Source organism: Patiria miniata, unplaced genomic scaffold (assembly GCF_015706575.1).
Source record: "Patiria miniata isolate m_02_andy unplaced genomic scaffold, ASM1570657v1 HiC_scaffold_7, whole genome shotgun sequence".
Lineage (NCBI taxonomy): Eukaryota > Metazoa > Echinodermata > Asteroidea > Valvatida > Asterinidae > Patiria > Patiria miniata.
In genome coordinates, this window is record NW_024037074.1 from 43,570,754 (window position 1) to 43,631,701 (window position 60,948).

At 40.0% G+C, this 60,948-nt stretch overlaps 2 protein-coding genes across 3 annotated transcripts; one reads left to right on the plus strand and one right to left on the minus strand.

Moving 5' to 3' along the window:
- Nucleotides 1-8,335: 8,335 nt before the first annotated feature.
- LOC119746223 (gastrin/cholecystokinin type B receptor-like) lies at nt 8,336-10,518 on the minus strand. Its single transcript, XM_038223042.1, has one exon. It carries the CDS (start codon nt 10,463-10,465, stop codon nt 9,218-9,220), a length of 1,248 nt encoding a protein of 415 aa, XP_038078970.1. The 5' UTR covers nt 10,466-10,518; the 3' UTR covers nt 8,336-9,217.
- Nucleotides 10,519-16,012: 5,494 nt separating this feature from the next.
- On the plus strand, nt 16,013-46,794 carry LOC119744511 (equilibrative nucleoside transporter 1-like). Of its 2 annotated transcripts, none has more exons than XM_038220459.1 (14): nt 16,013-16,101; nt 19,427-19,842; nt 21,432-21,513; nt 23,193-23,326; nt 23,631-23,722; nt 27,711-27,761; nt 29,373-29,458; nt 30,003-30,051; nt 32,356-32,453; nt 36,294-36,404; nt 37,539-37,653; nt 41,810-41,895; nt 43,356-43,549; nt 44,493-46,794. In XM_038220459.1, exons 2-14 carry the CDS (start codon nt 19,466-19,468, stop codon nt 44,611-44,613), a joined length of 1,596 nt encoding a protein of 531 aa, XP_038076387.1. In that variant the 5' UTR covers nt 16,013-16,101; nt 19,427-19,465; the 3' UTR covers nt 44,614-46,794. The 2 variants fall into 2 exon arrangements, with proteins under 2 accessions (XP_038076387.1, XP_038076388.1); XM_038220460.1 differs by having other exon boundaries at nt 16,021-16,101; nt 19,430-19,842.
- Nucleotides 46,795-60,948: the final 14,154 nt, after the last annotated feature.

A 60,948-nucleotide genomic window follows, 5' to 3' on the forward strand; every position in this document is an offset into this window, starting at 1 on the left:
ACGTGTACTGTACCCCCTCAACGGCGACAAAAGAAGAGATTCAAGGACATTAGAACGCTCACATGTGGATGCGTTTTTCTCGTACTTATTTTGTACCTAGTCAGTCAATTTACTTGCCAAATTAAAAAAAAACGTCGCGTGGTGTTTTCTAATATGACTCTTTGCTGATAGATATCGGTCAGGTCGTGTTTCCCTTATTTTTATAAATGGCTTTGTTAGTTTCGGTCTTAAAATCAGACGCCATGAACCTAACCCAACGCCTCTTTGGCACGAAATAGTCACGATGCATCTATCAGAAATGTTGGACAACGACTTGCAGTCATAGGCAGTACGGAACAGGATGGGAATGCGGAAAATATGCAGTAACTTAGCATAATGGCGACGTCCTAACTGCTTTTGCTTGTTCAGCGTGACCTTTCGTGAATTGAGTAGGCCTATCTTACATCTTTCCATTGACGGAATACAAGGTTAGGCCTACTGTAAATTTAATTTTTTTTTTTCGTTCCATGGAGTCTGCCCTTTGCAAAATAAAATTGGGAAATATGTTTGAATTATATTACACGTGCGTGTCAAGTTTTTCCATTTTCAGTGTGTGAAGGTAAATGATTTTATGCTTCAGTGTGATAAAAAGGAACCCGTCCGTTTAAAAAAAAGAAACACCGTTCCAAAGGAATTTTAATTAGGAAACTTCTAAGTACGCCTTAACCTTTTATTTATTTGTTATGCTTTTAGTTATTTTTTTAGCTTTGTTGAGAATCATCGCTATAATTCTCACCTCATCACTCGTCCTAAAGTAGTCAGAATGTTTGACTGAACCCTAAAACCTGCATGAACCTAATGAAAACAAGTCTTTTTGAGAGGGAGGGTGTCAACTATTCAAATTAAATGACGATTTGAAAATCGCAGGTCAACGTGACGTTTGAATCTTGTTAAATGTCATTCATATTCCTTTAAAAGCTTGTACGTATAAAACAGGAAAAATAAGAACAATAACAAGCTGCTGCAAACTGCTCACTGACTGGATTGACCTGAAATATACGAATCAAAAAGTTAGAGAGGCCTGATATGATTATTTCGTCTTCGAAGTAATTTGCCTCCAAAGAATTCTTTGCCAAAGACTAAATATATCAGGCCTCTCTTACGTATAAAACAGAATGTATACCGTCATGTGCCTAAGACCTCATCATATGTTTGTTTGTTTGTTTGTTTGTTGGTTGGTTTGTTAGGATTTCCGTTTTGAGAGTCTTGGTCAAGGGCGTCAATAACTTTTCAAAAGTGGGGGGGGGGGGAACATTCGTTGATCGGAACTAATGCGAGCGCGAAGCATGAAGCTTAACGGCGTGGGGTTCGGGCAATCTGAGGCAATTTCTGACCACTTTAACGCATTTTTTGAGCAATAATTTTAACATCATTTTTAAGTTCGGAGTAATTGAATCAGCTATTCTGAGCTATAGAATCACATGAAGGCTACAATTTTTTCGGAGGGGGACGAAAAAAGTGTGGGGAGGGGAATAAACAATATGATATCCCCCCCCCCCACTTCACAAAGTGTGGGGGAACTTGTCCTCTCCCCCCCCCCCCGTCCCCCACCGACTGACGCCCATGGTCTTGGTATAGCCTTACGGACTCCGTTACATACCGTACTCTCTCAATAGTAACAATGCAAGAGACTTGAAGACATTAATGCCGTCTTGCACACGCACAGCGCGTAGACTATGCGAAGACGCGTCGAATTTGCGCGCTACCGTAATTTCGTTCCCATGGAATCGAGGATGGCCTAGCCATTAGCATGTACATTGTCTACGCACTGTACTGTATACATGGAATACATTAAGGACAAACCTGTTCTAGGCATTAATTGCAGCATGCAGGCTATGAGTGAAACTAAAATAGTGGTTTATATTTTCCAATATTAATAAATCCATATTAATATTTCTGACTGCAAAGGGAATAAGAATTTATTAAAAAGCACAACTTTGCTTCGTGGATTTTCTCCGGTTATTGCATGCTAGTTTTGGGTGTTCGTCTAGAACTAGGCCTTCGCACGTGTAGGCTCTATGGTAAAATGTTATATCCATCGCAGAAAAGTCTTGCTCTATTAAAATCTACAGTCAATGAGTGAATCACAATGGGGCCTTATGCACGAGTTGACCATTTTGTCGAGTTCCCTGAATGTATTTCACAAATTGTTAACTGTTCAATGAAATGGCGCCAGAATATTCATGCAGGCATAATGCAGCCTTATTTTACTGTCATTTGGTTTGTAAATCTGGCTTGAAACATATTAGGGAATGTTTAATTACGAATTTTATATTATTCATTGAAGCAGACTTGAATTAATTAGTAATTTACTTGCTTTCATTTCTCTTCGCAAGTTCCAAAATTTAATATTTTACGTCACTTTCAATTCAATATGGCCGACTCGTGCATGAGGCCCATGTGCGGAAAGCATGATGCTATAGCGCTATCAGCGAGGCACGAACCGTGCTAGAGTTTCACTCAAGTAGATTAGTTGCGAAGGTAATGTCCCAATAACCGTTCCTCGATATTGTCTGTTCTTCCGTGGATGTGTCCATAATCAAATGACATTTCATTTCATTATATGGGGTATAAAAAAACAGTAGACAGTCACGTATGCCTTACATGCCTAATTAGGTGGTTCGGTTGATCGTCAGATCGAATATATGTCAAATGAGAAAGAAAAACAATTCAGACCTTCTTTTTTTCAGACAACAATTTTCTTTTTAGTTTAATAATACTTGCCTTTCACGGCATGCTCAAAACCTTGCGGTGATCCACCCAAATATTGTTTGCACAGATACAATATTTTGCATTGTGAATATCGAGACGGTATAATGGTATAAAACATCGAAATGATGCAAAATCGAATGTACTCTTGGTCGCAGACCAGCAGGCCTGAATAACAACCCCAAATTGCAGGCGATCTCGTGTCCCCTACGTACTTGCCATCAACCATACTGGTGTTCCTTCGACCTCAAGATTTCTCATCAACCCGTATAAGTCTCATTTGTCCATTGAACAAAAAATAGGCAGAATAACAAGCAAAAAGGGACAAATGTGCGATGGTCCTGTAGCCAAATATCTTTTTCATAACATACTCTGACCATGGAGCTATTTTTTTATAGCTCCATGCCTGACTGTGTGCCAACTGCCATGCTTTTACCATTACCTATCTGTCGTACTTAACTTCCGGATGTTTTGCTTGCGTGAGAGACTTTTAAGCCGTGCGCTACGGCTGCTCGGCTGCTGATGGGGGAAATGTTTACATAAGCGAGAACGAATCGGTCTTGTTAATGGGCAAGATTGACAGCATCATGACAACGAACCAGCGAACCAGAAAATCCGGAAATCATTCTCGTCAGTGCTGGGAATGCACTAGCATTCAAGAAATGCATTAGATCTCAAAAGCATGAAAAGAAATATATTCAGTTTGCATCCAATTCTGCAGAACATCGCAGATAGAGGGGAAAATAATTGGCCTGTACGTTTGTGTTCGCTTTTTATGTCCTTACACTCTCCAAACGCTGGTTAAAATTTTGTTGGTTAAAAAAGTTGGTTAAAATTTTAACCAACGTTGTTATGTGTAAAATTGTCCAATTTTGCCCAACGTTTGCCCAACGTTGGTTAATTTTTTTTTAACCAACCATTGGGCTGTTCACCTGTAAGCAACAGTTAGTTAAAAGTAGTCATTTTTTTATTATTATTTTTAATCATTTCTGGTAATGAAACCAAGGATTCCTCAAAAGCGCCCTAGGCACTGTAGCTCGCAAGCCTGAAGAAACCTGTGGAGAGAAGAAGTTACAGTTTTAGAGGCGGGAGGAAAAGCACAGAAGAATATTCTGGGGAAAACCCACGGAATCAGGTAGGGACTGAAAACCCAATACACATATTGGCCCAGGCGGGATTCGAACCTGGGTCGCAGCGGTGGAAGGCGAGGAAAGTACCGCTACGCCAACCTGACTCCCAAACCTGACTCCCAATTTTACCCAATATACTGGTTAAAATGTACCCGATTTAAACCATCGTTGGGTAAATTGACTACTTTTAACCAACTGTTGCTTAACAGGTGAACAGCCCAACGGTTGGTTAAAAAAAAAATAACCAACGTTGGGCAAAATGTGCCAAACGTTGGGTGAAATTGGACCATTTTACACAACGTTGGTTAAAATGTTAACCAACTTTTTTAACCAACAAAATTTTAACCAGCGTTTAGAGAGTGTATAGGGCGTCCGTTTTTATTTATATGGCTTTCATTTTTTTTGTCTCTGAAGTATGGTCAGCAGAAAAAAAATTAAATCTGAAGGAACACATTGAAGTTGCAACCGAATAGATAGTTAAATGAAATGATGGCGAGTGCGTGTTGTCTAATTGTTTTGTTTCTCGCAACGGCGGATTTTACACAACTGAACAATATAAATAATTTCATAGCATGATTGAGTTGACTTTGTCCGGACCATGCAGCTCATTAGAAACGTTTTTGCTGCAGTGGCAGCCATGAAATATAAGTGATGGTAAACTATAGACACCTATATGCTTGGTCACACCCTTGCATCTTCTGCGATTGAATTGGTTGCTATACGCCGTGCTTCTAGTACAATCCGATATTACTTTCCTGATTTTCACACATCCTGATTGCATGAATTTGATATTCATTTTTTCTGCATTAATTTCTGTCCAATATATAGGGTCGGTCAGACATGAGAACCAAAGAATATAAAAGGATGCATGCCCTTATTTATCTTCAGTCATGGTGCTGACTTTCTCAACGCCTGAAATGTTTCCGCAGGACATGCTGACCGCGCGACAGAGCGACACAAATATATTTTCAGCTTCGTATCTTTCTTCGATTCAATGGTTCCCTTGCACGTTAAAGGGAAGATACAACATTTGCAAACATCGAAAAACAAAATGATCAAATTATCACGAAATTTCTTTCTCGACTGTTAGGGAATGACAGTCTAAAGTATCCTGTAAAATCGTGGCTCCTGGTGTGCTGAAATTTTCAAGAACACTTGTATTTTTCCAACGCTGGTCGGCCGACCAGCGTTGGAGAAAACTGTTTTTCTTTTAAATGCTCCTAATTTTTCACATTTAGTTATTCAGAATTTTCTTTGCAATTGATTCCCCTTTGGGTACACGGGGTACACGCCTGCTAGACCGATTCTTTGACCTTACAATTCTATAAATAGCTCCGTTTCATCTTAAGTGGAGCCAGGGAACAAGTACATGGTTGGTTTTCTTGGATTTCCCAGCATCTCCGAACCCAAAACGTGAAGCAAGTCAGTTTAACAATATTTGCCAGAACATACTAATCCTCCAAATCCATTTATTTCTGAAAATTGAAGCAAAAGCAAATGTTGTACATTTCCTTTAAGTTGTTCTCTAGTATCTAATTGTCATTTCCACAGCAGAGATGTGAAGAAAAAGACGTTATCGATGTTCATGATCTTTGTTTTCATCCAATCCCTTCTTTTTTGGTTTGTCATCTATCGAAAAACACTGTGTGGTGGCCATCGTCTTCAGTTGTCAGTTTGTTCACCTTGGGATCCACATTGGAAAGGTTGTTAACTTTGGACGTCATTTTCCATTCAAAATCGAATCACTTTCATGCAGATTTCCCTGGCGTCGCATTATGGCAACAACCAGGCATCAAACTCGCGTTGTTCAGTGTTTACAGATCTATTGTAATTCGATGAAATTCAATCTTAGGGACTTGTAATAAAATAAGTTTCAAGGTCTTTGGAGTTATCATGCTGAAGAGGAATACAATAAAAACATTGGAAAGAAAGCGTAAATCGCATGATCACTGAAATGAAGGCTAGCATTAATAATAGGCCTACAACACTGCACTTTGATTTACGATTGACATTTAATTCTACTCATGCTTCTAAAAAATGTCTTTTTATCACTCTTTTTATATTTACTTAATCGACTACAAATTTAAGTAGAATGCATTAAAGGTAGAGTGTTATCATTTGTCATTTGTGCATCGTTTTCCGTTTGAAGCAACAAAAGTGCTTAAAAACTAAAGAAGGGTGCTTAACAACTTAACCCGATGAAGTTTTAGCTCAGTGAATGCTGTATATTCCGAGACAAAATTTAGGATCTCGATTTCAATTTAAAGTTGCAGTGTCATGTTTCGAATTGCGCCCGAAATCAGCGTCCGGGATACGTTGTCATTCAGCCGATTGCAGCTACGCGATGTCACCACTGATCTCTATATAAAGACTGGATAGCTAATAAAGAGCCGCACAATGTACGAATTTGACGCCATATTGGTGAGACCGGCTGGTGATCTACAAAGGACAAGTTGCCGTCTTTATAGACAGCATGATTTCTTTGTAACGTCGCGGTTCACCTGACTTATATTTTGGCCACCACCACTGACCAACTGACCAAGGTTTACTACAATTTTTTCTAACGTTGTGGTTACTTTTATAATGCCGCAAATCACTTTTTCGGCGTTTTTAAAATAACAATCACTACGGAAATGTGTCCCTTTTAGAACATCATTATGTGTACGTGACCAAAATGCACGTCAACTGTTGTTACAACGCGCGCGTATTTACGCGTAGAACGTTCGTATTATGCGCGGCCATCTTCGTGAGACCGGGGGCGAATTGGTCAATGTGCAAAGTCTACTGTGTGAATGTTGTATGCATATTCGCTATCCAGTCTTTATATAGAGATCAGTGGATGTCACACACTAAACTGACGAATAAAGGCCACCACGCGTGCGCACCGCGTGTGCGTCTTGTCAACACTACTAGCGCGCACCCATTAACGGCTTCACCGAATTAAAAACGAACAACTAACGGAAATTTACAAAAAGCGTATTTAGACACATCTTTGGAAACGTCCGTCTGTAAAAATGACAGTATGCAGCGGCGGAACGTTTTTCAAACTGAGGGCATCACTAAAAAGGGGCACCTGCACATCCGTGCTGAAATGTCGACACGTTTTGTTCACCGAACACTTGGCCTCCATAAAATCAAATGGCGGAGGGGGGGGGGGGCCTGGTACCATTTTCAAAAATAGTGGGCACTCTTAAAAAGCCGTCAATATGCAAACTACGCATTATGTGCCCATTTTCAGGGCACATTGTAAGGGTTTTGGGGCTTGGTTTTAATATTCCTCGTTCATATCAGAACTATACCATTCTGGGAAATGGTTACTGACAACAAATAATTATCCGAAATTTTACAGCCATAATTCATCTTGAGGGGGCACAGTTATGCCCGAGGCGCCACATTGATGTCCACACGGGGGGCGTTTGGGTAAAACCGGTTCCGCCGCCCCTGCAGCATGTTAGAAAGAACAATTTCACAGGGAGTTTAGTGTCATAACTATCTTTAAACCAACTTTAACCAAGTATGCTTTTCAACAATAATTTCGTCAGTTACTTTTTGGATAGCAGCAAATGATATATTCTACCTTTAACATAAAGGAAAGCAATTGAAATCAAATGGTTTGACGCTCATAAATCAATCCTATCGAACAGAATCAAAACTGCATTTACTTTGTAGATTTGGCAGCGTGAATTTCTCCCGTCCTATTTTCCATCCTCTATGAGCAACACATAGGCTCGTATCGATTCGTATAACATAATTATACATGTACATCAAGTTTTACAATTAAACAGTTTACACAGTTAAATACCAACGATGTGATTGTTTACATGCTAAATTACATTATAAACGTGGGACAATGTGGACACATTAGTAGAACAAAATGCCTGTTTTTGCTCGACTTAAACACTGCACAACTGAAGTATAAATTTAACACCAAGTAAAACTATATATTGAACGACTCTTTTGTTAAATAGTAGGGAAAGTAGTGTTGTAATTGGTATACACGAGAAAAGACCACCAGTATTGTATCAAGCTTTGGATGTCGGGGGGGGGGGGCAACCACACATCCGCGCCGAAATGAAGACATGTTTGTTTGTTTTTCCGGACACTTGGCCTCCGTAAAATCAAGAGGGGGGGGGGGGCTGGTGCCCACCTTCTAAATGGGGGCGCTCTTCAAAAATGACCATTATTATGCATACTGCAACTTATAGGCCTATATCCATTTTCACGGCGCATTGTAATGCTTTTTTAGGGGGTTTTTCGTTTTGGGGATTTATGTCAATACTCTTTAACCATTTATTAAAATCATATTGCTGAACAAAAAAATGTGTGCCAAAAATCCGCCGGGGGGGGGGGGGGGGCGACTGCACCCTCTGCCCCGCCCCCCCCCCCCCTTGGATACGCCACTGAAGACCACTTGAGGGCAGTGTGTTTACATCACAATTTAACATTTCGAGTTGTCTGAGGCAGTGCAACCTTATACTGCTTTGCACGCTTTTGGTCAAACCCTAGGTGGCTTGGAGGGCTTTGATGTATTATTTCAAGTCTGAATGGCTGCATAAACTTTCAGGGGTTCCCGAACTGAAACTATCATTTAACATCAGAGATATCGCAAAGGTATACCCCGGCAGTTATTTTATGAAATATAAAACCAATATTTAAAAGCAAAGGTTTATGAATTCAGTAAAGCAATAGAATGTTTTGTACGCTTTAGGGCAATGCTAATTTCGATGTTACAAATGGCTCCCAAAATCGCATCCAACAATAAAAACTAGAAAATCTTTCAAATTTTCCTAAAGTTTCTCTGACAAGGTTTTGAACGGAAAAACGAATTACAAAATAGCAGCAAATAAGAGGCCTTCAGTGCATCCATGTGGCGAGGAGTGAAAAAGATATCTTGGTTTACATACCATGGCTTAGCATTGCTTGAGATCAGAACATGTTCCTTATATGGTTAAGAGATAATGGGTGCCATCGGGTCTTTAGAACGCACACAAAAATGTATCTCCGCTGGGTCTTTACTATACAGTGGTTCCTCTCTGAGAATAAAATTGGGAGTGTGAACTTGAAATTACACAAAAGATCAATCTTCAGGGTTTTTTTTCAAATGAAACAACCTCGATCATTCACAATAAAGAAAGTGTAATATCCTATTGACCATCGTGAGGCGATTTGTACAGTGCAATTTCAATTATCATACTGAAATGTTGGAATTTAATTTTATTTTAATGTGAAATTCTTAACACATTGCATTATTTCTTCACCTTTGCCACGGCGACCGTGAATATATGTACAGGGAGGAGATTCTGCCTCGGTGTTTTGGGGGTAAAAGAATGCTGAATCGTTCAACAAGGCTTAAGTTTTCTGAGCACATCAAAACAGTCTTTTCTAAAGCGCCTACTAGCGAGTCCATAGATGAAAGGGTTGACGACATTGTTGATGTACACAGACAGCGTACAGTTGTACAAGACCGACAGCACGTTGGGGTGAACGTCACCGCCGTTGGTCTTGTGAAGAGCGACAGCGATATAAAGCCAGTAGGGTACCCAGGTGACAAGGAACACCACACTGGTGACGAATAACATACGCGTTGTCTTCCTCTGGAATGCCATCGTCGTACCGGACGGGATGTCTCTGGCCTGGGGATTGGGGGTCCTCGGTTCGCGGTCATCCTCGTGGTTCTGCGATGCCGGTGCACGGTTCCCCGTTGATGAAGGGACATCGGCGAGATGTCTCCGGGCATCTGTGGGGGTTGTCGAGGGTCCGGCTTGTGTGGCTGAGACGACAAAGACGGACCTGGGTCTGGACCGCTCAGCTGTCAAAGGTTCTTTGCCGGAGGATGGCAGAGCTGGCGAGAAAGTAACCCCCTTGACGACGGGAGCATCGTGTCGTCTGCTCTCGGCCTCAACAGCCGTGGACCAACTGGGCCCTGGTCCATGACGGCTCAGTACATTGACCTTTACGTGTTTCCGTATGGCTTGGTAGACTTTCCCGTAGCAAATCACGACAACGAACACTACAGCAAGATAGAGAAGCAATGGTGACGTCAAAGAGACTTTGCGGGCGGTCACGGAGGGAGATAGGGTGTTTATAGTGATTGGTATACACACTGCAACGGCGGCGAGGTACGAACCGAAGTTCATGAGCTTGGCCCAGCGGTGATTCAGCAGCCTTTTGCCCGGTCGACAGACGCAGTCGTACCGCTCCACCGCGATGGCACCTGTCACAGTGATAGACGCAAAAACATTAACGGCGTTGAAGATGCTGATGACGGTAAACACGCTTGGGAGCTCTCGCCCAAGGAGGACACAGATGAAGAAACCCAAACTGTAGACGCGACAGACACACACCATGAGATCAACCCAAGCCAGACCCATGATCAACACGTGGGTACTGGTCTTCTGAGGCTTGGACCAGTAGACTTTCAGGATCAAGCTGTTGCCTAATATGCCGAGAATCATGACGATGACATAGAAGATGAGTTTCAGAATAGCGTTGATGGTCATACCGACATCAGGCCCGCTCGTTAGCGGCCCGTCATCTATCGGGTCTGTGCTCGTTGTTGTCGAGACAAAACTTGACGCGTTGTCCATGATTGTTGGATGTCTAAGGCATGTGGTAACGTATAACAAAAAAGTACGTATTATAAAAGATGCCGATGATATAAAAGTGAAAAGCTGAGGTATGCCGTTGGGTGGCGTGTGTCACTGATCTCAACCTCGGATAACACAGAGCACACAATGCACCTTGCGATACGAGTAGCATACTCTTTACTACAAGTGCTTCAATTATCGCATTCGATTGGGCGAGGCCGTGGCGTTAATGTCATTTTCTTGCGTTTTAATTAGTAACCAAGCAACAGCGCCTCGGTTTATCGCATAGCCTGCTATCGCTACTTCTCCAATGCTGTTGTACATGACTTTGTGAAGTGCGTCACGTGCATGTAATACTTGATAGTTATTATAGAAAAAACGTGGACAAGGGAGCAGCCTCCTTATTGTTAGTCTGGTTTCCAGACCAAAAGATTCTGACTATTCCCGATGAATCTTAGGTCCGGTAGCCTCCGGTAATACATTGTATTACAATTTACGTCACGTGACTAAAACGGGAGGAATTCCTCCTTTTTCCGAAAATTTCCGAAGTTTGCCAAATTTGTTTCGTCGACAAGCGGATAGCGCCCGAGTATTTCCGAATATAATATAGGTTTAATTAACTGCTAATTGCTTATTAATTTTTTTTTAAATGAGTTGATAATTAATATTCGTTGCTTTCATTTAGAAAACTTGAAATTCAACGACGATTTTGTGCATCAAATATACTCGGATCGTATTGGCGAACTTTTTGCTGCGTCATGTACAATTTTGAATTTGACGATCGTTACTGAGATTTTTCAAAACTCGGTCTTCATTCGGCTCCGCCTGCTAACAGTACTATTTGGGTGCCTAATTTTGAAGATTCCAGATCAAAATTAATCAATGTTATCTTACAGAAACATCAAACTGTATTATCATAACTGTATGATATTACGAAGCAAGTGGTTTACTTAAAAATTTTAAACAGATTGAACATTAAAAGCTAAAAGTGATAAAGTGAAATCGGAAACGAAGCCTAGCTTTGAAAAAGGGCCATCAATGTCGTCATGTTTATTTTTAGCCACGGAGGCTGCCTGACCTAAGATTCATAAGGAATACATGTAGTCAGAATCTTTTGGTCTGGGGAACCAGACTACCTTATTGTGGGGGCGCCAATATTTTGTATTGTATTGTTTCATTTCCATTTGTCATTTCCATAAGCCTAAGCTTATACAGAGCCTGGTCCCGTTTGTGAATAACTTATGAAATAAACAACAATTAAAGCTATAATTTAAATCAGTGGTCAATAAATTAATTAATTAATTACTTGGCATAATAGTAGAAAACTGAAGGAAATTGAAATATACTAATTTACAATATAACATTTGATTATGATGGAATGTGACTTATACAAATGTGAATTATGGGTGCACGTCTTATATAATACCGGAAATAAGTAGATTTTTTAGATATCTTTTGAATGTATGCACAGTCCGAAAGAAGGGTATAGGGGTAATCTGATTCCAGAGAAGGGGGCCTTATTGTCTAACTGTGTTCATGAATGATGCGGTCCTAGCCTTGCCAATGTGAATTTTTTTGGCTGATCTTGTGTTATGTAAATGGACATCTAGATTCCTCACAAACATGGACCTGATATTTGTAGGTAGTAGTTTACCTTTGAATTTAAACATAAGGATTCCTAGATGGTATTTGTACAGTTCAAACATATTCAGTGTTTTATATTGTCTAAAAAGGGGCGCAGAGTGTTCTCTGAAACCAGAGTTTGTGATGACTTTCATCAGCTTCTTCTGTACTATTAACAATTTATGCAAATAAGTACTATGGGTATTTCCCCATGCTAGAATTCCATATTGAAGATGGGGTAATGCAAGTGTTTTATAAATAGAGAAGAGGACATTTCTAGGTAGTATATGTCGATATGCCCAATAAAACATCCAGCCCCTCCCCCCCCCCCCCCCCCCCCCCCCCCCCCCCCCCCAGTCTTGTCCCGAGGCAAAGAAGTGTCGCCATATGTAGTCTGTGGTCAAGACGTTGTTCTTATTGTTGTATACTTATACGCGATCATCCACCTATAGAGGGCGTTATCAAAACGAGCCGCTGTCATAACAACGTCTTGGGAATCTTGTAGTCGTCGAGTCATGTGCGCACACCTGTTCTGCCTATTTGTGCGCATTCAACAACTTTCAACAACTCCGAACCAAACTCCGAAATTTCAGCCAGAAGCAAACAAGATGTAAACCAGTTTGTGCAACTTCATTGCGACGTAGCTCTTCTGTTGTACGTAGTACGCGTGCGACCAAAATGGACTTATAAAGGGAATGTACAACATTTGCTTTTGGAGCAGTTTTTGAAAATGAGCCAGTTTTCTCCAACGCTGAATAAACAAGTTGAATAAATAATTACGTTTATACTTCAAGTCATTTTGGGTCCACTTGAGCTTTCAGATCCGCTGTGTCGGCCGCCTTTTTTGTCCGTTTCTTATGGGATATTTCCACCAGTAACTCTGCTCCACGAGCAGGGTCTGAGGTGGCTGACGTCAAGTGACCTGGGTGAGCCCCAAGAATGACGTCAGCCTGGCTAATCGAACTGCACGGATCTTAGTACCCGAGTCGACTTTGGTGAACTAATCGAACACGCACCCAGCGATTCATTGTGACAACTTGAGTACGCCCTCGTGCGGCAGGTGAACACGTATCCTGGTCCCTCTATTGTCCTTCGGAGTTTGGCTTCGAATGTAGGGACCGATAATGCATGCAAATTATGTGCAGGACTAGCCTTGGTCTGATCATGGAGCAAGGAAAACGGATTGCTCCATGGTCTGATTCAAGCCCCCTGAATATGAAAACAAATCACAACGGGTTAGCACGGAACCAGCCGCAAACAACTTGGGCTATCACAAATTTACAGTTTGTGTGGCGATCGAGCTTCGATTTTCTGGCAATTATCAAGAAAGAGAGGGGCACGTACTTTTCCTTATTTGAAACCTATGCAGTTGAAAGTTGTCTTCGTGAAGACAACGGAAATAATAACATTTCCCCGGAGCTATTTTAGCCTAATTCAGCGATGTCGACAACCCTATGTTTTTATATTTAATTTTTTTTATTTATAACTGGTTGCTTATATTTTGTTTTTATTTGTGAGACATCCGTGGAGATTGTCAAATAAATATAGAAAAACAAACAAAGCCAATTAATCTCTTTGTGTATGGTTAGGACCTCCATGTAAAAAATCTTCATCAATGAGTGATTAGCATACAAAGCATACGCAATGCATTGAAATCTTTGTCGGATGAACGACATTTTTTTTCTTGGGGTTAGCTCTTTCTATTAATTTATTTCAGAAGTCTAAGCCCTACAGTTTTTAGAGTCTCCATATGCTAAATTAATCACCAGTAGATAAGATGGTGCTCAGCTTTTTATTACTAATATTGTTTGCATTGTACCAAGAGCTTTGTGCGTTGTAATGTCAAATTCACATTATGGAGGAAAGGAATCCCCCTCTGTGCAAATGGTGTCGTCTTTTGACCCTTCAGTTCACGCACGCATGCACCTGTAGACGAGCGTGATTGGGCAATCAGCCAAAGTACTCACAGGCAAAACAGTATCGAGATATTCGATTATGGTATCGATACCAGAAGTGAGTTCGAGGTTGAATTCGTCGGAAGTTTTACAGCAATGTAATTGATCAATATTTGATGGTTGCCTAAGATTTTGTGATCGCTTAAAACCCACAAAACAAAGGTATTAAATACAAAGGAGGTAAAATGTACATTCGGACCATGATTCGGACTCAAACTTTCAAGGGAAATTAATAAAGCACAAACTTAGATTTCAGGGATGATGTCGGGCAGTATGATTGAATTTTTTTTTAAAGTTTCTGAAGTTTGTAAATTTGAGGAGTGCCCATTTCATGCAGTTTTCCACAATAATTTCAAATTACACTTCACTTTTCAAGATTGCTTTTGCTCTACTTTTCTTGATTCTTTTTCACAACAACTTGGTGATCATTAGTTCTTTGATCTTGTTGTTACGATCCAAAAATCTCTGATTGTTTGTTGAATTTAGATCACCAAACAAACTCGAATGTTTTCTCGATTGTAACAAAGGAATCAATAAGTTTTTGCACAGATAATGTACCAGTCTGAACAAGATGAACAAGACGGTTTAATAATGAAACTCTGAAACCAATCTAAATTAGGTACGGTATACATTAAATTTCGCAACTAGGAAACTTCAGAAAACGACCAATTGGCGGCTCAGTGTAGACCTATATTTTGTTTCTGTAAAGAGGCGGAAACTGATTTTTTTTTTTTAATATTTTTGTTTGTTTCAAGTTTGTTTCAGAATTTATCACAAAATCAAATTCAGCTGTTAGAGGAGGCAGCGGCGGCGGAATGGTTTTCAAAGTGTGGGGGGGGGGGGTACCAAAAAGGGGCACTTGCTCAGTAAAAGGCATCTTCCGTCGGTGCATTCCGTCTATCTATGCAGCATTTTTTTTGGGGGGGGGGGCACATCCGTGCTGAAATGTCGACACATTTTTGCATCGGACACTTGGCCTCCGTAAAATCAAAATAGTGTGTGTCTGGATGCGTTTGATTATGGTGTAAATCGAGGACACACACGTGCAACACTCCCATCGGTGAATCGAGGACAGAAACCGAATCGAGGACTCCTCGGTTGGAAAACGTGTACAAAACCAATTAGAGCTGTTGCGAAAAGTTATACAAACAGTGGGAAAAGGGGAGAGGAAGAAAAGAAAAAATCCTCGATTTACACCATAAACACAATAGTTGGCCTCAGGCGTATAGTAAAAAAAGACTTGGGTGTGTTTGTGTGTGTGTGTGGGGGGGGGGGGGGGGGGGGGGGGACCATATTCCAAAATAGGGGGAGCTCTTCAAAACCGGCCATTATGCAAACTACGCATTATGTGCCCATTTCCAGGGCGCATTGTAAAGGTTAAGTTGGGGGCTTGCTTTTCATATTCCTCGTTCATATCAGAACTCTCTATACCATTTTGGTAAACGGTTACTGAAAACAAATTTTCCGAAATGTTAGGGCCAGTTTTGTTTTCATCGCGAGAGGGCACATTAATGTATGCAAAAGGTGCACTTGGGTAAATGGGGGGGGGGGGCAAGTGCCCCCTGCCCCCCCCCTCCCCTGGTTCCGCCGCCCCTGAAAGAAGGGATCGTGACAACGCGCGCATTTCTGCATGTAGAGGGGGGTGGGGGATAGTACGTACGTAGATGGGAGACATACGCGTTCGAATGTGGGGGGGTGGTCATGATTTATCAAAAGATGGGGAATTATAAGGGGTTGACATTAAAACCCCAGTTGTGTTCCCCGTGCTATTTTCGAATTTCGTTTCGAAAATATTAAAGTTATTAACTTTTGAATGATACATCGATTAAAAAAAGATTCTGCACATGTTCCCGTCCCACAATAAGTATCAATAAACCGAAACAGCATAATTATCGATACTGAGAAATAATTATCGATACTGACAAATAATCGATACTAAGTCGACTCGTACTCCACGACGAGCGCGCTGCGATTTGTACAACGGAAGGCTTGCAAGTTGCAGTTTCGCAAGATTCCCCATCCATTCATGATACCATTTGTTTGCTCTTCAAGAGAACGGTAGGTGTCAAATAGTTTTACTTTTCACTGAAGTTTAAGTTTGTATTTGTTATAACAATAAAGCTATGTTTGATTGTAGTCCGAGTAACTTGGACCCAACTTATCGCCTTTTTATTTTAGTTTTTACGAAGTGGCTATCGTTACGGCACTCGTTGTTTAGCGCCCTCTACGATATTTTTTTGATACGCACGCAGGTATATAATTATTTGTTTCCACACGTTTTATCGAGCAGTGCGCCAGCTCAGCCGATAGAGGGTAGGATTTTGCACCGCGAGGTTGCGGGTTCGAATCTCAGTTTTGCACTCAAATTTTTTTTCCTTTTCTAACCTGAGGCTTTTGAGGATTTTTTTTAAAAGGGAAATAAAGTCCGAATTTCATAAAGTTCAAATTCACTTTTTTCCTTCTAATTTAATATTTTCTTGTCATGTTTTTTTATAAAAGTTGCCAGGTTGCAGTCTACCGTAACGATAGAAAATGGGAAATGCGTTACGGCTGCCGTAACAATAGCCACTGCGTAGTTTTTAACATGTTTAACATTCGGACATGGTCTGGCGATTAGGCCTAGTCAGCTAGTCATGCTAGTACATGTGTACTAGTATGTGCTCTGAAACATGCAAAACTAAATCAGGCCCACTTTACTCACACTTTAGCCAACAAATTTCTCCAAAAATTCCACTGGGGCAAAGAAAAGGTACTCAGTATTTCACCAAGCAAGTTTGCAGACTCAATTCAATTTTTAAAGGAGATTTTTCTTCAATAGTTTGCACATGAGACTGAGTGAGAGCTCGAGAGGGAAGTCAAGTGATTTCAAAATCATGAAAATAGGGCCAACCAGACTGGTAGACATGTCCAACCATCATTGACCATGGTCCAACTATTTGAAAAGACTGACCTCTTCACTCGGCATGCTCAGTGTCAATAGTCTGGTGGCTTGACTATGGAGAAATATGTAGTAAATTGAGACTAGTTCCCGGTTCATGCCACATGTTTCTTAAATTCTGTTGGCATGGTTGATTGTAGACCCGTGAACGTGGCGTTGTATACAACGCCACGTTCTTGTTTCATTTCGAACCTGGCGAAATCGATCCGACAGACATAATTCCGTATGGGTGTTGAGTACTCACCTAGAAATCTAAATTTGCCCGTCCGATTGTTTCGGCTGTGTAATTTCGACGAAATTTGCCCATCAGTAAAGACCCATACGAACGTGTAGAAATTAGATTTTAACCTGACCCTGACAAATAACCCCGGACGCGTCTGAGTCGCTTGGACAGATTGACGGCTGTTTCATGTCGCAACCCCGAAAAAAAAAACCCGCAGACGATTGGCTGCTCGGCTCATCTCGTGTACAGTACGTGTGTGTGCACACACACGCGGGCGCACGTGCGACCGCGTGCGGTGCGGTGCGGTGAGAGAGGAAAGGACTTGAAACTTGTCTAAAACGATGTCTGTTTTAGCTGCGACAGTAAACAGCCGTCAATCATACGAAAATAAAACGCAATGCGCGTGCGTCAGTTGGGAGAAAATGGCAGCTAGCAGTAGCGGACGGACTTCATGAACCGGGGCCAGAATTTTCCTCAATTTTCGTCAAATGCAAGTTTTGACGTACAAATAGAATTCAAGACAGCTTCATATGTGAGTACTTATTACATAGGCAAAATAACGTCCAGTGTGTGTAACGGAGGGAGTCAGAGGGACACGTTCGCCAGGTTCGAAATGACATAAGAACGTGGCGTAGTTTACAAGCCACGTTCACGGGTCTAGGTTGATTGTAGACCCGTGAACGTGGCTTGTAAACTACGCCACGCTGTTGTGTATTTTCGAACCTGGCGAAAATGTACCTCTGACTCCCTCCGTTACACACACTGGACGTTATTTTGCCCATGTAATAAGTACTCACAAAAAACATATGAAGCTGTCTTAAAATCTGTTTGTAAGTCAAAACTTGCATTTGACGAAATTTGAGGAAAATTCTGGCCCCGGTTCATGAAGTCCTGCTACTAGCTGCCATTTTCTCCCAACTGACGCATGCGCATTCCGTTTTATTGTACCGTCCTGTTTCGTATGATTCGACAGCTGTTTACTGTTGCAGCTAAAAGAGACATCATTTTAGACAAGTTTCAAGTCCTTTCCTCTCTCACCGCACCACACGCGGGCGCACACGCACACGAGATGAGCCGAGCAGCCAATCGTCTGCGGGTTTTTATTTTTGGGGTTGCGACATGAAACAGCCGTCAATCTGTCCAAGCGGCAGGAAGCAGACGGGTAGCTCAGAGGGCTCCGATAATTTTGCACGCATATGACCTGGGTACTCGTCCGGGGTCATTTGTCAGGGTCACTTGTCGGGTTAAAATCTAATTTCTACACGTTCGTATGGGTCTTTATTGATGGCAAATTTTGTCGAAATTACACAGCCTGAACAATCGGATGGGCAAATTTAGATTTCTAGGCGAGTACTCAACATCCATACGGAATTACATGTATGTATGGTGGATCGATTTCGCTAGGTTCAAAAATACACAACAGCGTGGCCTTGTATACAACGCCACGTTCACGGGTCCAGGTTGATTGATGCAGTACTGAAGCTGTGTTGGACTGGTTGTTTCAGGTGCCAGTCTATTTTCTTGTTTTGCATGTTTTCAATACCTTAGGTTTGGGACTCTCATACACAGTATTGAGAGTCCCAAATTTTCGGACTACATGTAGACCAAGCTAGCTCTACTGGGTGGAGCGTTGAACTACGGTACCCTCCGTACAAACGCTCCACTGATTTGGCATACTTTGGTGACAGGTAGGCCTACACAGTCGTCATGATGGTATGCATTTTGTGCATGCCCTCGCGAGGACAAAAGGCCCCAAAAAACTGATAAAGAGAATGCAAATGAGAAAGACAGTAACCCTGGCTAGATCCACACATTCATGACATTCCATAAGACCCCTTAAATTGTTCCAAACAACCGGTAATTTTGAAAAAAGAACAAAATAGTCTGAACTTACCGCTCACAATTAAATGTGTCTGCCGAGTTGTACAGTCCATTTCACTGACATGACTGATGCATAATTCATTGCGCGCGTGTGTGACGTCACTATTGAAGAAAAACAAGTTGCGCTTACTCAACGACTGTTTCATGTAGTCATATGTGCCCCACGCCGTTTGACAGTGGGTTTTTGGCGCGGGACACATATCAGTTGCATGGTTTGTACATCGTATTGCAAGATTTGAAGAAAAGAAACAGGTTTGTGAATTTGTGTATATGTACTAGTGTACACGCCCATGCACATAATCCTAAATGTTTTGTTAACTTTGATTCTCATATATGTGCAGCAGCAACCAGGAACAAAACAGAATCAACATCTAGCCAACATGAAGGAAACAAGCATTGAGCTCGCCGAGGCTGGCTACCCACAGATCGTAGTTCACGACGCGGAAGAACCAGAGGAACAAGAAACAGAAATCAAGGAACCTCTAGTGAATGGGAATGGTAACGTTCCTACTGGATCTCCTACTGGAAGTCCATGGGGAACTCCGGTCACGTCACGGAAAGCCAACGGAAGTAACGGGCGTCTGCACATTCCTGGTGGATCGCCCAGCAAAACTGGAGCCTACGAACCCTTGGGATTTTCCCAAGCTCACAAATGGGGTGGATCAATTTCATCAATTCGACTGTCGGCTTCAAGGGAAGACATCGCCGACATGCGTGCAGAGCAGAAAATCCAGCTTAGACGGGCACCAAAAGATAGGTAAGTGTTCAGAAACTAACACCCCCCCCCCAAAAAAAAGAGGGTTTTCACCCAAACTCCCAAATCTGAAAATCTTCACACATGTGAATAACGCATGCCCATTCAACTGACTGAACTGACCTACACATGTGTACATTACAAAATCCTGGCAAATCTTGTACATGTAGCTCATACTTTTCCAGAGTACTGCTTTCTTCATTGAGTAGGGGTAGGGGAGGTAGGGATTCTCTATTGTCCTGTCTGTGGGGAAGGGGGGGGGGTGGGGGCACCAACCTTGTACAGGTGGTAGCCTTCGTGATGCTGTTTGTTTTAAAGGAAAAGCACAGAGAGATTTGGGCATTCAGGGTGAGCAGACAAAGGGATGCAAGAACAAAGCACAGAGAACTGGTGCATTCCTTTGTCTGGTACACAAGTGCTAGGAAAAAGGTGGTTGGTGTTGTATTAGGATGGGCATGTGGATGTGGTATACCGTAGTTTCAGAAAATCTCTCAGAATGTTCATAATCTATCTTTGTTTTTCACTTTCCTAACTCCACAATATCTTACTGCAAAGAAATAACTTTCAATTTCCTCCTTTGTTACATTAATTTGTACATATTTATAGGGTAATTCAAACCTGGTGATCAACATGCACATTTTGAGAAAAATGCACCCGATCAACTTTCAAAATTCAAAACGATTATCTTGAGAACAAGTGCAACAAAACCTCCCACTGGCTGCTGCTTTACCTCTGTTACTAGTGAAATAGTTGTGTCATGCTTTGTCCATGATACAATTGTGAGTTTTGTTTTTTGTTTTTGCTGAGGATCTGTTTTATAAAAGCGTTTTTTTCCCATGAATGAAAAGAATGCAACTGTCTGTTGGTCAGCTTTTGTAATACCTGTAGGATGTGTGTACATATGTACCAGTATCTGGGGTTGCAAATTTATGCACTAAAGCTTTTTCCTGTTGACAGAGTAGTAAAGGAAATGACACATTAATTGTGATAACATCACCACGGTACACCAACTTTATTTGCCTAGTTTTGCTTCAACCTGTTGCTTCCTTGATTGATATTTCCTTTAACTTTGTTCTCTCTGTGCTCTCTCACAAAGTACTTCAACCCAACCTCCAAATCTTCCCAAATCCTCCATAATCCTCCTTCAAAGGCAGGAAACCCATGGTATCTTCTCTGAACTTGATCCCCTCTTAAACTTTCAGCATCGTCCAAATCCTTGTGGATTTTTAAGGATCAAGGAAAGTTCAAAGTGTTTAATACTCTCTTCCAAGAATGTAAATTGCTCAATGTCAAAAAGTCTTATTTTATAAGTACTTTTTATAATATCCATGTGTCAAGTTGCAATGTGTTTGTCATTGTAAAATATTGCAATAAATGTATGAATCTTGCAGAAGGAATTCATTTCACTTAATTCAAACAAGAAACGAAATTACCGGTATACCCTAAAAATGGAATGTTCAGCGAGGTTAATGAACTTGTACATGTACATCCCAGGCAGGCCATCCATCTGAACCATCAAAGAAGTTGTTTCTATCCTGGTTACAGATGAAAATATTAACAATTACATGTAATGTATCTGTTTGTGTATTTAGGTTCAAGTTCATCTTCTTTCTGATGTCAATCCACGGTATTGCTACGTTGCTGCCTTGGAACATGTTTATCACAGCAGACTCGGTAAGACAAGTCTCCTTCCCTCCCTCCTTCATTTGTCCATTCCCAAGCCATGTTTTCCCGCCCCTCGGAACATGTGCCGAATATATTCAAAAATCTTACCAGAAAACTTGTGTTAAATCTGCAGAGTGATGTGATGTTTTACATGTAGGTATACAATGTATACAATTGCTACTATTGAGGAAACAAAACTCTTTTTCAGACTTCCAATCACAGTTTTTCCTGTTGCAATTAACCAGTTCACCCTGGGAATATTTGACAAGAACGGAACGAGGTGCTGGATTGCATTTCACTCAACCTCAAGTTAGGCAGGTTGAAGCCATCACCCTCGGGCAGCACACTCATATTTCCGGCCTCGCTCGCTGCGAGCGATTTGCTGTCATATATTTCTGGCCTCGTTCCCTGCGTGTTTATCCGTCACTCGTTCAAAATACCGCGTAGCCTTTGTGTGTATACACGTCATCCAGTCCAAACCGGTTAACACTTAACAGATTTTTGATTTTTTCTTTGTTAGAGCCTCTCAACCTCAAGTCCTACCATTGTACACAATGTACAATGTATGTGAACCTGTAGACTTGTGTGTTGTTCATCACTCAAGTACTGTTATATAGTTTGCATTGAAGTTACAGCCTTCATATGCAGGCTGTAACCATTTAGTTTCACTGATGGTACTTGCCTTTGATTGTTGTAGAACTCAGTACATGTACCTGCTAAAATAACCAATTCAAGTTCAAAATGTCAGCCATGTAGTAATAGAATGTATTAGAGTCAGAGTACATGTAGTGTATCGGTGGGTGATGAGGTACAAACAGTGAGTGGTATAGTTGGATGTCACATCGGAGATTATTTATTCTACATTTAGTACAGTATACCGGTACATGGCATACATGAACATGTATGCTTGTCGCTTCAATTTGTTTTCATTCAGCTTAAAAAGAGTGATTTATTCATCACATCGTCAACATGCTTTACTCCAGTGTCTAACCATAGTTTACTTAAACTGGTGTACAATGGGTTTATTACACATGTACATGTACAAGCATAGAGCTATATTAAAAAGTTATTAAATGTACATGGAGCTCCATGGTACAAGTGCGCACCGATCTATGCATTGCATGTTATGGTTGTACATTTTATGACAGTGTACAGGGTACATGTACATGTACAGTACCAATATATATCCCTGTGCACCTGTACCCCTATAAAAAATAAACAAAGCATCCTTGAAACATATCCAATTTGCATTGTGGTACCTGCACATTTTTCAGTCCAAAATGGTTAATTGATTGAGAATTTTGTGTAAATTTACACTTTAGGATAGTATTCTAAGGATACTTTCAACACAATTCACTTTGAATATGATATTCAAGTATTTTACGTTGAACACTTTTTGCAACAAATTGAGGATTGAAGATGTCAAACATGCACAGACAGTCAATACAAGAATGACCAGAGTTAACTACTCAAAATGTTCAGAGATTATTGGATGGTGTTACTGCAAATACCCTCGCTCCACCGCGCAAAGCCTCAAATTATTTCAATTTTGTCACAGTTTTCTAAGCTAGATTATTCACCCAGAAAATTCCCAGTGACATGTTACTGCCTGCTTTTGGATTTTTTTGGATTCAGTCACTCTTGATGAATAATTCACATCCACTCTTCTTGGTTTTGTTTGTTTTCAGTATTTTACAGACCATAAGTTTGGCAATGTCAGTGACAGCGCCGAGTACAAGGACAAGTTTGTCAGCTACATCGGCATCGCAGGATTTATTCCCAATGTCTTCTTCCTGGCTGTCAGTTTATTTGTGCCTCCCAAGTAAGTTTATCTACCCATTTCCTTTTCTTCGTATGTCATCGTTCAGACACCGTTTTAAATTTGATTAAAACACTATCGGGTAGTTGAACTCGATTCTTCTGAACGGTTCTAAAGGTACAACAAATCGGTTTATCTGAGGGTGGGTTTAGCACTAACCTAGAACGGTTTTATCTTTTCTATTATTGCCATTACGGCACTTGAAAGTTTTTGGCTTGTTGTAGCAACACGCGCATGCTTGTCATACAGATTGAATAAATGAGACATTTGGATTTTCACTTTTCTTATTTGATGTATTTTTGCTTAGGTCTTCTCGTTTGGCCAACATGATTGCTTTGAACATGATGCTGACGCTGTTTGTTATCACCACAATTTTGGCCATCATTGACTCATCTGAATGTAAGTACATGTACTGTATACAGTCTCTTCATCATTGCCATGGTACGTACATGTACCAGTGTTGTTATACTCCAGAACTATTTTTTAATTTGTACCCATGATAATGTTCATTAGATGGAATTTCTGTTAGGAAGCAGTTCTAGATTGTGGAATCGAGTACCCGTAACCAACTTTACATATTACTTCGTAACTACTCAAACATTGAAAAAGAAAGGTTTTGAATGTCATTTGTGGAGATTTTTAAAAGGACAACCAGGCTACATGGAAAAACAAAACAGATTCATGATTATGACGCTTGCAAAAATCTGTAGTCTGTACTAGTCACCAAAGATGTGCATAATTTTGGTATAGTGAAAAAAAATACTCGGAATAAAAAAACAATCCAACAGTGTTGTAGCACCACTGTTGTAGGCAGTATGGTGGAATGATGTTGCCAATGCTAATACCTGCCACTAGGGGGCAGTGTTTCATGAATGTAAATAAAGCTGTGTCAGAAAATCTCAATGTTTCAACAAACCCCGCATTCCAACTAACCTCACTCTCCCGTACATGTGAGAATTTAATGTTAGACCGTCCTATGATACATACATGTACATGTACATTTGTATGTATGCAAGACCTTTTGCTTGCCTTGCAGAATACAATTTTTCAGTGTCACGTTTTCACCTGTGAGTGCCCTGACCTTTCCTAATCTGATTCTAATAACATCTGACATGCAGCCAAACATGATTATCTCTGAACATAGAGCTACAAATGAAGGACCCCAGTTCTATGCTCAGAAGGAACCCTTTCCTAGTTTTTTTCACCAAAGGTTTTTGACCCAGTGCACAGGGGAATGAACTAATCTTAACCTCTTGACCTCAACCCTGCATGCTAGGCATGTGAATGGTAATAGTCAGGGTTTCATTTCAATAGCTAGTCAGTATCCTCTCTCAGCAGGGATCTGTTTTTTTTTATAGAATACCATCATGGTACCATCTGCTGGGGTCTGTGACAGAGCCCTACCTTTTTATTGGACAGTTTATTTGTTTGTTTGACTTTGCACAGAGCAGTAACACACAGACTTGTACTACAAGCATGTACGTGCACACTAGACACAAAAACTACTCAACAAAATGGAATACATAGTACACATGTACTATGTAAGTAATTCTTTAAATTTTGAGCCATCACATGCACTTAAAATGCACTGACAGAACAAAATTTAACCAAGCACATCTGTTTCTGTTCTGACAAATATGCCATCGGTAAATATCCAACAATAATTTTACCTTCTCTGCACACGTACCGGTACATGTACATGTACATGTACAAATGCATATTTAACTGGTACATTTGTAATTTGTCAGAAAAAAAGTAAATTTGCATTTTGTTATCCGTGAACTTGGCATTCTGCTTGACATGCCAATATACATGTATGCCATTGTTTGACCATATGCTGACCTGAATTTATGGGTAATTAATTTTATTTTTATTAGAAAATGGCAAGCCCATCAGATCCAAGTTATTAATAACAGGAGTGGATCATCATAAGAATCTATTATAGTGAAAGAGGTGTGCTAAAAGGGCAAGTTCATTGACCTTTTGTGGTTAAATATAGATCTACAGCAAGGCTGTTAAAGGGAATGTACGTGTACACCATTGGCTTTCACTGTAATTTTCAGATATGAACTAGTTGAGGTTAGTATAAAAGATCAAAATATTGTTACACTGACATGTTTACGGCCGACCACCGTTGGAAATGTATACAAAAATACCATTTTCTTGAAAATGACTTCACACCAGGTGCTGTAATTTTACAGAATGCTTGTGACTGTCACTTACCAACATCCTAGTAAGGTATTTCGTAAAAACTTGGTAGTTTTATTTTTTCGATGTTTGCAAATGTTGTATATTCCCTTTAAAACAAAACACCCAAATTCTAAATGTATCAAAAATCTGTTACTTGAATGGGATGGATACCGGTATCTGGACAAAATGTAGAGAAACAAATCAGTTATAAACTTTGAGGGCAACATCACTCAAAAAAGTCCGTCCTGATTTACACACACATGCACTGTTTCTCTGACCTGTTACTTCCTTTAGCCCTGCTATGCCCAGTGCAGTTGGTAGAGAATTATCAGACCTTTCAAAACATTTTAAATTTGCCTGACTCAAAGGGTTTTGAAAGGTGAAATAGTGCTGGAACTTTGAAACTTTTCGAAAAGGTTTCGGAAGGTGAAGCAACTCTGTGGGCAAATTCAGTAAGTTGCCTTTCAATACCTTTCGAAAGGAATTGAAAGGTGTGGAAGTGCAGTAACAATAAATTCTGGAGGATTTTAAAAGGTCCTGCATTTTTTGTCCTCCAATTTGCCAGAACCCAGATTTTGAGGTGTTTTGAATGGTCAAACCACAAGAGAGTTAGACCACTTATAATTCAAGAGTGTTTAAATACTCGAAAGATCGAGACTTTCTAGCCAAAAGTAATTTTCATCTATTTCCAGAGTTGTCCTGAGAAGCCAGTCATGGCTCATCCAGTCTCAAGTCAAATTACAATGAAACTTGACAAAAGTTCATAATTGTTCACCTTTGTTACACTGGGGTTTTTTGTGGCCTTACTTGGGATTTACTTGCAAATTTACTGACATGAAAGTGCAAATTTATCCATTTTCTAGGAATTTGTTTTCTTCAAAATACTTGTTTTCTTCAAAATACTTGTTAAGGTTATTACATGTACTTCTTATCAGGAGAACCTTCATTGCATAATTTGCCATGGTTTCTCTTTTTTGAACTTTTTCTAACACACCTGACCCTTACGTCATATAATTTTATAGAATATGTACTTTGTGCATACACGTACGTACAATGTACGTATGTACATGTACATGTACTGGTACATTCCGGTACTTTGGGAGACGTACATGTACGGTACATGTACGTGATGTACGTGTACTAGTAGTGAAGTATTTTGCACCAAACTACAGGCTGTGTGATATGGAGATGCACTATTTGTGTACATTGTATAGTCGATAGTATTTACACAATATGATTTCCGTTGTACATTTTCACATGGAAAATCTATTTTATGGATCTTGTTCAAAGCCAAAATATTTAATGATTAACTTGACATTTACGTCCGTGTACAAAAACATGTACATCTACATCCAGAATCTGCCAAAATCCTCCAAAACAGGGGTGTGGATTTTGATGGATTCAGTTATAATAATGACATTTATATTGCGCAAAATGCATAAACAATTTACATTACAAATGCATAAACAAGTTACATTAGGGTTATAATGTACACCAACACGAACTACCGATACCTCAAAAAGGCAGTAGTAAAGTGCACAGGAACAGTAAACAAGGGCACAACTGGACAAAAGCGTGAACATGTACTCTGTACCCTTTGTACTCTATTGTTTAATCACTTTGGAATTTAAAAACTCACATTTTGTATTGGATTTCAGATGGATTGGTTGCAATCAATCAATTCCAAGTTTAGTTTTTCCTCGCACAAGTCTCTTTTGCTTGCGTGACTTTAACAGTGTAAATTCATATTGTGGCTGTCAAAGGTTTACAGGGTTTTGGGATGGGAACAAGACCTAATCATATGTGAATAAGGTTGCAATATATGCATACAGTAACAACATTTATGTATCCTTTTAATCCTTTTAAAAAAGGCAGTTTTGAACTTAAATCTTAAATTTATCATGTAATTCCTAATTCTCAAAGACCTACCTTATTTACTTGTTTTTGTCATAAAGAAAACACTATTATTTAACCTCATCTGGATGATATTAAAATATACAAAATATGTGTCTTTATCCTCATGCTACGGGAGAGGGTTTATGTTCATGTACATGTACATGTAAGGTACATGTTAAAAAGTATAATATACAGATACTTTTTTACAGAGTTACTTATCACGTTTTTAATTAAATTCAGGGATGTCCATGCAAACAAACAACTAAATCACTGTCTTCTCTCTTATCCGGTCTTTCCCCAGGGCCAGGAGCTTTCTTTGGAATCACCATGGCGACGGTAGTCCTTTTCAACGGTAGGTAATTAAAACGAGACAATTTGGTAATGTGTCAAAGTCGGCAGCAGTTGACTTTCCATTTGATGACTTGATTTGTTAAGTGGCTGGCAAACAACCCGCAAAGACAAACCTTCAAAACAACACAGCTTACATGTAGGTCCAAATTGCGTTTTTACCATGGTTTGCTCACAGAGTGTATAAATGCATGGTGATATACGGTAGCCATGTCAGTTAGTTTACATAAATTGGATGTCAGAGCAGCTTGACATTATTCCCCACCCCCTAAAAAAAATGGTTCAACTAAAATGGAAATTAATTACATAATTTACGTGAAAAATAATCCCCAACATGAGAAAAACCCACATCCAAGCATTGCATTGCCAAGAAGTAAATTATTCGAAAGAAATGTATTTGTCTTCTAATTTTGCTGAACCAAACTTTCACCTCTGTTTATCAGATACATGATACATGTACCTAGAATAATAGATGACTACAGAGTTTGCTGCTACACATGTAAATCCAGACAGAATCAAAGGTTGAATTCTCAAAAACAATTGCCCCAATCATAAACATCTTTGGAAACATTCAAGCATTTCTTTAGTCAAGTTCAAAGGGGTTCAAAACATTTGATGATTAATATGTCAGGGCCGTAAGTTGAGTACAAAGATAAGCCTGTGCAACAAGTGTACGTGACTTTTGGTAATATGGTTACTGTAGAGTGAGATGTGGTAGGGAACATGTATTGTTTGCCTTATCTTTCATATTGTTTGTCTGCCTTTCAAACTCAATTTATTATATGCACAGTGTTGGTCTTTGGACCGTGAAAATAATCAAATTCCAATTTTGCATGCCAAGGGCTTATTACTGATATATCAGATTCATATCAAATTAATCTGATATCAGAGCTCAAATACTGAATATTCATACAGATAAATATAGTAGGTGCTCTTGTAGCTCGGCTCCTTCATTTCCCCCAAAGAAGGTTCTTTTAAAAAAACAATTATTTTTTTATTTCAGCAATTACAATTGCTTTTTTTTTTACTTGGTTGGCCAAGTGTTAGTAATCGAACATCTAGGATTTAGTCCATAAATCTTTTCTTCATAATAAATTATGAGAGTAAGTACCTTGTACACCATGTCAGTCATTGGAAGGCCTAACATTGACCCTGACACTGCATGTAGATTGTGTGTGCACACAAACATCATAGGAATGTGTGCGTTTACTGACGGTATCTTTAAAGGTTCCTTTTGTGTAGGTCACATGCATAAAAAGAATTCCAGTGAATGACCCTTCTGAATGGACTGATTAACCCTACAATGTAACTCCCTACTTTAGTTTTACTAAGTAGAAGACCGTGTCCATCAAAATCCATCACTCACTCTGATTCACATAATGCTTCAGGACCAAATCCTTTGAAATCCACCGCTGCTTCAGGACCAAATCCTTTGAAATCCACCGCTGGTGCTGGTGGATTTTGATGGACTTGGTACACATGGCTTGTCTGCCGAAATCCCCCAAAGTGGGAGGTGGATATTAAGGTTGATATGCCCTCTGGTTTAGCTTTAATACTAGGCTAGCCTTGGCTTGTTGCTCATTTCCTTCAATTCCATTCATTTGATGTTTTCCAGGAGCCGCAGCAGTCTACCAGTCGGGTATCTTTGCCTTCTCAGCCAAACTGCCAGGAAGCTACCTCCAGAGTTACATTGTTGGCCAAGTATGGAGAGGATTCAGTTTGATAATATTAGTTATACTGCCAGCGCGAGTGGAACACTGAATAATGTAGTGTGTCTGTGTCCCACATACCACGAGGCAGAAGGATGAGTGGTACGTGGGACACAGATGCACTACATTTTTCTGTTTTCCGTCTTAAGACGCACCGTTGGAAAGGCCTTCTTTCGTTGATTTCTTCAAAATGACAGCTTGCCAGAAAGAATAATTTCACAGGGAGTTTAGTCCCCTTACTGTCTTTCAACCAAGTATGTTTTTCAATAATTATTTCAGTTACTTTTTGGATAGCTGCAAATAATGGACTGTAGCTTTAAAGTCACTATCAAAGTCTTAATAGAAGAACTTGAACAGAACTAAAGAAAATAATGAAAATGCTCTGTTTTCCTTTGGAAACTATAGACATGTACATGTAAGGCATTTACGTATAAATTGTCTGTAGAGAGTATATGTATGTCAGGAAATAGTGTATCATTAAACTATATAATAAGTTGATGAGGTTTTTTTACCGACTTGTTGGTTGTTATCTGTAGGGTCTTGGTGGAACCTTTGTAGCGGTCATCAGCATCATCACATTGGCAAGTAAGTACTCCCATGTCTTCCATAATTGTGTCATCTTTGAATAAAGAAGAATGAAAAGCTCCTTTTTCCATTGTGTGCGTCATATTGAGCATGCGCGCTTTGGCTTTAACATGACGTAAACAACTGAAAAGAACCGGTATGTTTGCTGCCACCATCATCGCCAAAGTCTCCCATTGCAACCCGCAACCTTGGAAATGCCAAAGGTTAAAAGGTTATTTGAAAAAGTTTCTTACTACATGTACACATCCCTGCTTTATACCTGTGACCTAATACTTCTGTTTGTTTACACTGGTTTGTTCAAATGAGTCATTCTAAATACCGAAGTCATTGGCAAGGTAATTTCTTCAGGAATCTTTCAAAATCCCAAACTCAAGTAATCCAATCAGAGCAAACTCGAACATCTGGCACCATGTATATTAGTGGTAATTGGTCTCTATAATCCATCATAATAATTTTACATCAGATGAGGCAATTTTTTTTTTAGTTATTTGGATTATGGATTTTTTTGCTCCCCGGCTTGGGCGTTGAGTGGGGGACATGTGTGGGAGTACCCTTTGAAGCGCACCCGTAATGGGGTGCCAGTATTCAGACGCTGTATTCGGAAACAAAAGTTCCTTGTCGTCATTCCGTTTTTACTGCACAAAAGTTTGCCTCTGTACAGTTATCAAAGTCTAAGTTTAAACAAACAATTATATTGAGCTGAAAAAAAAGAAATTTTTTTCACCAACAACACTGCTGTACTGCACGCACTATGGCAGAATCGGCCTACTTTGTGTATCAGTGCAGCATGCACCGACATGACTTGCATACAGGAACTCAAACGTGAAAACCTACAAAATCACACAAAAATTACATATGTAAAGAAGGAAAAATCAAGTTTGCAGAATTGGCAAAAAACATCATTTTTTTCACTTGTTCCAAACAATGTTTGCTTCATATTTTTGTCTTCAATACTTCGTTGCTAAATATCGCAAAGCATGTGTGCATTGATCAGTCAAACATGGTCGATGATATCGGCATCATGGCCCAAGTGGTCCACTAGTGCAGCTGGTTTCTGTACATCAATTTTGCCTTAAGAATATTGGTGAGGGCAACCAATGCACCAATGTCCACAACCATGCAGTACATACCATACATGTATCTATGATCAAGCATGCAGCGCAAAGATCAAAGACCACTCTAGCCATATAAGGCTTAATTTCAATCAAGATCATCTGTAGGATTAACTAATCCTCATAAGAGTAATCCTTTTTGTTCACTTGTCCCACAGCTACAGACTCGGTTCAGACTGCTGGCATTGCATACTTCACCTGTGCTGTAGTTGTCCTGTTTTTATGTATCGTTTTATTTCATTTGTCCCACAGCTACAGACTCGGTTCAGACTGCTGGCATTGCTTACCTCACCTGTGCTGTAGTTGTCCTGTTTTTATGTATCGTTTTATTTCATTTGTCCCACAGCTACAGACTCGGTTCAGACTGCTGGCATTGCATACTTCACCTGTGCTGTAGTTGTCCTGTTTTTATGTATCGTTTTATTTCATTTGTCCCACAGCTACAGACTCGGTTCAGACTGCTGGCATTGCATACTTCACCTGTGCTGTAGTTGTCCTGTTTTTATGTATCGTTTTATTTCATTTGTCCCACAGCTACAGACTCGGTTCAGACTGCTGGCATTGCTTACCTCACCTGTGCTGTAGTTGTCCTGTTTTTATGTATCGTTTTATTTCATTTGTCCCACAGCTACAGACTCGGTTCAGACTGCTGGCATTGCATACTTCACCTGTGCTGTAGTTGTCCTGTTTTTATGTATCGTTTTATTTCATTTGTCCCACAGCTACAGACTCGGTTCAGACTGCTGGCATTGCATACTTCACCTGTACTGTAGTTGTCCTGTTTTTATGTATCGTTTTATTTCATTTGTCCCACAGCTACAGACTCGGTTCAGACTGCAGGCATTGCCTACTTCACCTGTGCTGTAGTTGTCCTGTTTTTATGTATCGTTTTATTTCATTTGTCCCACAGCTACAGACTCAGTTCAGACTGCTGGCATTGCTTACTTCACCTGTGCTGTAGTTGTCCTGTTTCTATGTATCGTTATATTTCATTTGTCTCACAGCTACAGACTCGGTTCAGACTGCTGGCATTGCTTACTTCACCTGTGCTGTAGTTGTCCTGTTTTTATGTATCGTTATATTTCATTTGTCCCACAGCTACAGACTCGGTTCAGACTGCTGGCATTGCTTACTTCACCTGTGCTGTAGTTGTCCTGTTTTTATGTATCGTTTTATTTCATTTGTCCCACAGCTACAGACTCGGTTCAGACTGCTGGCATTGCATACTTCACCTGTGCTGTAGTTGTCCTGTTCATAGCAGTCATAAGTCTTATCCTTGTCTACAAGTCGGTAAGATATCCCCCCCCCCCCCCTTTTAAAGTTTCAGTATTGGCCTGCCCTTCACTGACCTAATAAGCACTGTATAGGTAGGTCTTTGTTCTCCTCTGACATGCATGAATATGTAGACACATTGTTCTTTCAATTTTGGTGAATTTTTAAATAACAAATCTGTCCTCAATTAGGATGCACCATACAATAGGAGAAAAATTCCATAAGCTGACACGGGTTGGACTCGAACCCTTAACCGCGTGTTTACAAGTGCAGACGTCTTAACCACTGAACCACTGCACGTGCAGGGGTCAGCTTGTGTGCTCAATTCTGGTCATTAAAATCTCAATAAGTCAAACTCTGATAACTCAAAACAACTGTGACATGTAAGTCAGACAAAGAATCCATTGCCTTCAGTAGTATAATAATGATATAAACTCAAAACTCTGCTTAAGTCAAATTTGAACCTGTTCCCTTGAGGTTTGACTTTGGAGATGTCACTGTAGCAATGGATACCGCAACCAATCACTATTTATACAGGGTGTCCTGAAAAAAATGGTGCATGAAAACCCCTCCATTTTTGCTAATTTACAACCAAAATTTTCTGCGGATGTTTACACCATCTTCAAGGTAATAGATTTAGCTTGAGAATTCCGTTTGTTTCATTGAGATTACTTTTGTAAATCCAAAGATATGTTTGAATAACGGCAAAGCCAAGAAACCCATTCGGTGCCACTTTCTGTGAAGCAATCAGTATAGTCCTAGTCTAAAACCAAATCTTTTTACTGTTTTTAAGCAGAGTGTGCAATATTTATTTATATTTAATTGAACTCTTTCAGTGAAGTTTTTAAGAAGTGAACCTGTCTGTACTATTAAATTGTTTCAACATAAGAACAAAACCCTACATTGTCGTGTGAATGGAATGTTTGTCTTAACACCCATAGGGATGATCTTATCAAAAGAGCCAAACTGGCATTGTCTGATCGTTGAAGCACTTGCTTCCTAAAAGTGGCACAGAATGTTTTTTTGGCTTTGCGGTTATTCAAACATATCTCTGGATTTACAAAAGTAATCTTAATTACACAAACGGTATTCTCAAGCTAAATCTGTAACCTCGAAGATCGTGTAAACTTTTGCAGTAAATTTCAGTTGTAAATTGGCCAAAATGGCGGGTTTTACATTCACCGTTATTTTCAGGACACCCTGTATAATGACATTTTAGCATCAGGGAGATGTTATATATTGGGTTTTGCCCTTCGCCATCGTAATTTTGAAAGGACTGGATACTCAGTGCAGCCAGCTGCTGTCTGAGTGCTTGAAAGAAATCACAAGCTGAGGTTGGACTCGAACCCCAGCCCTATCTGCTACTGCAGCGTGAGCTTGCTGTTGTAGGCTGGCCGGTTCAAACCGCATACAGCAGTTGTACAGCACTCAAATTGCATTAGTGAAGGGCAAAACACAAGTTTGAATTTACTCCCTGACGCAAAATTCCATCGTAAAAAATAGCCCCTGTAAACGTCAGAGTTCAGCAGTTTAAACCTACATAAACATCCCTGGGCAATCCCGCTCGGAAGTTTCCCCAAATCCTCCACCATTCATCACCTCTCAGAAAACCAGTGACAGAACTTTTGTGGTGAACTTTCAAGGGTTAACCATGCCCCATGCAAAGCATAGTGGCTGGAATGGACAGTATGGAATTACCTTAATCCCTCGAGAAGCAGAGTGGAGCTTATAAAGGGTCAAGGTTAATGTCAAGACAACATCTGGCATGAGGTTCTGATTGTTACTAGCAAGCATGCGACTTTTCCTCGGATCCGCTAATTTCCTCATGTTTTACTTCTCATGAATGTCATTACAAATTGAAAAACACTGTACAAACTCTTGTGTGATTTGGGCATAACTCGGTTTTTCAAAATAAATTCCAAGTTGCATGCCTGTCTAGTAAAATCCAAGTTTCGTGAACTGAACATAATTCCTTAACTTCAGTTTTGATGATATTGTAAAAATATACTGAGAATTTCAAAACAGTTATATGAATAGGCCAATCCTGATGCCATTTTCTCTGACCCTATGGTTTTTAGTCCATAATGCCTGAAGATTTCCCTGATATTCCCTCAGGATCCTTTAGCTCAAGACTTAGGATTTCTATCCAACAGATCTGAAATCCATAACTTTTTTGCACACACTTCTAATCAAGCTAGTAGATTATCAAGGTACATTTACTTGTCCAAGTGGTAGTTCTGTTAATTGTCTCACCCGTTCACATCTTTGTGTGACGTACAATGCATTTGTATTTTGTTATCTTATGAGCAATGAGCAATATTCAGTCATGCCAGCTTTAGTAAAAAGAAAACGACATATATCGCTAGTGGAAATCATAACTCGTGAAAAAATATACAGTAGACATTTAGAACTTTTAAGCAGGGCCAAAAAAGAAGCAGCCTAAATACATACTTTTTGCGCTTGGACAATACATCATCACAAAAGCCTTTTCTTTTTAAGTATCAGTGACTGATCAATGTCTTCAGCAATGTGCCATAACAACACGACTGATGTACAATTTGTGCATATTGGTTAGGCAGGATGAGGCAAACTGCCACTGAGCCATTCATTTAATTACATCCAGAGGATTATTGTAATGGCATCCGTGCATTCATACACGTAGTCAACATGTAAACAGCTGTGGGCTGTTTATTTCACAGGCTTTTCAGAGTGCATAAAGATTATTGAGATAGATATGCAGAAGTTCATGTTTACATAGGTTAATAACAAGAGATTAGTTTTATCGACAATTTCTGGTTAACCATTTATTTTCTGCACGGTTTGTTTAAATTTAGTGATGCATCAGAAAGAACATGTGCATTGCAAATCAATCAAATTGAAGCCATGAATTTTCATTATATTTGTTGGTTATTACATTCACCTTAGGAATAGTTGCTCTCACAATTTTCAATTGATTAAAAAAAAAATCCTTAAAACCCGTCTCAGTTGATATACGGGCAGACCGGGAAGACTTCTGGACATGTTGGGAGTAGAATCATTCACTTTGGCTGGGAGAAGCTCTGCATCCGTCCAAGACATGTTCCAGGGAAATTTTCATTAGCAACTACTTGACTCGCCAATACTGATAACTTCATTGCGGGAAGATTGCGGGGAAGTGGTTCAGAACCCTGCAACTCATACCCGATACGATGCCCGCAACTTGTCCAGAACTCATCCTGGATATGAATTGAGATGGGCCCTTAAAGAGATGCCTACATGATTGTTTACAGGCTCTCCTCTTCCCCTGAAGCAATGATTTGCATCCTAATTAGCATAATATGCATCTTTAATGACATTTTTAATAGTTATCAGCATTGAATGGTATTTTGATACAGTTTTTGGATGTTTGTACACATTCTGCAAGAGTAGCGGTTCCATGGTGGTTCATGTGGGGGGCGGAGGGGGGCTGGTACCATTTTAAGAGGGGGGCGCTGTTCAACAGAGACAATTATGCACACTAACGGACAATATATGGCACTTTTTAGGGCAACACATTCGTATAATTTTGAAAAAGGCACTCGTAACGGCCGCTGCCACAAAAAGGGCATGACCTTTTTTGTAAAAAAAGACACTTGTTCGAAAAAAAGGGCACCCTGTTTTAAAAAAAAAGGGGGCACTCGTTCAAAATATTCGGGGCGGGTAAACGCTCGTGCAAAAAAAGGGTACTTGGATTGAAAAGGACAGTCTTTATAAATTATTGGGGGCAAATATCCCTCCTTACCCCCCCCCCCCCCCCCCCCCCCCCTGTACATGTAGTACACGCACTGTATTAAACTTTGGATGGATTTTAATCCCTTTGTTCTGTTGTTCTCTCTCAAGGCATTTGTGGACTATCATCACAACGTAGCTATGCAGGTGCTTACTGAGAAAGAGAAAGAAGCAGTAGAAGAAGCTACAAGACCCATTACCCTGCTCTACATCTTCAAAAGGGTAAGAGTCTTACCGTAAGACTTATATGTTAAGGACTTTTCACACTGTCATCTTGCCTAACCATGGTGAAATCATGGCTTGACCATGCGCAGATCCTAGGGGTTTGCATTTGAACCAGGTACCCAAGTACCCGACCGCTGATGTCAGGAACCCATTCCAGATTCATGGATCGCAAACCCAAAACCAACTTTACAAATTACTTATTTGATTCCCAGACAATGAAACAAGAAGGTTTTGTATTCTATTTGTGGGAAATTGTCAAAATGAAAACCAGGCTCCATGGAAAACCAATTTAGATTTGACGTTTTTGTGAATTTTAACGTGCGACAGATGACTCTCAAAAGTTGAAGTCCGGGATTTGAATTTGGGGTTGGCTTTTTTCAACCAGTATCCAGGTACCCGTGTTTGGCACCGGTTTCCTGTACTACCCTTAAATGCACGCCACTAGCCATCCAATACCCTGCTGTAGATCTTCAAAACATTAAGACAGATTTAATAACAGACTTACATCATGTATGTAAGGGTTTGTGATAAGGCCGAGGGTTTAGATCAATGTCACCATCAGCAATCAGGCAATGGAGAAACAGGTAGCAAAAGCCATGAAAGCGGTCAAGATGTTTGAATTTCCCGTTACTTGTTTAGTATGACACAGTGCAAGGAATTGGCCAACATATCCAAGATCTGCCAACTTCTTGTCCACCATTTGGTGTATCATCACTCAAAAGCTATCGGTGATATCTTGGATGTCCAGGAGGCCGTATGGTTCAGTTATACATGTACATGACCTGGTTCCAAAGATGACTGTAATCCTGAGCAACATCTGATAGCTAAAAAGGAGTGGATTATTGACAGGCATGTTGCTGAAGCGATGAACTGCAACAAGACACTGCTGAAGCTTATATTGTCTTGGAGTGGGTATGTTTGGAAGTACTGGGACACTTCCGTGCCTGAGCGGGCATTGCATACATGTGCATTATTGCAAAGCTCTGAACATGTCACTGAAGGTGACTGCAGTGTGTTTAAGCGAGCGGGCTTCGGAACATCCTCGTAATAGTTGAAAGCCATCATGGATGGGTCAATATATACATGGGGAAAATGTTTCATGACGGTTAATTGTGTGTGTTTTGTGACTAGATATGGGTGGATGCACTCAGCGTGTGGCTGACGTTTTTCGTCACCTTGGCCATCTTCCCAGCATTCAACCTGGGTGTCGTCTCAACTACTGAAGAACCTCACAGTGATTTCATCGGTAAGTTCTGGATGTCTAGGATCTGACCTAGAGATACAAGTACCGGTAGATAGCGTATTTCTGCTGACAAAATGTCTGGGTTTTTTTTTTTTTCATTGAGACCATGAGGAGTTTACCCTTTAGTCACTGTAGCACCCTACACAGCCCTGCCTATCACTGAAACCGCCCCAGCACTCTATGGTTTTATTGATTCTTCAGTGAATAAACACAATGTGATACACTGTAGTACAAGTGCTAATGGGTTAAGCACAGCAAAGTACATGCTGACCTCAACGAAATTAAGATGCACCAATAGCATAGCTGCCAACTATTACAAATTGTTCATAATTATTAGAAATTTTTTGTTAAAATTACGAAAATACGAATTGCCACTAAAAAATTACAAATTTCCCATTTTCTACCTACTGGAAAAAAAATACTTGTTAAGTGTCGTTTTTGCCTGAAAACTTATGGCGAAATGTTACGAAAATGGATGGACACGTGACAAGTCTAATAAGCAATGCGGTCAGGCACCTGATAGACATCAATGCAGTGTGCGCAGTGGAGTACTTGAGGACCAGACTAAACATATTTTTCAATGGTGTGTGCCTCTAGTTTTTATCGCGTGCGGATGTATGTACCGGGTACTGACTACTTTTCAGTGACAATCGTGAGCACATTGGTCACTCAACCTCGTCCCCAGTGATTATTTTATTTCCAACCTCGTTTGCAAGAGTAAGCCCTGGATAGGAAACTTTCTTCCCGTATCCTGATTTGATGCTGCAATTTGCTAGTAATGGATTTATATCGTGTAGTTGCAGTTATCATTTCCAACGTGCATTACGTGTTTTCACGATCATTGTAATTATAACGTCCAGGCATTCTCAAAAATACTCCTTTCCTTTCCAGTTTGCTAATATTAATATGAAATGTGATACTGCATATTGGCGGGCCAGATTGTAACATTTTAACTGAACAAAAATCGTGCTTTCATTACTCACAGCGCGATGAATTGATGCTGTTTTACCCCAGACACTGCATACAAAAACAAACGCTAATGTAACGCACATGCAGGCACCAGACTACACCTCATTTGCATGTGTGTTCAAAAATCTTGCACATGCAAATGATCCAATACCGGGGTGAGAGAGCAGGTAGTGGTGGGCGCGTACTGCTCGATACCCTGGGGACGAGGTTGATTGGTCACTTATTGCCGGGATGAGACCCATCAGTGTGAGATTTTGATCATGGAATTTTAGAGTATGGTTGGAAGAATTGGTGATAGAGTTTGAGTTTATCACAATGTCCAGAAAAGATCAATCAACATGCGTTTGCGTTTGCAAGGCATGTTGGCGGAATATTTCTATTGCATACGGTGGCCCTAAATGTGTATAAAACATACATACATCAATAGCATGCATCTCAGAAAAATATGCACGCATGTTGTTATTATTGTTATTGTTTATTTGACTTCAACAAACAAATACAGACAGTAAAACAATTTTTTTTTTTTTTTAAATGAATATTTTTTTTTTTATTATTATTATTTTTTATTATTATCCTATGGCCTACAGTACATTATTAACTGCAACAAGAAGGGTATGCACATGTATGTGCATGTGTAATCCATGTATGTGATGTTGGTAAAGCTGGTACATACACTGTTAATAGGGGGCAATTCCACGGTAACGGAAGGACGTTTTCACTCACTAAACACAATTTCAAATGTGTGTATCACAGACACTGTTCATAGTTACAGCAAACAAATGTCACAATTGTATTGCTATAATGCTACTTTCATTTTCCACACTTTTGGGGGGCATGAATGCCTCCCGTTTATGAATTATGAATATTAATGAGGTCGGTAACGGAAGGACGGTAAAACAGACAAGGGTTTTCCAACTTACTCGCGTTTTGCGTAAACTCTGTGAATTTTATGGGGCAATTATATTTTAAAGGTAAGAAATGGAATCCCTGAAGCTTTATCTATACTATACCGCCTTTCATTTGACTTTAAGTGTTTCGGTAATATAATTACAACGTTTTAAGCAGATTATGATTTGGTAACGGAAGGATGGTAACAGAAGGACAAAAGGTTTACTCAATTATAGCATGAACAAAATGTGAATTTACACTAATTATACAAGTGAAACAAATTGCTGAAATGTGTAACTGAATGTGAAATCAACAATATGCAGACCTGGCATAAATAATTATACCCAAGAAACTATTGAGATAAAGATAGAAGCCTGCTAATTAATGATAACAAAAGAAAAACGAAAACCACCCAAAACACATAATTCACAAACACAAGACAACTACAGAAATGGACTTCAAACCCATCACCTCAATCCTTAAAAGTTTTAATACACAGTTTTTGAGCACTTGAGTATATTGGTTACATGTTCACCAACAACTTTTAATAATACCGGTAGGTTCAGTGGTTTACCTAAAGGGTGGGGGGGGGCGACCAGCCTACATGTACATTTAAGGTAAAAACATCTACCGGTAGAACTGATGGCTTCAGTTAGGTGTTGCTTTTAATTGAACTCTAAAATCAGTGTTTGAAATCAAATTACAATGATTTAGAGTAGTAACAATTAATTTATAAACATCCAAACTGAAATTGTTAACTTGGGCATAATTTGTCAAAGATTGCACCTCACATGTCTTACACATGTAAATTGAATGAAAGTGCCCCAAAGTACCGGTACTTTCTGCCATCTCATTTTTGACTTGATTTGCTTCTGGAATGGCTTCACAGAATTCGTATCTTTCTCTATTGTCCATGAATGCTGATGGCAGCAACTTTATGATTTGATTTTCTGCAACAACTCCATACATGTACAAGTACTGGTACATCAGCATACATGTACATGTACATTGTACATGTTGTACATGCCTGTGCCTTCCTTTGTAATAAACACCTTGCCCTGCTTATCCCGCTTTTGTGAAGGTGGGTCACATGAATGTCCTTTTAATGCTCATTATACATGCATGTCTTTGCAGTGATTTTCATTTTTCAAACATGAGCGCAAATGTCGTAACATTTGATAAAAATACGATTTGTCCTTCCGTTACCATCCTTCCGTTACCAATTCGGTAACGGAAGGACGTGATTTAATTAATTGTAATTAAAAAACGAGAAGTACAGCAGTGTCAGTTATAATGTCATATTGAAGGCCTACCTAAACTTGCTTTGCACAATAACTTTCAATGCATTCATACTGCAAGTTTTAAAAATAAATTAAAAATATGTATTTTTTCGGTAACGGAAGGACATTTTCGAAGGCTGAAATATTAGAAGTCACTGAAGCGAAGCAAATTACGTAAAATGTTAAAAACAAGTTTTAGTCAGTTTTTCAAGACCAATACTTTCTCATGACAGAAACTGATGGCATTAGTACATATTTTTGTGTGTGTTTTGGTAGAATACTTTCATATCACTATTAATCACATTTTTAGGATTAAAACAGGATTATTACATAATCCTATTTTTTGGTATCGAAATGTATAAAAAATAAAATTCCGACTGCAAATCTTGAAAATATAGACTTTTAGCTTTCATTTGATGCCAAATTTGTTTAAGTCACATGTATTTGAATTTTTTGGTGTCATGTCCACTTTGGTGTGGAATTGCCCTCTACGAGCAGTTGAAAATGACCGCGCGGGTTGATTACTAATTTGGATTTTGAAAAGTTGGCAGCTGTGCAATAGAAATCTCCATTTTCATGCAAACATTAGCACCATATGCTTTAAGTAAGTAAAAAAAAAAAGAATGTTGCATACTGAAGCCATTTTTTTTCAATGAAGGTCACTCATTGCTAAGTGTTGAAAAGACATGAATGTTGGACTGGGAAACATTCCAATTCTGTTACACAATACTTTGAAAATGCACTCAACTCTCCATAGACTTTGTACACAACCAAAGAAGTGGCGTCTGGATATTACCTTCTTTCCAAAACACATTTTACATCAGCCACTATTTTTGATACATTTAAGGAAAAAAATGTTGAGGTTCGCTTTCAACCCAGACATATGAATAGCTTCTCAGGTTGAAATGAGGACAACATGTAAATGAACACAAACATGTACATGCGTGATACCAAGTTAAACAAAAATGTGATACCGCTAATTCATGTCGCAGCAACTGATTTGATTCTTTCCATATTTTCAGCTATGTACTTCACTCCACTGACTTGCTTCTTCACGTTCAACTTCTGTGACTTTATCGGCAGTATGGTCCCTGCAGTGCTCAAATGGGTAAGTCTGTCATTATGCTGACCCCACCAGATCCTGGGTTCTATTTGACGCGGTCCTGCTAAATCCTCCACAAACCTGGTGTATTTGGAAATATTTCAGAGTGTTGGTGTTATTGAAGCACTTATCCTGCATAATGTGTGTGGCTTCTATAGCGCTTACCACCAAAAGTGCTTCACAGATATTACCCCTGTTCATCAATTCATGAGACCATTTTTCTGCAGCCGAAATCAACGCGGTCTGGTCTCTACCCCCACGGGTACCCATTTATAGACCATGTGCCCCCACAGGTACCCATTTATAGACCATGTGCCCTCACAGGTACCCATTTATAGACCATGTGCCCCCACAGGTACCCATTTATAGACCATGTGCCCCCACAGGTACCCATTTATAGACCATGTGCCCCCACAGGTACCCATTTATAGACCATGTGCCCTCACATGTACCCATTTATAGACCATGTGCCCCCACAGGTACCCATTTATAGACCATGTGCCCTCACAGGTACCCATTTATAGACCATGTGCCCCCACATGTACCCATTTATAGACCATGTGCCCCCACATGTACCCATTTATAGACCATGTGCCCCCACAGGTACCCATTTATAGACCATGTGCCCTCACAGGTACCCATTTATAGACCATGTGCCCCCACAGGTACCCATTTATAGACCATGTGCCCCCACAGGTACCCATTTATAGACCATGTGCCCCGACATGTACCCATTTATAGACCATGTGCCCTCACATGTACCCATTTATAGACCATGTGCCCCCACATGTACCCATTTATAGACCATGTGCCCTCACAGGTACCCATTTATAGACCATGCGCCCCCACATGTACCCATTTATAGACCATGTGCCCCCACAGGTACCCATTTATAGACCATGTGCCCTCACAGGTACCCATTTATAGACCATGTGCCCCCACATGTACCCATTTATAGACCATGTGCCCCCACAGGTAACAGGGGATGAACAATGACACAGGAATGCTTTTGTCACATTTCTTGGTTCTTGGTTGGTTCTTCTCCTAAATACTTCGCGTGGGAGTTTAAACAGGAGGCCAGAAACACCGGGGCAAACCCCTTCTGTTAGCAATAAGTGTCACTGGCTTCTTTTACGTGCATTTATGCAACACACGGGACCTACGGCTTAACGTCCCACCCGAAGGACGAAGCAATAATGGTTAAGTGCTTTGCTTAAGAGCACAAGTGTCCGCCGGCGGGCTCGAACCCACGTCATGTTGCCTCTGAAACACCAGAACATGAGTCCGGTGCTCTTAACCGCTAGGCCATGACACTCCAACATGGCAACACTGGTACATTTCAATGGCTTGTGACACCAGACTGGGGGATTTGTGATGGACTTGTCAGGGACTCAATTGCAACACTGGTTCATTTTTATACTTACAAATAATCCCTAAATGGTTTGCTTGTTGTTTTTCCGCTGCAGCCTTTTCACAAGTACACTTGGATTGTAGCCAACGTGCGTATCCTGTTCTTTCCTCTCTTCATTCTCTGCAACTACCGACCCGCGACTCGTACCTTGCCAGTCTACTTCAACGACATCGTCTATATCATCATCATGGTCATCTTTTCCCTTAGCAATGGCTATTTCAAGACTGTCATCATGATGGAAGGCCCACAGTGAGTGTTCCTAAATTTTAATATCTTTTATTTTTTACAAAAATCCTGGAACTATTTTAAAACAGGGTTTGTTGTCGAAATGGTGGTGCCTAGTTTCACAAGTGCCACTGTTTAGAAATTGGCCATTAAAGTCCTTCAAAAATTGATTGGGCAATGTCAGCATCACGGACATTACAAATCAGAATGTTTGTGTAATTTAAGAGCTCAGTGAATAAACCTGAAAATGTATTTTTCAAATCTTGTACATCCATCATCTAGTAATGGTCAAGGAGATTACAGACTAGGAGTTTTGGATCATTTCTCTGAATCATTAATTAAATGTCACAGATGTAATGCTGGAATTACTCAATTGTGACTGGTTGTAAAATCTCAGCCCTGACAGAATTGTTACATTTACTGTATGCGAATTGGCAGATATTAGGAAATGAAGGAAGACCATTGGTGACGCACAGTTGGTCAGTCCCACTTGTGCAACAGATATACAATTAGCATTGTTTGTGTAAGTGAAAATCAGTATCTCTGTTCAAGCATTGGCTGCATCGTAATGAATTGGCTTCGCCCACAGTGTTACGTATATGGGCTCCATGCGCAAAAAGAGAGGGCGCTCTTTTTGCCACATTGGAGAGCCCCATGGACGGGACACACTGCGTGTGCGCGTACTGGTTCGCGACAAAATTTTGAATGTGCACAAAGCCTTCACTCGAGCACGCGTATCATTGTTGATGCACTCTAAGTGGTCTCCCCCAACTCTGCCTTTCTTATCGTTGAGGGGGCACTTGTGCACAGAGCCCGGCCATAGACAAATATTTGGAATGCAGCCCTACATTGCCCAGACAAACTCAACTCAGCTCCCATCTATTGGTGCATCACAATCTTCTAAGGATTCCCATTGTATTAACCATACCTCTGATACAATACTGTATTTCTCCTCATCTCCTTTCAGGAAAGTCCCTCCTGAGTGGGCTGGTAAGGCCGCCTCCATGATGTGCTTCTTCCTCGTCCTGGGAATCTTCTGTGGTCTCCAGTTCTCCCTCTTCTTTCCGTGGTTCATCACAATCTTCTAAGGATTCCCAGAGATAAACTCAACTCAGCTCACACCTATAAGGAAGCAATTCTGAGGTGATGTAGAATTGTCCAATATTTTTACAGGAGTCAGGAGGACCAGAGATTTCTGCACATTGATGGAAATATCGGAAAGTTGTTATTAAATGCTGCCAAGTTTGCCGACACTTTTTTTTCCAGTGTCTGCTATTTTTTTAGTGTCGGTTTTTTTTTTTTTGGCCCTATAATGCAAAAACTGCCAAACTGTAAATGGGAGAAGTTTTTTAAGGAAACATGTAGAAGCTCTTCAGGAATTGATCACTTAAAAAAATGAACAATTGTAAACGGGTCATTCTATGAATGGTCCAAAGTGTGACATTGTTCTTGTCCCTTGGTACTTTGTAATTTGCCATTTAAGTATCATGAATGAACTTAAAAAGTTTTTATTTGTTAAGTAGGAAGTTTGCTATTCATTATCACTCTTGGAGGATGACTTCATTACAGAGTGCATCAGAATTATACAATCATAGATGTCAGATATAACAGGGACAGGAAAAGAATTTGAGCCCAGATTTATAGATTGACCCAGATGGGTGTATATAACAGTTTTGGGGAGTTTTTTGGTTTTTTCCAGCTCGCCTTTTCTTTAGTGTGAGATATTCAGACTGCGTTTTTCGTTTATGTTTCTCAGTTGAGATCACACAAGTTCAGTTGCTGTTATTACTTTATTTGTAAAAGAAAAACGTTTGCAGTGATGTTTTGCCAAAAGTTTATGAAGCTTTAAGTTTTGGAGACCAAAGTGACAAAATGGTAGGCCAAAACCTCACCAGTTATTTTCACGGGTCAGAAAGGCCACTTATTAACTGTCTTCCTTATTTTGTGAGAGGGTATTTTAGTTTATTCCTAAAACGATTGCAAACAAGACAGTTGTGTCTTGGGAAAAATCATGAAATTTCATTTTAAGATTTCTGAGGGAACCCTGTAAGATTTGAGTAAAGTTTGTTTTTGAAACATCTAGGATAGACTAGGAGTACATGTACTGAGTCAAAACAACTCCAGAGTCATGTCAATGGAGTATTTTTAGTGCATTAAATCCAATAGGGTTGTTTAGATTTGCTCCTAATACCATTTGGTCCGTTGTGACTCTGAAATACTACTCTTAAACACAGATTTCAATTTCACATTGATGTTCCTCAGGAACAAAGTTAAGTATGTACATTACATACACGTAACATTTCTTATCATCTGTATTTTCTAAATAAAGTTTAGACATGAACATCTCATTTTGAGAAGTAGTGATCAGTATGTTTGAAAAGCTCTGTGAAAACCCGACAGTAAACAGGGCTGTACATGTACATGTACATGTATGTATATTGAACTATCTTACATCGTCTCTTTAGTGTACTTTTTGTAATATTGTGCGTGAAGTAGAAAATAAGTACATATTTATGGTGTTGGATTTTTAGTTATCGTACCAGAAGTTGTTTTGGTTTCTTTGTTTTAAAATTTTAATATTAAACCTGTAATCTTAACTAGGATACAGTTTGAAATTCTGACAGAAAGTCAGATTCCATTTTGTGCTCATATTTAACTTGTAATAGTTTGTACAGGTAGTGCAAAGTGAAAGGTTTTTTTTTTTCCTTTCAAATGAGTCCGCTGGACAGTACATGTAAATAACTTGAAGGTCATCTTGAGTCACAACCTGTGACTTATTTGAAGTTTGAGCACAATTAGCAGGGGACTGGACACAGATATTAAATAGCAGAGTTTGTTAAAATTCCAAGCATACTTATTGACTGATTTGATTCGAGTGTCATTCTTTGGCACATGTACTGTGTGATCTTAGTGAATTAACAAAAATGAAGGTCAAAATTTGCTGGCGAGAAAAGACCACTTAATATATTTTCCTCTCTTTTGAGGTATTCATTGTCAACAATGTTACACATGTAAGTTAACATTATATTACTATTTGATTGTGTTTGGAAAGCCAGTTTGATAAATCCACTGACATCCTTAGCATATAGAATTACTGAGCACAGAGCACAGAAGAATGTTACTCGTCAGAAATAGGCTTCCAGTTAAGTTACCAAGTTACGTACAATGTAAGCTAGTATTTTGTCAAATAGTGTGTGCTGTAAAGTATTAGTATTTGTTGTGTACTAAGCAGTTTTATTAAAATGGTCACTTAGATTCTAATCAACTCAGGTCCTTATTATGGTTTTTTCTCCAATGTCCGATGGAGCTGCATGTAGTGTGATTTCAATCAATCGATGCGTACCGTACATATTGAAGGCTTCAGGTCATCACAAGTCAATCACAATTTAATCAAAAGGCGTCACAAGTCGATCAGCAGTCATCACAAGTCAATCATAATGTCATAAAAGGTCATCTGAAGTTGTCACAAAGTCCCACAACACACTCACAAGTCTTGCAATCTCAGCTCAAGTGACAGACTGTTCATGTGAACTGTGACAGAGTCATTCCTTTGTCATAAGTCATCACCCATTCACCTGTGGCCTGACTTGTGAGTTGGCATTGGATTAATGTGATTGACTTTGCCAATAATTCCAATATTTTCATATGCTGCCATTTAATATGAGGTGTAGTGGGGTTTTTTTTCAAAGTAAGTACCAAAATGTATAAATTTACATGTAAATAGAGTTTGATACATAATTCAAAGGCCAAAATATAAGAACAAGCTGATCATCATCGTTTCGGTTTGCGGTAACACCATGTGGTAATAACTACTGCTTAGAAGATATTGGTTCTGAGAAGAACTTGTCCTGCTTATTATCGACTTTGCTAAGTACTTTTTTGTTCTATTAAGAACAGTCCGTTTAGAACTTACAGCAGGACTGTTCTGAACAGAACAAAAAACTACTTAGCAAAGTTGATAATAAGCAGGACAAGTTCTTTTCAGAACTAATATCTTCTAAGCAGTAGTTATTACCACATGGTGTTACCACAAACCGAAACGATACCGATACCCCACCATGCAAAGCCTCAAACCTTATATAAGCTGATCATCATAAGTGTGGTGGTGTTTTGCATACTCCTCGAGGCAATCTTTCAATAACATTATTTTGTTTAGAAAAAAAATGACTTATTTTATGATCTCTTGTAAGGTTTATGGAGAGAGAGCAGCTGAGTGTCACAGAATACAGACTCGGTGATTTCTTATAGACGAATCCGGGCACAAGATCACTATACACACATGAGGCCCCCTTCAATGGAGAACCCATTGTCCCATGACGGCTTATCTGAACAATAGCTAGCACAATGCTTTCGCCATTGAAAGGGGCCTTCATGATAGAATTGAAAGCGTGCCCGTATTGGTCTCTGTATGCAAATGAAACCAGTATTTAATGTAATGTTAATCAATTTGATTCCGTGAAATTCAGCCATTTTGACTGGTAAAGAAAAATCTTGTATTATTTAGAGTAGGACATTATTGTCACATTCTTGAAGCTTTGAGACTAACATGACATTATGCCGAGTGTAAGTATGTGCTATGCCAACATAAATGGACCTTATTCATGAGTCAGCCATATTAAATTGAAAGAGAGGCAACCTCTTCATTTTTGGAACTTGCGAGTAGAAATGAAAGCAATGAAATACAAGTTCATTACAAAATATTACCAGTCTGATGAATAATTTAAAACTTTCAACATTCCCTAATGTTTTAAGCCACATTTATAACAAGATTGAAAGTGAGGCTTGAAACGCACTCCAATATCATAAAATAGTCTGGCACCATTCTATGCAGCAGTTTACAATTTATAAAATAGATTCAGGGAACATGACCTAAAATGGCTTCCTCGTGGATAAGGTCTATAGAGAACCTCTCACATGCAGTCGAGATGATAAGGCACATTATTGGTGGTATCTTGTTTCCCAAGGAATTCTCTTCCTTCAAATTTTCAGTACTTAGTAGTAGGTTCATTGAGTGAGCCCTGAGCTATATTCCCACCTAACCTGCGTCCTTTGATTGTATTGTATTTTGGGGAAAGTGCTGCAATTGCATTGCGCACCCTCCCAAGTTTTTTCTTTATGTATTTTATTTTTAAGACCAAATATTGAAATACTTTGTTGACATTGTTTGTAGACTAATGGCAGGTGACCTCATCTGTTAATGAGTCATGTGTCAGGTGACCTCGGATGTTAATGAGTCATATTTCTTTTGGGGTTTTGAATTTGCGTTCTAATTTGTTGTTTCCTTTATTTGAGGGTTATGAGTGCACTTTTGTTAAAATTCTTCAAAGTAGAACAGTGTCCTTCAAGGTCCCCACAAGTAAATCACAAGTTATCCAATCCCAGTCAAGCCAGAAGCTCCATGTGCTCAAATCACGTGACCACAGCACTCCTTTGTTTACAGATCATCCATGGGACCTGAAGTAGGAATAGCCCTGTGATTTACATGTGACCCAACTTAAAGTAATAATTCTGAAGCTGTTGGACGGTTGTGACACAGAGTTAGCTTTTTCAATTCAATTGTTCGTTTCACAGGCGCATGTAAATGTTTGGAAGCCATTTTGCATTTTATATTTCTAGTTACAGCTATTGGACACTAGTAATTGTCCTGTGCCTTTCAAACCAGAAAGACGTAAACTTGGCTGCCCGTCCGTATAATCCAATTTGCATGTCATAGACAGGAGATGTACAATCTTCCTCGAAAAAAAAATTAAAACTTGTCGGGTAGTGTTTAAGAAATTTTCAGCTAGTAACATTCTTGTATTTTTCGAAAGTCAGAATAATTCTATTTTCCTTGAAAAGAAGAAATCGTTTTCAAATTTCTCTTTGTCTTTGACGGAATATAGTATACATGTAGATGTGATTTTGAGTGTTACTACTTAATTGGGGGAGAACGAAGTTACGTAAATGAATGTGATTGACAGCTGTTTTCATTCGAACACTAGTTACCTCACACTCACAGCACTATGAACAAAATAAATTATCACAAATATTGTATTCATGAATTGAGCTATCATTCATGTATTGCAGACCGCAAGGACTAAATATCAGGATATTTATTTTATATTTAGAAAGGCAAACGAAAATCTTTGAAAGTGAAAATCATTTCCATCACCCATGTACGTACCCGGCCCAAGGGCGCTGGCTAGCTGGTACAGGTTGGATTTTATAACGCCCTCTAATTGGACGTAAATGTGTGTGACGTCTTCCGTGCGGGGTTAGAACAGAGCGATGTGATTGGTTGTTGAGTCGATACGGGTAGTCGTTTAACATCGCGTCGACCAATCACCGCGTACCGATGAGATGTATGGCGTCACTCAAAGTCATTTGCGCTTCCGCAAATGAATCATATGACGGAAGTCGTGTGTCACGCTGTCATAATGTAAAGTGTCAATAAAAAAAAAATTATGTACATAAAAGTCGAATTTCAGAGTTTTAATTTTTGTGTCCAGTAGAAATGTACTCGTTATGATACTAGGACTTGCACTGTGACATCATGCCCACGGTAAAGCAGCCGCCCAATAAGTCTATGTTTTAATTTGTTTGACCTTATTATTTGTTGGTTGTACTTCGTAAAGTCAACCTTTAAGTACTCTCGTTTCATTCAAAATACTTGCAGTACAAAATAAAGCGGTTTAGTTCAGTTTACCTTTGGACAGTTATAATATCCACAAGAGGGCGCTATGATACAGGAGCATCGGGAGTCGGCTGCAGTAAAAATGCATGGCACAGTGCAATGTGCTCGTTAATTCACGTACATGTATATAAAGTTTTCCCGTTTAATTTAATTTAATTCTTAGATTGACTTTTCGTTGATAATGATAGTGCCACATGTTCGCTTTGAGTACGAAGTTTGATTACAATGGAAAGATGGGTTCAGAACAAGATACAAATCATTTTGAAGGTCGTTGCTTATAACGGCGTTCCTATACCCGTGCTCTTTAATTACAGCTTCCGTGGTTATCCCCTTCACGACTCATTTGTACATCCTCAATAATTTCATTTGAAAAGGAGATTTTCTGTGTATCCCGGCCCCAGTACTGCACTAGAATTGTGAACAACTGCTTCCGGTGATGAGACATGCGATACTAATCAAACTTGACCCCTAGCCCAGGCGATGCAGGCCCAGGGTGAAACTGAGCACGTAACTGCTGCGTGGATGTCGGATCTGAGTGTCTTGACGCACTGCCTCAGGCAATGCCAACAGCGATGGGTTATTACATACCTGACCTTGAAGACAACGGCTGTAATGTATGGATCGCGCGGACGAGGGAACAGTGGGTAACGCGGTGTGGCGGTGCGGAGGGGAACATTCTCGGGGGAGATCGCTTCGGAGACTGTTAAATATTGCCGCTTGAGTTGACATTTAGGGGTTCATGGTCAGGGTGGATACAAGTCGATCAAGGGTAAAACACGATGTGAAGTCCGGGAGAAGTGACTGTTTCTTCAAGAAAGAAATTTAGTATGCGAACACGAAGTTTGGTTTCTTAAATGTAAATAATGGGGTTTTTAAAGTTTTATCTTGTTATTATGATAATTATGTGTTATTATTCATGTGCAGGGACCGATACTCTCAACACAACCGCTTTTTGACCAAAAAATAAGGCAATAAAGGGATGACATCCTCCCCAAGGAACTTGAATAATGTGGCTTTTCCTCTATTTCCCCTATTTCGTGACTATAACAATATCGACCACATTGGCACGTGATGATGTGCCTTGCTCTCCATGGATTAAAATAAAAAATAATAATGTACATTTAATCAATAAGAGAGGGAATTATGTCATCCATCTTTGTATTCACATTCCGTCAAGCACTTCACCTGTCTACTTTAAGCAATTTGAGTACTCTTTTCTTCTCAGAATCCTCGTTTGAGCCCAAATTCACCCCCGTCAATTATTAATGGCGCCCTCAAGATAGAATTATTTTCTAGGCTGTCTATTTCTAATGGACTGGTCCAAGCGTGGTCCACGTCAACGCCACACGCTAATCCTCCAGGCGCAAAATATTATCGCCACACAATGTTTGGGTTTATTCAGCGTTCTTTCATCTCTGCCATCAATAAACCAACAAGACTTTCCAGCCAGTCCCTGCCGCCGACACACAGCTCAGAGATTGCCTGAATGAGCACCAATCACTCCCCATCCAGATTGAATCGTATCGACTCCAGGGACAATCTAGCAGGTCCGTAGACGCCTACTCTTTCAAACCAGGCGCTCATTCCACCCGGCGGTCTCTCCTCAAGACCTTCCCTCCGTTTTTCTCCCATCGCGTGCGAACTCGTGGCTCCTCCTCTATCGATTTTCTTCGCTTCCTCTTCTACTTGTCAGATTGGATAATGAAGTCGAGATATCTTGTGATTTCTGGAGGAATTCCAAATAGAATAGATGAATAGATGAGGGTAACTTGTCGGTTGCAATGAAGAAGAGAAATCCGTTGTTAAATTCAAGCGAATGAACAAAGTTAAGTTGCTAGCACCTAAAATATCTCATATATACGCTTTCCAATTTCCTATCGTTTGGCGAATCTGGTGATGAATTTTGGATTGCTTGGTCGGCCGGTCTATCAGCGCAAAACCTTTTCAGTAAAGTGTATGCCAACTTGCAGATTGGGTGTTTAACACCTTGTTTATCCGGCATGTTATCATAATTGCTTGTTAATATTGTGACTGCGTGATGAGTTTTCCTTGTCCATATATACTGACACCCCTGCTTTGTGTTAGCCTCTGGATTCGTGATTATAAGCATCTGGCTCGATGAGACGCTATGTCCATTTAAGAAGCAATAAGTAGCTATTTTGCTCTTTTTTCAATATGGGGGGGGGGGGTAGCTATTTTGCTCTTTTTTCAATATCGGATTTTTATGCTTCAACCGAAGCTGCAACAAAGACTCTTGGGACACAGCGGCTTATGGAATACCTAAAGAGACACTAAAAGACTGAACATTATACATGTACAACACACACGCGGATATTACTTTATGTCAAACTTTTAAACATCATTGTCACAATGTCGCTGCGTAGGCCGCCTGCAGATTGGAGGGCGCCCTCTGCACTATCGAAATATGCAAATTTCGCGAGGCACTTTGAACCAATCCAAAAGATGTTTAAATATTCCGCTGTACGTCAGTGTCGCAATAAACCAATAAAATCGACGCTTCTATGCGTCAGTAAAGCGACACCCAGGGTCACTTCTTTGAAAGGCAAAGCCAGAATGGCGCTAAGGCAGCTGGAGTGCGTTTGCAATGTAGGTCATGAAAAGTGACTAACAATTAGACACATTTAAGCTGCTAGGCATTGCATATCGACCATCCTCTCAATGCCAAGGTCATGAATGACAAGTGTCAGACCAAACAATGAACGCTTTAAAGGTGTGGCAGCACTTATTGATCTTGCATTGTTCCACATTTGAATGCAATCAACACCGTAACATCTGGCTAAGTGTAAAATCCATTAATTGACGCCTGGCGTTTTATATTTTTAGGGGACAAGGACCACCTTCAAAACAGTCATGCAGAGGCTTCGTCACGTACCAGAAACTGCCTCTAATTTGTTGACTTTAATCATTTGGGTAAATGATCACATTTTCACAAGTAGAAGATTTCCCCTCCCCTGCAGAATGCGAGCGCCCGCCCACTAAACACCGCAGTTTTCCAAATAAGGAATTTAATGCTGAAAAGCAGATGAAATGCATTGGAAGAAAATTAATACTGTATTAAGAAAACAATTTCAAGAATTGAATTTGAACAGACGTAGGCCTTTATAAATTTGATGTGGAAATAGAGTATATACATGTAATAGGCTAAATTTGCATATTCATCAGCAAAACCGTGACGTTATACAAGGCAGACGCTTCAGTGTTACAGTTTTGTTTTTATTTTTGCCGTGGTCAATTTTCTGTTGTTTCTTTTAGTTGTTTATTCAGTATGCCCCACATGGCAGTCAAATATTTAGCCCCCCCCCAAAAAAAAAATAGCATTGTTTTTATGAGTAACATTTTGGGATCATAATTTGTAGACTAATAATTCATGATGAACTCTTAGAGTGTGTGCCTAGCCTGAAGTGACAGCACAGCAACAGCGCCCATAAAATTATATCAGGAACAGCGTGGAACATTTTAAATGTTGAAAGAGTGCACTTACGAGAATAATTAACCAAAAAAGGAGTAGAAATTTGCACAAAACATGTTTCAGTGTAAAATTCAGTTCCTGAACCCTTTAAGTGCTAATTACAACTACTAAATAAATATATACACATAAGGGTCGGAGTTTGTTCTGATATTTCATGTTTCTCTTTATCGGTGTATTGAATTTTGATTGTTAAATAATTGGCACGAGCGGAACGAAGTTGAACTCTTTGCAAAAAGAATGAACAGCTGAGCTTTTCAAGGTCACAGCAGAGCCTTGGTATTATCTTGCGAATGAAATCTGATACGAGATCAAAGATGTGTCGAGTCAGTCGCCAGCTTACTGCAGTAGCTCACAAGACGATCCTGCGAGACGAGCTGAGTCGATGTGATGAGAGTTTGCCACGAAGATTTCATCAGGTTTCAATCCACTCACATCTGACTTGATTCTTACATCAACCAACTAAGGCTGATGGGGCGTCACATTCTGGAGGATAGTGTGCATTCCTTGTAATCTGTGAAAGGGGAAGATCCAGAAACCAACTTCTTGTCAAACTGATCTTTGAATAGTTTTGAGAGATGTAGCCTTTCTTTTAGAGGAATTTCTTCTTCGCACTGTGTGTGGATCCATGTATCATCTGTGCCACGGTGTAACTAACTGCATGGTATCCAATTGGGGGGGGGGGGGCCACTTGAAGTGCCTCATTCCCAGGAGGCGGGCAGTAGAAGGTTTAAGCTCAATTTTAGTGTTGTTCTTTGAATGAAAGCAGTGACATAGCTATGTTAAAAAGATAATAATATAACAGCATTTATATAGCGCAATATGAATCAAAGATTCCTCAAACCGCTTAACAATTATAGCACAAGAAACGGTAAAAGATCGTGATTGATGATGTGGCTGTCTCATAGTGGTCTGCGTATTTCCTTCGCAAACAAATGATGACTTTTCAGACACAAAGGCTTTTTCCTGAGTTGTCCGTAAATAGCTGGTTAAAAAATGACCCAAAAAACACCAGAAATCGGTGGTGATATGGGATCAGTTGTGATCCGTTTATTCTGCCTCCCACAAGGTTGCTCCCTAGCTTATGCTTCCACAGTGTTTCCATCGTAATGGAGTTTAGTGTTCTGGTATAAACTTCTCGTCAACTTGAATAAGCTATCATCTCTCGCCAAGTACAATCCCCGCTAAAGCTTTTGATAAATTAAAGTCTACGTCCCTGTGTCTAGCTACAGGACTTTTATGAAATCGACAGAGGGTTCTCAGTATATAGATTGCCAGATGTAAACAGAAAGAAAAGGGTTCAGACTTGTTGGCCTTTGGGAATGGCTGACGATTCAGAATGGTGCCCGACTGACGCGTCGCTATTCCTCCACACAAATTGAGTTTGCTATCCCTTAGGCCGACCGGAGTGACTCGAGAGAACGGCTAATAGTTGCTGAAAAACATGAACTGCAAACTGTCTTTTACTGAGAGGAGGAATATAAAAGATTTGTATTTGGTTTAGCAGGTGTGTGTAGATTCGCGACAGGTGTTGTCTCAGCTATATTGATTTTCAATTTGGATGCTCTTTTGTTGATGTAATTGGAGAGGATGGGTTGTAATACTTGTGAAGAGGTTTCGGGGTGACTTTAACCGAATACGTCGACTTGATGTCTCGTTGCCTTGGTATCGATGACGATAACTGTCTTCGGTCACTATAGGACCTTGGGAGATAGGTCTTGTGTCGGTGGTTTTCACCCTTCTTATTGCTTCATTTCCGTATGAAAGTCATGGAACTCACTTAATGTGATTAGAATGAAGTCAACCCGGCACTATTCCTCCTGTCTGGCTGTTTTTATCTCGTCTTTCAGAGGTCCGATCCACAATTCTTGTCTCATTTGACGACTCAGTCGTTTCTTAAATAGTTTAAGTGACATTTGCATGGTGGAGAGTACCTCTACGGAGAGGTTTCCGATTTTTTTAATTCTTCCAAGAACAGCAGTATTATTTTGTGAGGTCTAATTTGGATGGGGACACTTGAGGATCTCCTTTTCTGGAGGAAGAACTCAGTGAGTTTGGATCGATAAAAAAAAATCGTTTCATTCTTAACTGACCTTAAATTCCGTGCGGGCCAGAATAGGGTTGCAGCCCCGGCGGAGAGGGGCGTACCTCCGTACCCTTTCCCCTTATTCGAGCAATGGTGTCCAGGAAAATGTTATCATCATCACGTATGGTTTTGTTGTCCAAGTTCATCGCTTCATTTCAATATACCTTCTAGTTCAAGTCACATTGGAAACGGTCAAATACGAACTGCTTTTTTAAAAATACCATTTCAAGTATTTTACCTGGAACAAATGGAACAAAATGATTAAAAAAAACCTCAGTATAAACCAATAGGGATTGTACTTTCACCTTTTTAAATGATCGAGTCTGTCGTGTTTTTCGTTATGTTTTATCTCTCTCGTTATCATTTTTTAACGTCCTCCTACTCAACGTACCTTGCCCCGCCCACATCAGTCCACCAATTTAAGCTTTAATTTGTCACACCTTCCTATTCATTATACAGAAAGATTTGTCTTGTCCTTTTTTCAGGTTTTTTTCACATCGCAAAGAGTTATAAGATCATCCAAAATAAGCCGACATTGAGTCTTTTATCATTTACACCCACTCGTCGGGGAACTTGGAAACACAATCGATGTTCACGATTCAGAAATGTTGTGCAGTTTTTGTTCACCGGACCACTCAAGAAAATAGAATGGCGCCCTCTATATGTGTTACTTCACTTATTTTTTACTTCATTTTTTTAAGGGTAGTGGGTTCCTGCATATTCCCTTTTTGTCCACATCTTCAGCGGGAAGATGAGTTCCACCAATCTTGATAATTGAATTGGAATTAAAGAGTGACTGTTGCTGAAATATTCTACATTTTGAAGGTCTGCCAACTACTTGGTATTTAATAAGGAATATCGATTTGTCTGTTTCGCGGAAACTGTTGGCAACATCTGTGATGTGTACGCAGCATGAAGCGCCGTGACTTGTGTAGTGGCGTATCTGGAACTGGATGGTCGCAAGATGAAGAGCCAAATCCTGTCAATCTCTTGGCCATTTCCAACCCCAGCCCAGTCCTTCCTCACTGGATGCGCCACAGCGCATGCGATGTTTTTATAATGTAACAAACGCAATCATGCATGACCCATCCTTTACCCGTACGGCCGCGAGTTCGTGTGTCTTGCAGAAATCTGCTCCCAATAAAAGTAGTTAAAATTAAAAGTGATGGCTTCCAAGATGTATTTTGTAGGGTGGTTGGGGAGTAGTGAGTGACCATTGAAAGGATAATTGAAGGCATTTTTGAAAGGCATCAGAGATGTAGGATTATAATGGCATGTACTACACTTCCGATTGCACTGTGCGGGTGTCACGGATTTTTCGCGGTTTTAGGGGCAACTATCTTCCCGTGTTGATCTCAGTGATGTTCTTATGGCAATTGAGGTTTTAGGATGGTTGCGCCCCCCCCCCCCCCCCCAATTAGAAATTAAAAGAAAAATCACCACCTCTGATTTGTGATAAGACTAAAAATGCCTTTTAATGAAAATAAATAACCAGAGGTTACCGGGAGCACAGTCTTAGGCTGCTGAGGAGGACTGCGCTCCCCGATGTGCTCCTGTCAGAATTCACAGAAGCCAGCATCCTCAAGGAATCCTGCCCGCTCATCAATCATCACAACTACCAATCACCTGTGCTGTTAAATGGCGAATACACTTGACATTGACATTGAACCCATTCGTCTTATATTAGAATGGGCCATTTACACCTGTTGTGGGTTTCCTCAAATAAGAATCTGTGGTTTGTCGGGAAGCTGAAGATTAGAAATCCGGATGCGGTGAAATGTACATGTCATCTATTCAGCATTGTCAAAAGTCCAGTAGGATCAATATTGACCAATTAAGTAAGCATTGGGTCATTTACTGGCCGTTAGCCAATCATTAGTCAATAGGTATTTATTGGCCATGCAGCGATTGACAATTGTTCAGTTAACCGATTACTTTTAGTTCATTCATCAATTATTAATTCAACAATCGAGTACAGCAGTTTACTATGAGAATCATTTATACCAGTTTGACCATCGTGTTTGTCGCTTTAACCAGAGTATTGATATACAAAAGGAACTATCCTTGTCATTGTGAGTGCTCAATTTTAAATAATATAATAAATAACAATTACATAAATACTGGAATATATATATGGGCTATTGAAATCACTATCTGAAAATGAAACGTTTTATTAACTCTTGAAGCAACAACTATTTAATTAGAGCAGCAGTACAGGGGGTATCAGTGGCATCACTCAACACTTCTTAATAATAACAAATTGAGCCTTTCCTCCCACACTCTTCTAGATGCCCACTTATAGAAACTTTCGAAGACGGACCAGTAAATGTCCCCTCCATATTTTCAGAAACGTTGCACCGAGTAACTATTTCATCAGATAAAATAAGAAGGGCATCACGGGGCAATTTTTTTTTGTTAATTGACTGATTCACTCTAACCTTTTCCATTGGGAGGAAGTTCTCAGGGAACCGTTCTGTTGGATTTTCAGATCAGCAGCTCAAACCATTGCAGAAAATAATCCTTACACCTCATAAAATTCTCAATGAAAACACCCACGTCCCCATCCACAGGGCCTATATACTCCTTCCTTTCCAGTCCACACATTTTACTAATTGAACTTTAATTGATTTTAACCATTAACTTGCCCAAGACTGGAACTTAGCGCAGAGACCCCGTGACTCGGGCGTATCCATATTATCAGTTTCAGTTATTTATTATTACTAAACCAAAATTCGTTGCGAAACCATTGTTCGGCTAATTTGGCTCGGAACCAAATAAAATTCATGAAATATTCACCGGACATGTTACGACATGCAGAAGCGGTGTTTTCGCCATCATTTCTTCGTTGTCGCGTGTCATATGGAACACAGGCGCTATGATGCATCTCTTTGTGTTAATTTTGGCACCAGATAAAAAGCGGAAGGGCCGTTTTATCTCTATCTGCGTTCAAAATGAATTTAGCTGAGATGTTGTGGTCTTGTCATCTCGGGCATAGGAATTGTTTCAAGTTTTCGTGTTAAATCTGTCCGTGTTTTGAAAAGTCTGAATTATTGTAAAATATATATAAGTGATGAAAAGTAATTTTCCGGTGGTGATGCCATGTTCCTCTCCCTGAGAGGCAACGTCTTCCTCCAAACTCATGCTGTCTCATTGTTTGGGAATAAATACTTTTGTTTGTACAGTGTCTTTTGTTTACACCGTCAGAGAGGGCCTTGGTTTGAATTGAGCAGGTAGAATCAACACACGGAGCACCTGTTCACTGTGTTGTCAAAGGTTTGTTTTTATTTTGGTAGACCACGGGACACGTGTGTGGAGTAGCTCCGCGTGTCTTCTGGGCATCATGCCAAGGTGGTGCACGTACAACATAAACTTGACAAACACACCCAAACTGTTCGGTGATTTTGTGAAGTTTTTCTTCGGGCCAAGTCAAAACGAACCATGTACTCTCCCCCCCCCCCCCCTGTTTAATTCCTTCCCAAGCATCCTTACTCCAATTTACAGGGGTCAGTGGCGTTACTAGGGGCAAGGCCCCCAGAGGAGGTCCGTGCCCCCCAGGTGGTGCCCACCTCGATTTGAAATCTTGAATTGGACACAAACACTATATACATTGCCCTCAGTCCCCCCCCCCCCCCCATTGAACAATAATGCACCCCATGTGCCCCTACCAGCTTTACCCTAGTTACGCCACTCAGTGGGGGATGCATGGGGCCCATTTTCTGGAAGGGGGTACACAACGGGATATTGTTTAATCAACAATAGCAAGTTTCAATACTTCCTTTCCCCAAATGCAGAGCCGGGGGGGGGGGGGCACAGGGGGATGGAGGCGCAGGCTTCGAGTGGGGGCCACCCCAACCCCCTTTAGTTACGCCACTGCCTCACAACGCGGGACACCCCCAATCTAACCACGTACGCGACCTGCAAGTATTAACGGAAATCCCACAAATTAAGTTCATGCTATATAAAGCTACAAAATTAAGTGTTGACGAGGTTATGTATCGGTCAGTGCAGGTGACCTCGGCTCTATTTTGATGAAACAGTCCTTAGCTTCAATAATTGTTGATTTAATACACCCCTTTTTTGCTGTCGAGGCAGTTTGGCAACTCTGTGTTTTGGGCGTTGCCCAACCCCGGTGCATTACATCAGCTACTCGGGTAAACACCGATTACTTCATATTTTCAGATTTGTAATTTATATCAATGGCATGGGCGGCACTGCCGTCATGAAAGATTTCCCAGTCACGCACTTTGATTCAAAGCTAAATCTGCAAGGAAATTCGTTTCAATTTATATATTTCTTTCAACCGGTCTTTATTCGAATTCTCTGTTCCTTGTTATTGTTGGATCTGTTAATCTAGAAAAACATTGTAGGAAGCCAATCCAGCGATTCCTTTGTTCCTTTTGAACTACATGCCAAATTCCTCACAAATTACAGAATTTTTGTTGTTTATGTCAATTTTGTTGTACACTCTCAACCATCAGATCATGTCCATAAATAGCCCCATCCCTGTATAGTTTCACCCTGTATTGTTTCGCAAGTAGTACAAGTATTACGACACAATTGTTTCGATGCCCCAGGGTCGTCCTGTTACCAAGGTAACCGCGAAGATCGTAGACTGGCACAATAGCACCCTGATAAGGTATCTATGACGGGCAAAGATCAGCCCTCACGCGTGCCAAAAGTTTTCGGGGGTGTGCTAAATATGGCCCGTGTATGGCACGTTCCTCGCACGTGAAACTCAATTGTTGACATCAATACAATAGTTCTTTACAATAGTTTTCATGGCCAGATTTGGTTCACTTATTATGAGGTCGTTCTCTGTACAGGTTTGGGGATGTTGATCTGTAAAGTCTGGAACAAACACCCTCAACTCTTACGCAAGTATTGGACAGTAACGGTTCTGGATCAGTACTTTTTGAAGTCAATTTTCAATGATATTTTTATGCGAAATCCTGAAAGATCCAATACTACTTCCCTCTATGACAGGCATTAAGCCTTCTTTTTGAACTCAAAATCATGAAGGAGTCATATTTTCCCATCGTTGGAAACGAACCACTGTAGTTCTTCCAATTCATTTCCTGCACAAGATTTTCAAACCAAAATACACCATTCCTCTCAAGTCTCATAGTACATGTACTAGTAGCAAACGCGCTGGTTTTGCGGTTACAAACCGGCCACCA

Bases quoted from the DNA above. Each gene is read 5' to 3' on its own strand.
- LOC119746223 (XM_038223042.1), bottom strand. From the start codon at position 10,465: ATGGACAACGCGTCAAGTTTTGTCTCGACAACAACGAGCACAGACCCG.
- LOC119744511 (XM_038220459.1), top strand. From the start codon at position 19,466: ATGAAGGAAACAAGCATTGAGCTCGCCGAGGCTGGCTACCCACAGATC. The intron at 23,327-23,630 runs GTAAGTTTATCT...ATTTTTGCTTAG, and splicing joins AGTTTATTTGTGCCTCCCAA to GTCTTCTCGTTTGGCCAACA. The intron at 43,550-44,492 runs GTGAGTGTTCCT...ATCTCCTTTCAG, and splicing joins ATCATGATGGAAGGCCCACA to GAAAGTCCCTCCTGAGTGGG.